The 72089-nt window shown below is 37.7% G+C and overlaps 1 protein-coding gene across 2 annotated transcripts; it reads right to left on the minus strand.

Annotated features, from left to right (window-relative positions):
- Positions 1-6760: 6760 nt before the first annotated feature.
- On the minus strand, positions 6761-39605 carry EPHB3 (EPH receptor B3). 2 transcript variants are annotated; one of them, XM_072408406.1, is made up of 16 exons: positions 39235-39605; positions 19401-19465; positions 18505-19177; positions 18188-18343; positions 16092-16421; positions 15830-15954; positions 15348-15510; positions 14274-14379; positions 14048-14100; positions 11882-12004; positions 11440-11687; positions 9725-9940; positions 8015-8164; positions 7710-7903; positions 7291-7446; positions 6761-7166 (listed from the first exon to the last, which is right to left on the minus strand). In XM_072408406.1, exons 1-16 carry the CDS (start codon positions 39308-39310, stop codon positions 7058-7060), a joined length of 2943 nt encoding a protein of 980 aa, XP_072264507.1. In that variant the 5' UTR covers positions 39311-39605; the 3' UTR covers positions 6761-7057. The 2 variants fall into 2 exon arrangements, with proteins under 2 accessions (XP_072264507.1, XP_072264506.1); XM_072408405.1 differs by having other exon boundaries at positions 14048-14103.
- Between the last annotated feature and the right edge of the window lie 32484 nt (positions 39606-72089).

Consider the following 72089-nt stretch of genomic DNA (forward strand, 5'->3'; position numbering starts at 1 on the left):
GCCCACTCTGCCATCGCAGGTCTGAGCCTGCGATGGGAGAGTGGGCGGGTTGCATCCAGAAAAACAACCAGCCCACAACAGAGCCTGCAATTCTATATGGGAGACATGGTCGGTAGCTCTGGCCGGTACTCCCCCCTCTGAACCGTCCAGAGCCGTGGACCACCAAAGAATTCTTTGCAAAATAAGAATGGGCACACTTGCCCATTCCTAGAAAAAGTGAGGGCATGGCGTTCCCACCTGTGCCCGTCCCACTACCCCACTGGTAGAACCACACCTGTAGTTTGACCAATCAATTATCCAGGTTTTTTAGAAATGAATCACCAAAAATAATGAGGGTGCACCTCCCCCCCCCCAGAAAAAGAGATATAAACATGCCAATTGCTAGGAATTTTTGGATTATATACGCGTTAAAAGCATAAAATAATTTACAAAATAGGCATTGTAATAAACAAGTATTCAAACTTTCAGATACATTCTTATAAGGGAGGGTAAATTAGATTGGATTCTTTTTTAAATTTTTGTTTTGTGCATGCTGTCATTTACTGATAAGTCGATTGATCAACCTTCATTTGAACATTAAATATGAGTAAGTTGGCGGTGTCTCCACAAACATCTGCTTTGCTCAAAAAATAAAATGGAATATTAAACAGGTCTATTTCATGGGTACATGAAATAATGACTAAATAAAATCTAAGTTGAGTAAGACACTGCACCCATTCACATTGTGTGATGGGCAGCAACCAGGAATGTGTTTGTAGGATCATATGATCACTAAGTTTTAGGAATTAGACCTGCAAATCGTTAAAATTGCTCAGAGCTTATCAGTGAGCCTGAAATATTTTGATTTATATCTATATTAGTGTGTCACAAAATAATATAGTAACAAGCCAGAAACCACAAAACTGAACATTTCAGTATAAGCTAATAACTCCCTGTTGTAGGGTGCAGCTGGAATGTTATAACTAAAATTGAGTGATGCCTTCAGGATATCATGATCTAGAATGTAAAATGATTGTGTTCACCGATTATATGTGCAAACCTACATGCATTAATAATTACTTCACCTGCTTATTTTACAGCATGGAAAAAGAATATCTCTTAAGAATTTGAGCTAACCCCTTAAGACATCCACATTGTAATCTAATTATTTTTGTTGTAGGTATCTTCAAGTTGATTTGTTCTTTCAAGAGGAGAAGAAGCTTTGGTACAAAAAAGGCAATAGTTTAGGTAAAGAGAGGGCATTTATGAACTAAAAAGGGTTATTTTTTTTATTTCCGATTAAAAAGAAGACTAGGTTAACCAGGCAAAATAAATATGGAGTTGCTTAGCATTGTGGGTATGCCAATATTTAATGTGTCAAGAAATTTAGGATACTTGCAGGTCCTAGTGAGCAGAGATGGGGCAGAAGAACACCTGACCACTAAAAAGGTAAATCTATATAAACCTTCTTGTATGAGTTAGCCATTTTAGTGGTGAAAGGCCCCTAAAAATTCCAGAAAAAATAGCCTGAAAATTCAGTGTAAAATTTTCATTTACCAACACTTTAAAAGCATGGAATTAGAATCAGGTATTCCAGATTAGGTGCCAATGAATCCAAACTTCTTATGAAGCATTCAGGTAAAACCTGTCCCATTTAAACTTAGATATCTAGAGTCTTATGTTTTTTTTTGCTATTGACATTTAATGTCATCATGCCATGATCAAAAGAGCTTTGTGAATAAAAGCTGTCATGCTTTTAAGTCTGGGAAGTATTTAAAAAGTTTGCCAAATAATTTGAGATCAATCATTACACTGTAATGAAAATTCAAGTGGCATGGATTTCAAACAACTGCTAATTTTTCAACACAAGAGCTAATCCTTGATGCATAAAGAGTCTGTAAAAACCAACATTACATTTTGGATCTACATTCTTTCAACAGTTTGCATCAAAGTGCACACATATTCAATCAAAAAGAAATGTCCCCAATTTAATCTGCGTGAGAGATGTGCCAGGACAAAAAAAAACGTTGCTGTCTAAAATGACTTTTACAACACGATGATTTCCATTGGACATCTAGACGAAATCCAAGCTTTATAGAGAAATATGCTGTGGAATAATGAATCAATATTAGAGTTGTTTGGCCACTATAGCAGACATGTAAGACTTAAACTAAAAACTGTATGTCCCTTGAGCCTGCCCAGGGCCAAATTCTGATTCAGGGCTGACTATAGGAAGTAGAAAACACATTCCATAACTGTCTAGGGTGAAGAAAAGTAAGCCTTCAAGGTCCCAATCTGGCTAGAGAAAGGCTTCCTAGCATTAAGGACAGTGGCTATAAAACCAGAAGAACTGACAAATGGTAGCTTCCAGTGCTAAGTCCAACCAGTGTTAAAACAAAGCAGTTTCAGGAAGTGCTGTTTATGTCTAGGCCTAACAAACAGAAGTCAATTTTGAACCATTGTTATGCTTTTAAACAATCTGTAATAGTAAACCATAGCCAAAATGATTTTGGAACCATTGATACCTGCTGCTTTAAAGACATGCCACACAAACTGAAATTAGCCACACACACAGATTGTGCAGTAGATTTACCTATTTAGGTAATCAACATTTCCCTAGATGTGTGTTTAAGATCTAGTCAATAGAGTTTGAATGCATTGTTTGGGAAACATCTCCCACTTCAGCCGCAGGCAATTAATGTTGATCTGACATCAAATATGAAACAAATGACTTCTAATTATGTAATCAGCATAAGCAACAAACTACATTTTAACAAATGATTGCATTATTAGATCTTCCAATATGGCAACAGTCAGAATTTCCTTAAATTTCAATCCCTGGAACATTAAGAATGGGCTCAGGGCGGCTTTGCAGATTAGTCGAGTGTATTGCTGCTGATGTTTGTAGTTACAATTAACAGCTCTATTCTTTCTGTGAAATATTTAAGAACTTAAAAATGACTGCTATGCCAAAAATGTAAAGAACTACGCTACACTAATCACATATCCTGCCATTGAAGGATTACAATTAGTGGTGATGGGTTCCTTAACCTATTGAACAGTGGGGCACAAAAAAAACAAGACACTAGAGCAGTAAATTAAAGAGGGATGTGTTCTACACCACGGAACATTCTAAATGTCCTACATCAGAGAAGAACATAAGTGTCCCGCAAGGTTGAAGTCAAGCAAAAAAGTCTGTCTCTACACACTGCTGGAATCAGACTCCACAGTACTTTTGGAGTAACATATCAAAAGATGGGAATTCAAAGAAACATCAAAAAGAGGATTTGGTCCAGCGATTACAAGTGGCTACTGTAGAAAGAAAACAAATAACGACTGTGACTGTGTGACACTTTTTGGAGATCGGCACTGAATCTCTGTGTGAGGTCACCATGACCTTGGCCCATGAAGTGTCTGAACCAGAACAGCAGATTCTCTTGATAGAGTAGGAATAAACAACTTAACATGTCATTGCACAGATTACTATCAAACACTGGGAAAAATAAAAGTGGTGTGACAAGCTGAACACACAATTTTATTGTGTGATTATCTCTCAAAGTGAGTGGGAGTATATTAGTAGACATGTGCAGGTTGTATACAGTAATGTAAAAAACGGTCACCAACATAAAGTATCCATATGGTGTATACCACATATTGCTAAAGTGTACGTAAAAAGTAGGTAATTCAGAATTAACAGGTTGCATTTCAGTTCCCAGATTATTTCAATGCTGCGGTCTTTGATGAACAGTTTTCTATATACTGCAATGCTTACACTGCTTTATTATTTTCTGTGACTGTATTAAAAGTGTAAATTTTGCCTGTGGCAAAACTAGCAAGCTGATATGAGTCCAACAATCAACATTGCCAAAATGAGTGGTACACATTTATTGTGATACTGTTCATCCTTCCAATTTTCTGACTGACACCTTAGTGATGTAATCAAACATGAATCTTGTAACACTTTGTTAGTAACAGCAGCTTTAACCTGTCTCCATCTCTCCTGAGGAAGCCATTTTGGAGGAAATAATTGGGAATCTAGCCTTAATTGTGTTGTATTTCTTTGAGCTATTGGTTTTATTTGTCCCACCATAGAGTTGGTATTGCAGAGGTTTACTCCATAAGCCATGACTTATCTGCTCCTTTGTTTCTTTCCAGCATGTGACTTCTGTGTCCGTGAGCTTCCAGAGACTAATATCAAAGCCAAGCAGAAATAGCCTTGCTGTATCTCACCCAAGGACCAAGAAGGAAGCAAGCTTGAGTGACAGCCCTGACATGTTTTAAACCTATTTGGGATTTGAAACTTGACTCTATGGAAGACAGAAAACCTTAGTAAAGAAAGTTGTGTATTAATGGATCTGAATGACCAGTTCTACAATTTATTTGACTAATGTACCTAGTACATTGCCTAAAAAGATCAGATGTAAAGGCAGAGCCAAGATAAAAAAAAGGAAAAGGGGAGTATGTAGTAAATCATTGTGTGGCAAGGTTGGTAAAAATGTACCTACAAAAATGTAGAGATCATAAGACTACATTAGTAATGCCCAGGCTGTATTTTGTTATTTATAACTGCAATGGTATTAAACACTGCTAATATAAATACAATTGGTATTGCTCATTTTTGTTTTATTACTAATGTACAAAGCTACCATTCACTAACCCAAAGTCCAATGGTTAACTGTATGTGTATACAGTTTTTGTTTTACATGTGCTGTGTTATTTTTTCCCAAAACCGTTTGGCTATACAAAAAACAGCAGATTCGTTCATTTCACTTTTGTATACAAAATTATCTCTCGCCTCATTTCACTGTAAAAATTACTGTTTGCACTCCCCCGTACAGCAGACACCAATCTAGTTTTTGTATTGGAGAGATGCACTGCAGTGTTGCACATGGTAATTTTCACACCCCTCCTTCCTCATTTTGCAATCACAAAATACAAGGTGTTCTGTGATTACACAAGGAGGAAGGAGGGGGAAGATGAAAATGAAAGAGTGCAGAAAAAAAAATTAGGTAAATTTACCATTTCCCAGTCCTATGCACACAATGCATGCATGATCAGATTCCCATTAAGGTTAACTGATGGCCTTTTCTGGCTTTTAGAACTGCAGTATTTCCTCAATAATAACATCTACAGTTCACCAATAGAACTTGTTTTCCACATTTCTTTAACAATGGAATCTGTAGTTCCTATTTTAAGAAATTGAACTTTGTAAACAGGCTAAGAGGGTAGCTTTAAAAATTATATGGTGAATCATTTATTCTCATCTCAGAATCTACTGTTGAGAGTAAAGCCTCTAGATCCCTTGCATAATGCAGGGATTTATCATTCTATTAATTTTCTCACTGCCCTTTGTACAAACATGACACTATGAAGTGTTTGTCAAGTCTCCCTGTGTTAGTCATGCACATTTGATAGGCTCAGTGTGCAGACTGTACACCCAACAACTTAAAACCATGTATGGGTATTTGAAGCCCTTCTCTCATCCTCCAATGACCATTCAAGGGCCCCCCAAGGGACCACCAGCAATCTTATTATTATCAGCACCTTCTTTATCTGAACCAGGAGGAGGATACACACCATGCTGCAAGTGATACCATAAGACTTTTGTTTGTATTTTTAAACAGGGACATTGAGCCCCACCACATGGATGTTACTATGGAAGGTCTCAGAAAGTTAGCTTGTAGTAGGAGTTGAATTGATGGTCTGAAAAGAGATGACCCAATCATTTTCAACACCTCCATTACTGCCAAGGCAACATGCAAACATTATAGAAACACACAGGACAAAATTAAGTATTTACCATTGCATATCCAAAATACAATAATCCTATTATAAGAACAACCACATTCAGTATTCATCTGCCTTCCTTTCCTATTTGTAGCAAAAATGCTTTCAAAGTGACATGTAGCCCAGTATGTGCTATCAAAACAGTGATTAGAGAATACAAATAAATAGAAACCCCTATGGGATCACACATTAAAGAGGCAAAACACAGCAAAAGTTTTCCTTAAATAATTTAATTGAAAAAAGGTATTTCTTAAAAAAAAAATTATAAAATGTAAAGTTATGATGAAATTTCCACTCTAATTGCACCCCCTTATCACTGAAAGTGACTAAACTCACAAAATAAAGAGCATAACATGGGGGGGGGGGGGGAGGTAACATAGGAAAACAGAAGCAGGAAAACAGATTAACCAAAGCAATTTAAATATAGGATGGAAAGGAATTTTTGATTATTGGAGACCATTTGAGAAAACAAGAAAGTGGGTAGTGAGATTGTGAAACAGAATAAAATAGCATAAAAGCAGAAGTGACTAAGCTGTATGGTTCCACCTCATTATCTATAGGAAATGCTTCCGGCCCATTAAAAGTAACCTTGTTCCTAGGAGGTGCCTACTTCCAGCTGGAATTGATCAACAACAACGCGCCTATGTCCAACTCTCGAAGACCCACACAAAAAAGGGTCTCCTACCACTCGACTTCTGTAAGAGGGGAGCAAGCACTGAATACTCAGCATGCAGGTATAAACTAAAATGAAAGGGACAACTGGGAAATATAAAGGTCTTCTGTTGATACATAGAGAATAAAACAAATAGCTAGCTCTGCAACCCTGCACCTGTATTATTGGCCTAGAGGTTTTTGTACTAGGTGGAAGACACTTAAAATATATTGCCTTTCTTGTACTCTCAATGGACCCCTCTACTTAACCTTACTTTGCTTATAATCACATACACTCTATAGTCTTCCCATTTACACTTCTAATTTTTACACACACACACACACACACACATTATCATTCACATAGAAATCCATTCACACTGATGCGCGCCCATGGTGGGGTAGCAGAGGCGTAATTGAAATCTCTCCTGCGCATAGCAGTAGATTAAACTGAAGTGCAAGTAACCAGCAAGCAGAGGGTTGAGAGTTCTTTTGTGCAAACTGTGACTCCACTAAAAACCCCACCACAATTCAGGATTACTCTTGTGCACCCTTGAGCTCCTGTACAGCTCAATTAAGTCCATAATAAGTCCATATTATTTCTTCAATATGAAGAATTTGGTCCCATGGCGTTGTGACTTTACACCTGAACTGGAAGAGTTTGGCTCATTTGCAGCCTCATGTCTTGGACACTATGGAGAAGTTTCTTTTGATGCCCAGCAAGCGTCACCCCGATTCGAAGCAAGTCCCTGAAATTAAAATTAGATGAGTTATTATTTACATATTAATTTCAAATAATATAGAAACATGAAAAAACATTCTTTTTTCTGACATTTTAAAATGCCCAAGATACCAATTGCCCCATCTACTTACTCAGCTGTCATTTGAGCCACAAGGTGAAAAGAGGTGAATCCAGCCCTAAGAAAGTTCTCTTGATACTGTCCCATTTTGATTGCCTCCAACCAGTCACCCACAGTAGGAAACGTTGTATAGTCTGGAACAGTGCGATCTAACAGCTGCTGGGACACACTGGCAGAAGAAAAAAAGAACAAGACGGAATGGTTAGAAAGAAGAGAAAATGGACAAAGGAGAAAAAAAACTCAGTGTGTTAAACATAATAAGGATGAAAGGTAAAAATCCAAATCAATAGAATGGAAGTTGAAAACTACACAAAAGTAGGGGAGAAATCAAAGCAAAGACAAGAATCAAAGAAAAAGTACCAGATTACATGAATTTAAATTCATACAATAAATAAAAGACTAGAAGTCAGCTACCAGCATTCTATTACTTACCCTGCCTGAGCTGTACTGGTAACTTTCAGACTAGCAGCATTACGTATTAACTTGTCCAAAGAGCTAACAATCTGCGAGAATTTAGGCCTCAGGTTGCGATCACGGAGCCAGCAGTCAAGCATGAGCTGGTGTAAGGCAGTCGGACAATCCATAGGAGGCGGCAAACGGTAGTCCTGTTCCACTGCATTAATTACCTGCAAACAGAGAAATGAAATCAGCAGTTAACATACACCTTAACAAACAGGCTTTTGCCAAATGACCAAAAGATTTTACCAAGACAAAAAAGAAAACAAAAAAACACTTACATCTTGATTTGACATGTCCCAGTAAGGTCTTTCACCATATGACATAACTTCCCACATTACAATGCCATAACTCCAAACATCACTAGCAGATGTGAACTTTCTGTATGAGATTGCTTCTGGAGCAGTCCAGCGAATTGGAATCTTTCCCCCCTGGACAGAAAAAAACAAAACAAAAACTAATTAAACAGGTAATGTCAATATTACCTCCAAATGCAAAAGTGATAAAACAAGCAAATGCTGATACGATTTTTTATCTAAAATATAATTGCTTTCTTGCTCATTACTAGTGAAAACCTTAGAGTCTTCACTCCTCCAACAAAATACAGAGTTACTCCCATGCCTCAAGCACAATTGCTGGAATGTGTGATCCCTTGCCACAAAGTGAATAGGTCCTAAACAATAGTAATAATATTAATACTACATACTTGGAATGGAAAATAGACATGTGGACTAAATTTAGTGAAAGTTTAAGACTAGAGACACAAAAATATTAGCTCACCTAGCTTTTAAACTGTTGAGATGCATTTGTGCGCATGCTGAAAATCTGGTACTCAGAAACAGTAAAACAAAGATTTGCATGTTCTTACCAAACAGAGTCAAATATTATGCATAATTATTTATTTCTGAATATTTTTTTAAATTTTGTGTCGCCTACAACAACATAGGAACAACTAAATGCAAATTCTTTACATGCCCTCTTGTCCACAAAGTGTGCACCGTTTTTTTTTGGCCAAAGACCTTGAAGGTTGCAATTAAACTATGATTGTATGTATATTTAACTTTAAAGTAATATCTTTCAAAACTAAAAGTAAATCACAAAATACTTTATAGACCCTGCATTGTCAGGAACAAAAGCAAAGAAGTGATTCCAACTTTTTTTACATGTAAAATTACAGTAGGGGCTATTAACCTCTGAAAAAGCAGGTACTTTGTAGCAGAGCAGTTAAACTTAGCCTGGTAAACATGTACAAATGTGTAAAGAGTAAGCAAAGCATTACCAAGTGAAGGACTAAACACAGAAGGGTGGGACGGGTCAACCCTAGTGGATTCCAAAAAAAATGACAAAGTTTCTATATAAACCACTTATTCGTACTGAACCTTTCAGATACAAAAAGTCTCATACCTTCAGAATGTGAAAAACCAATCAACAAGGGATAGGCCTAAAAGGGAAACAAGATGCCCAATAGAAACAGTAGAGATTTGTAGGACAAGATCTAGACAGACTGTACACATACTCTGGCACCAACCTAAAGTGAGAACACTAGTTCCAACAGGAAAAATGTACTACCAATGACTGACAAACAATAGAAGTCAACATTCCTGTAACAGGACAAGTGTGCCTCCTAGTCCAGACACAGGCCCAGTTTTCACTGTTGTAAAGTGTCCTGGAGGGGGAGGGAGATGATTTCTCAATGTCATGAGAAAGAGACAGGTCCGAGAATTGTGCAAAGGACGGGGCTACACTGGACAGAGCCAAGGAAGGTTCAGAAGACATCCTGGACTCTAACAGCAACAGCAATGACCATTATTGCAACCTGGGGGGGAGGGGTTATCTCGGAACAGCCTTTTTGTTTACCAGCCCTCCTGAAATTTGCAGAACAACCAAGAGATATCAGACTTCTTGTGTCCCTCAATGGACAAGAAAAAAATATACATTCCGGAAGAAAATTCACAAAAAGAGATACATTGCTTTTAACAACCATATCTTACCAGAGAGCTAGTATATGTGGGGTCAGATCGGCTGTTCTCCAAGAACCTAGACAGACCAAAATCTGACACTTTGCAGACCAGATTGCTGTTTACCAAGATATTACGGGCAGCAAGATCACGGTGAACATAGTTCATCTCTGATAGATACTTCATTCCTGATGCAATGCCACGCAGAATGCCCACTAGTTGGATAACTGTAAACTGCCCGTCGTTCATCTGAGAAACAGAAAGATTTATAAGGCATAAACACTGAGTCAAAGATTCAAAAGCTAACATTTATTAAAAAATGTATTTTATGTTAAGTGGGAATCATAAAAGGAAACTTTAAGTCTTCTGAAAGCCCCATCTCAATCTGAAATGGAGATTTCAATGTTGTGTTTCTTTCACATACATGTTTTACCATAACTGAAAGGACTTTATTTCAAGGAGACTAAAACTGTCCACATTTTATGGGCTATATGGAAAAGTTTTGCCAATTTTACAACTGTAGTGGGAAAAACGTGTGAGTAACAACCAAAGTAAACCTGTCATGAGAAAAACATGGAGGGAACTAATGGTGAACCATTTTTCTGAAAGTTCCAGTTCCCCGACGGTCATGCTGACCCTTTTGCTTGGCTGCTTTGTGTCCGTGATATGGAACAAGTATGTAGATATGATTTACTCTAATAACTACAAAGCGTAAACTTCCAAGATAGTAAAACTTCTAACGTTCAGTAGAAAAGCAGCCAGGTAAAAAGAATTTAGAAATGCACTCCCTGTAGTGTCTTTGAATAGGTTACTGAAAAAGGGGGATTCAACCAAAACAGGTACTTTATAGCAATTTAGTATAAGGCAGCTTCTGGATTTAAACAGGCCTATAGGTATCCCAGTCACAGTTCTCAGTTCCTCTCCAGAAAGGAAAAAAAAATGAATGTTCCCATTCAAATTCTTCATGTAGCGTTTTCTATTAAAAATACATTACCAAAGTATAGTGACAGGATGACCCTCTAGAAAATGCTTCACCCAGTATGTGCATACCTGGTAAACTAACAGCACACATCTAAGCACTTAAACTATTCAATAAGTCTTTTTTAGTGGACTGACCACTTTAAAGAAAACAATTTCTAAAAACAGTTCATATATTGACTTTTGAAAACAGGCTCCAAAACACACAATAGTGTGGATTGCATTAGCCTAACCTCTAATAGTAGGTCTTTGTATTTCAGATCTTGTTTCATGACTAAGCTGCACATAAAACAACAATTTACGATTGTGAGACTTTAAGGTCTATAGGTTAACACTCCACTGTCCTAATAAAAAAAGCAAGCAGAGTTTAATATGCAGAGTTAAACTCACATTACTGTTTAAATAGAAGATTCAAGGATAAGTGGGTAGACGGGAGTGTTTTGGTAAAATAATACATGTTTTAGATATCCTAATAGAAGATGGCACTAACTTTCTTTATTCAAGATTTCTCCCTATAGCAATCCTAAACTCAAAAAATTCTTAAAATTAGGTTTAAATGAGTTATATATGTACACTCACTTACTTGCACTGGAATTGTCATTCCCGCCAAAAGGCTGTATCAACATGAGCTCATGAAAACTAACATTGACATCATATGTGTAGAAACTGCCATTTGGTGTATGGCACTGTAGATCTTACCATCCGCCTTCATTGACTCCTTCCTACATATATTTATTTACGACAAACTTGTACCTTGTTCACAAACTCACCCTTAAAAAGGAGTCAAGAGCTCCGTTCTCCATAAACTCTGTTAGTATCATCACAGGCCGACTCCTGGTCACAACTCCTTCTAGCCGTATGATGTTTGGATGATCGAACTGTCCCATAATGCTTGCTTCCCCCAGAAAGTCACGTCTTTGCTGTTCGGTATAGCCTGCTTTTAGAGTCTTGATTGCCACCAGCTGCTCCCTGCGTCCTGCCTGTTTAAGTCGTCCTCGGCAAACCTCCCCAAACTCACCTAGAGGAAAAGAGATAAGAAATCAATATGCCCATTCTTTTCTGCATGGTTAACAGATCACGTTCCACCTAATATATTCACGATAACCTTATGTCTGTACTATGCACTTCTCAATCCCCTACTGTATCATTAAGTGAAAGACGAGAAGCATCTGACTTTAATGGAAAGGCAGTGAAAGTGTTTATGAGACAAACCTGCACCAATCACTTCTTCAATCTTCACACACGAAATGTCAATTTCTTTAGCAAAATCTCGCACGGCTTCATTAGGATCCTCATATGTGAATGGATCAATATACAGCTTCATGCCAGGAACCACTGTGAGGACAAGAAACATCAAGTATTTCACCGAATAGTGCAAATGAAACCTAAAAATTTACAACAACCATACAAGAGCAATATTTAAAAGTACTTATCTACTTATACCATAAACACTAAGGGGCAAATTTATAAAGGAGAGCAGTGATATCGCTATCTGGTCTCCATTATGCACCAAGCATACTACAGGCTCATTCTTAAAAATCGCTGCAGTGTACACAACAAACTATAGCTTCAAATGAACAGAGAGCTCAGAGATTGGAGAAAAGCTGCCAGTCACATGACGACCTCTTCTTGGCTTTTTGTTCGCTTTTATTTATAAAGTAGTTTTTTAGTTCCCAAATAAAACTTTTAGAACAGTTTTACTAATGCCATTGTATTGTAACTGAATTATTTGTAATTTAAGTCAGAGAAATGCTTAATAACCTCAACTGTTGCAAGGTTTTCTTTTAAAAAGTGAGGTCTGATGACAGGGCCTCTTAAATCATAGACAAAATCAATAGTCATCTGTGTGTATCTTAAAACACAAAGAGTACATAAAACAAATGCATTATATTACGATTGGAGTACGTGTCTGTACATGATTTTAATATGCATAGGTCATTGAGCTCATTTTCACTTTTGTTCAAACGTGATAGAAATATTTCAGAATCAACGTATGTTTTAGTGTAGGCCAATAGCGATTAGCAAAACGTAGCTGGTAAATGGGGAAACAGGCTGTCAAAAGCCACAAAAATGGCAACTGTTTGTCAGACAGTTTCCAAAAGAGCCTAGGCAGCGTAGACATTTAAAGAATTAAACTTTGAACTATACATACACCCTCACCAAGCACATAAAACTTCTTTTATGACCAAGAGAAGAGGCACATGATTTGTACCCATTAATCAAGACAAGAGGAGCAGTGACATAATTTACACCCCCTCATAAAGAGAAGGCCATGCACAACACAAAAGGTGTGTCACTAGCAGGAAGGGGAGCCATCCAGCATTCTTATGGGAAAGGGGAGTAATGGCATTTATGGGCCACACTTTGTAAGAAATCATGGCTTTCAAACAGGCAAATTAATGGCAGAGCAGTGGGGATCACTCCAGGACCAAAGTGTGCTTTAGAAGGCTTATTGTCATTCAAAACCACTAATCAGTGTAATGAGGGCAGGGATGTCTTTGGTAACTAATAAACACAAACTCAACAACCATGTTAAGGACCACCAACAAGTTAGATACAACAATTAAAGCTCCAGACCTAAGATTTCAGAAACCTTGGGCAAACCTGCTTTTCAACTGAACTTTTAGTTCCAAACGGCTAAGTACATTCCAAATAAATCAAAACAAAATGTGTGCAAAAGTTTACATTTATTTTTCCAAAGCAGCCACAGTCTGATTAGAAAAGCCTGTGTCCTACCAGCATTTTGCAAGGAACCCCTTGCTTTCCATATGGAAGCAGTGATCTTTTGGCAGGGATCCGGCATCACCCACCAGCTGAACCAAACACTACTAGGTCTCTGTCAGAAATGGTATTATAGAAATAAACACATATATCTCACATATAAAGTTATGTGATGTAGAACACCATTTCTAAACAAAGGTAAAATCCATGAGCAGACACATTTTTAGCCGTGATACAAATAAAGAAATGTTGTTTACAAGTGCCAATTAGTTGTGAACACCACGGCACATTAATTACAAATTGCTAAGCAAATGCAGAGTGAAAAGAAGCATAATGTGCAGCCACCCAGAACAAGCCAGGCAAGGCAGCTGTAGCTACCAGAAAAAGGTTACTGTATTCTATATAACTGTAGGAGCATCACAAAGCAAAATAAACAAGGAGATTGTGTAACACTTCAGAATTATGAAAAGCATTCAGGAAAACAACATCTAATAAAAAAGAATATACTAATAACAAAGAGAAAAAAGGAGGCATAAAAATGAGAAAATGCCAGACAGATAAAAAGAAGTAGAACAAGAGGCTCAGCTTTATAGGTTTAATAGGGTAAAGCTATCATGACACAGCCACTGTATTATTCTTTCAACAAACTAGACTTACTGTATTGTTGCAGTTTCTCTGTATATTCAGATTCCGGGTCATTCCTATGCTTTCTGCTATAGAAAAAAAAAAAAAGAAAAAAAAGAAAAAAAAAGTTAAACTGTTCTAACTTGCCCAAACTCAACAAGCAAAACAGATTACAAATATCAATTCCTCCACATGAAGCTTCTTTTACAAACAATCCCGTCCATCCCCACAAACTCCTCTGCCCCAGCACGCCACTCACCTGAAACACACAATTACAATAACGACAACTGCAATTATAAAAATCAGCCCAGCGATCACAGAGCCAACAACCATCGGGACCTGTTCCTGAAGACTGCTCCGATCCCCTGTTCAGGAAAAAGGGAAGGAAAAAAGGAGGAAGGGAGTGAGGGATCAGTGGGCACAGGAAAAAAATGAATGCGTTCTCGTAAGGTTCGTATACACGGAAAAGTATAACCGTGCTAACGCATTTTAGGCAGTGTGGACTGCTTGACAAGGAAATAAGACAGAAGAGGCAGCAATAAGCAGATGGATGGGGAAGGTAAGACACTGGAGCCATTATATCATGGAGCAAATATATTTATATATGGAGCAAAGGAAAAACATAGGCCTGAGGGAAATGCAAAATAGATTTCAGCCATTTTTCAATATTTCCTCTGCAAATGTTTTATAGACTGCAAAGGCAACACCACCACTTTTCTTTGCTCCAAGGTATTTTTTGTGCCCCAATGAATGTGGACAATGGCTTAAACTAAACTGCTGTGTTAGGAGTAGGAACACGGAAGAGAAAAATCAGAAGGCAAGTGCAAGCTTTAACTGAGCAGGTGATAAGTGACAACAAGAACAGAGCAGTGTAAGACAAAAGTGTGGAAGCCTGTTGCAACAAATTAATACATGGACTGAACACGGATTTGTCACACAGATTAATTTACCCAGCAGGACAAGCATGCATCTGAGAAAGGTAGGAGCAGCAAACAATGAGGGTGATTCATAAAAACGGAAAGGCGGTTGCCTACATTAACCAATCCAGGTTTACATTCCATGCCTAAACCTGCACTAGGATAATCAAACATGGAATCTATCTACCAAAGAAAAGACATCCACATTTATTGCTTTCAGTTTTTATAAATCAACCATGGTGAATTAGGTTAGAAAGAAAAACTATAAAAAGGTACAAAATAATGAGGTACCAGTATAAATGAGATTAATAGGAAGTAGTCAACTTCATTGTATGAAGAACAATTTTATTAAGGTTAATTAGCATTCAGAAAAAAGTTAGAAATAGAGGATTGGCTTATAAAGGAAAAGCACGCACCATCTTCTGCTAAAGTCTGGAATTCCCCAGGTTCACTGTATGCTCCATAACCAGCCACTGTACGAGCTCGAACTTGTACCACATATATGGTGTCTGGAAACAAACCATCCAAACGAACACTGGTGCGCTGGCTGGTCACTGTATTTCCTGCTCCACTGTGGCCCTGCAGCGACAAACAAAAGAGTAAAGAATACACATTGTAATAGAAGAGACAAGAACAATACATCATTTTGTTCCATCTTTATAACAGTAGTATAAAACAGATATAAAGGGACTTTTTAGTAGGGGCCCACTTACAAAGAGTCTCATATAATTACAAAAACATTTCCTTGCACAATACCCACACTTAAACAACAATGGTATCATTAACAAACTGGGGTGCTGTATAATTGAATGTTATAAATAGCGAAGGGAATTGTGAGCGTTTTGAGACCGTAAGGTTCTTTATTAAACAATTTATAGTGGTGTCCTGGGGTACTCACCTTTGCATAATATTTTATTTCATAATCCAAAATGATGCCATTGGGGCTCTCGGGTGGAGCCCAGGACAAAGTGAGAGAGCTCCCTGAACTTCCATGAGACTGCACAATAGGAACGGCTGAAGGGGCTGAAGGGGAAGAACAAATGGAAGAAATGTAAGAATCCCAATTACATGTAGATTTGTTTCCATTATTCTGTCCATAATAAATGCAATACCATCCACAACTTAATATCAACTTTGCCTAATTTACCATTCTTACTCACCTGCCTGGTTGGTTGTTATATTTACAGTATAGTAACTTGGTGGCTGAGGACTCTTGTTGGACACCCCATTAACTGCCTGGATTTCAAAGCTGTACTTGGTATGTGCTTGAAGATGGCTGACAGAGACAAGTCTCTGGGTGACCCCAAGCTGACGAGGCCAAAATACCACATTATCATCACAACGGCTGCACATCCGATCCAAGCACTTTTTACAGATGACATTATAGGAAATATCTTCCCGACCACCTAAAACAGCAGGTTCTCCCCATTCAATGACAACAGATGTCTCATTCACATTGGAAATCACATGTCGTGGGGCTGAAGGAACCGCTGAAAGAAAGAAGGCCATGTAAAAAATTATTGTGATTACAGAAGTAGTTTGCCGCATTCAATTATTCAGTTATTTTCTAATTTATTTTCTAATTTTTTCTATTTCTAATATTTTCTATTTCCTAACATTTGCTGTACAGATTACTCCTATGCCCCTAGCCCTTAAGCTATTCCGCTATTCTTTTCAATAGCTGGTAAACATATACACTATCTATATTATACATACGTAGCAGCACAAAACATTGAACTGAATGTTAAATATTAAACTAGAAATGGACCTCTTAATGTGTCATACATTAAGGTGGTTTAACAAAGTATTTAAAAGCAGGAAAGGTTGGACATTTTTTTAGTCAATAAAAAAAGCTCCCAAAATGTTGGGCCCCTGCTGTAATTTATTAGGCACATTGGCTATCCAGCTTTTGAGATTTGTTCAGCCTTTAAAATAAGAATTTAAATTAATACTAAAATAACATTTACATGTAAACCAATGAGGAGTTCACATGAAAGCCTGCATTTTATGCCACCTGGTAAATACTGCCAAAAATATCATATTTTGAATGTGAATGTCAAACTAGTAATTGCAGTGAGACCTAGAAAACCCTGTGATTTTTAGGTTTGATTATTAATCATCCTGTATACTTTTTAATTTCAGGTTGTGGTCAATATTATGTAGGTCTAGGTAAGGCTAAATAACTAGATCACTGCATATAATAAGCGTAAATAGAACCCCCTTCTGCTCACTGTGGGGTTTTGAAGAATTGAGCCGCGACACAAAAGTGGTCCCTGTTTGAGACGTCAAAATTATGTATAAAAATTACAGCTTTCCTTCTTCCTGAGTCAGGGAGAACAAATGGATCAAGCAAAAATCACTAGATCTGCCACGCATAAGCATTCGACTCCTTTAAAAGATATTTCATTAGGACCATTAAAAGAAACAATGAAGAAAATACAGGTTTTATCTGAGGTTGATGGATAGACATGATCACATTTACCCTGAATACTTCAAGTCCGCCTAGAAGAAGACATATGGAAGCTACCATTACCAGCCTGCTTCTGAAAATGCTAGCTGTCTGCTTTTTATAATTTTGAGTCAGACCCGGACAAATAAAGCTATAGAGAAGTTAGAATTCTTTATCTCCATATATGCAGGACTCAAAGGTACTGAAGGCAAACCATTAGTGTGACAACTAGCCAATCAGTATTTGTTAGACGTAAAGGTCAGCAACGCAGCCTGAATATTTCTCTCGTGACAGGTTTCCTTTAAAGAGTATTCTACGCTTACAGTGGCATTTGTCAATGTGGATGCCAAAACAGATAATTTTATCAGACAGTTCTTTTTTTTGGTGGAGGTGGTGGTGGTGGTAGGGGGGATGTGAAGGGATTTTTCAAGTGTGGCTCTATTTAAAGAAACACAAGGATAGGAAATAGGTCCTTCAGTTTGCTGGTATTCATGTGGAAGGTCACTCAGGGTGTTGGCAGTAGTTGATGGTTTACCACAAAGAAAAAAAAAACTGAAACATTGCTGATTAGTGATGGTTATATTCAGAGATGCCCTACATGAACATGCAGTCTGACTACTGGAACTGATCTGGAATTCGCACAGCAATATTTGTGACATTAGTAGGGTTTAACCCCAGGGAAAGCTGAACTAAGAGTATTGCATGTAGCATTTCTTATTACTGTAAACATCTTTTTATTAAGCCAATTTCTACATTTCATATCATACTGCTGTAGCATCCGATCGCATTATAGCTTTATGTTCTTACATGTGCATGCAGTGTCAGGTGCCTCTCCATCAGCTCTATAGAATCCAGCAGCACAGACACATACAGTTGTTGCGGAAGAACTGGAACGGCTGTTAGAGGGGCAAGGAAGACAGGGTCCCTCGCCTTGCTTTGATTTGTATGTACCTCGGCTGCAGGCTGTTAAAAAAAAATAAAAATAATAGGAAGTCAACAGACAGCAAGATGAAAAAAAACACTGAAAACAGTGTAGCTGGTTATCCTAGATATTGGATTATATTTCTTTGTGTGTAGTCAAAGAAACATTATCAGTAAAAAATAGGCATGGGAAAAGAAATTACCTTGGCACTGTGTGTTCTTAGCAGCAGCCTCATAGCCAGGTGCACATGTGCAGACACCAACAGGAACCATCCATTCCCCATCTCCATTGCAATACAGCTTGAGTGGGACAGAAACCTCCAAGGCATTAGGAACACAAGCTCCAGGGGCAATCACCAGTGAGGTGGGCTCGGCACCCGTCAGGGTCTCTGGAAAACTTGCAAATCCAGCAACTGTGCGTGGACACTTTTTATAAAAAACACGTACTGAGATCAGGGAAACACAAGCCCCAAGATCTTGAAATGCCAAATAAAAGCCAGCACGGGACAGAGGGCCAAAGCTTCGAACTTTGGTGTTCACACGAGCTGAGTCACGGCTTGAGAAGCTCTCATCAGGAGCAATTGTATCCACTTTAATGTATGGATTCTCCATCCAAAACGGACTGTCTGCTGACGCCGAATCAGTATCAGATTCATAATAAAATAAATTAAAAGTCTCTTTACAGGATCCTGGAATGTTTGGAAGACTATTACAGTCTCGTACAGTAAACTTTAACTCCACATAGACACGCTGTACATCCTTCCTTGGGATAAACTGTGTCCGTAGCCAGTTATTCTGATTTGTCATCTGCACGTTACACACCTGATAAGTCCGTATCGGGTTTGATGCATCGTCATATCCACTGACTTCTTCCCACTACATCAAAAAGAAAACTTTCTTTTATTAGTTTTCATTTTAAAGCTCTATACACTTACTATATATTTAGTATGGACATACACCAAGTGTGGTTGGTAAGCGATGATCCACAGAATCATTTGGCATTTTGGGTCAAAATGCACCTAACTAAAAAGTTTAAGGAGTCTCCTATTAGCAAACACTTTAAATACATGGTTTGTATTGGTAGAAAAATATTACTTACTCCAGAATCTGGATGAACAACCCACGCCAGCTCAGATGTTGCCCACCGAGTGTCCAGCAGAGTGTCTACAAATCAAAAGCACATATTGTATAAAATATTAGAAATATTCCACACCAAAAAAAAAAAAAGTTCTTTTAACCCATCCTAAAAAGACTACAAAGTGCTACTACGTTTTGCTTGATCTACTTGATACTTTAGGTTGGGTATGTATAGAGGAGTAAAATATTGTATGCTTTAATGCTTTCAGGTGTTTGCTCAGATACTTTGATTCATGTTTGAGTTTTTTCGGTTTGCCTTGAAGTTGCTCATGAATTCACATTTACTTATACAGAGAAGAAAAGCAGCTCAAAGTCCTCGGCCTTGCATAAGCTCTAATGAGAGTGACTTGCAGCTGTCTTTCTTTGCTCGTGGAAGCTGAATGGAGGTGCAAGGGAGAGAAGACAATGTGTATGCATGAATGGGGAAGGCCATTATACCTAACCTATGTGCTTTGTCTTGGATGAGCAATGCATTGGTTCACTCTAAAATATCCTTCAACTCTAGCCTGTCAAAGCTTTTTTAAAGCTATAGACTACACTTCCTCCAAATTCAGTATTCTTGTATTGTATTCTAAAATAATACAAGGAACCACACATATGCAACTCATTGTACATGTTTACCACTACACGGTGTTGAAATAAAATACCTCCCTTGTGCATGCAAGCCAGTTATGTCATCCCAACCTGAGCCTTTGAGGATGGCTATGTCCCTAAACCCTGTAGAAGACTAGGTGGCAATAGATGGTGGGCCCTTTGGCAGGTAAGTTTCAAAACATGCAAATATGCAGTGCATATTACAGATTTTTTGCAGAAGCTTCTGATAGCAGAATTAGAAACAATTTGAAGCAGTTAATTCTGCTTTAAGAAAGTTGCTATGCCAGGTCTTAACAATGGCTTAGTGGCCATGTACTTAAAGCCTTCCATTGTTCTGGAAATTCTTTACTGTGCAGATGTCCTACCATTTCACATGAGCCCTAAACAACTTTGAGTGCCAAATTAATGGAAAGTTTCATAAAAAAATCTAATAATGATTATAAATTATTGAGGTGACAGTGTCATAGCATAAGCTGAGTGAACGTTCACTTTTGTCAAGTAAACTGCCTCTACCCCTTTAGTAAATCACCCCCATGTCTTTCACTAAACACTAATGTATTAGCTCTTGGGTACTCTGATCTGTTTGAGAGTCACGTCAGTCATCAAATATGACTCCCGTATATTGCAGACAGGCCGCCCGCACAGAAAGCTTGGGAAAGTCCAGGTGCTAGATAATTTTTTTTACTAAAAATACACACTGCACCGAGATTTGATCATATTCCAGTGATCGTACAAAAGTCCATCCATACAATAAATGTCTCACTTCAGTTTCCCCAAAAACCTTTCTACAAAAATTATGAGGAGCTAGAGACACTGTAACATTGTGAATTTATGGTTTGCAGGTTAGCGCAGCTAGAGGATTATGCATTAAGGGAAAAATAAAACCATATAAATTGCTGTAAATACACATCGGTGTATTCTATAAATATGAAGTATGGAGGTGTTGCCAGCAGCAACCTAACAGTTTAACCCAACATGAGGCAGTAAAAAAAAAAATATATATATATATAAAACACGGTTAACGTTTCTCCAAAGATAAAGTCAGCAGAATCCTTCCAACTAAAACCACAACTAGACTATTGCTTAATCTATAAGAATAAAGCCATGCACATGAGTTCTAAGTATTTATAAGAATTTCTAAAGAACTTAAATATTTGCAGGATTTGTTTTCTGTCAATGCAATTCGGGTAAACTCTAAATCAAAACAAGTTCACAATTACTGCATAATGAGGTAGACTTTCTAAAGGGGGATTAATGGTTCATTTACACATGTGCACTTTCCAGCTGCTTTCCATGAATTTAAAAAGCATGGTAATCAAATGAAATCCACACTAAAACAAATGCTAATCTATGGCACCACTTCCATGTCTGAGGGGGAAGTAAACTTTTTTTTGTCTCAAGTGGTTATGCTTGCCTCAAACTGATTATGAAAAACATATCCAAAAAAACACACCTAAAACAGGAATGTACCACAACTATGACAGTAAGTGAAACTGCAGAGAACGCCTTTCTAATAATAAGTGCAAAGAAAGGGTGTTGTTCACCATAACCAATAATGGCGTAAAAATGAAAAGCAGTTGACTGACTGCTAAATGCATCAGAATTGTCTTCATTACTGTCAATTCCCATGACAAAATATGGATTTGTGTGCACGTGCGCTCATTTTTTTTTCTTATACTATGCAAGTCAATGTGAATGCAAAAGCAACTTGAAGCGGTTCAGTGAACCCTGGAAGCAGTTTAAGCAACTGAAATGCAACTCAGAATCACCAGAATGCAGATTACATTTGAATTAGTTTATTGAAGGATATATTTTATTATATTGGTACATTAAAGATAACTTTTCTGATTCAAGCATTTCTCCAGGGGGCAAAGTCTGAACATCCTCTTAGACTGCAGGCCAAAATGGCATTTTCATGAAATTACCTAAGGGTGGTCCTCAACTGAGAGAAATGCGTCACCAGTCCTGCCCCGCCTTCTTAAACTGTGCAGAGCTCAGTACCCGAGCAGCCAATCACCAGGTACTGGTAACTAGGGGGTGCTTGTGTATCCTAAAATTGCCAAACTTCCGGGGGGAGTTACCTCATGTCCAAACTTACCACATTTTACTAGACAAAAAGGAAGGGTAATTTTCCAACAGCTACATAACAATATTAAGTGTTACTTTTATTAGAATAAAAGGAATGCTAAAGTATGTTTGCTTGTTTTTTCCCACAGCAGTTTTCCTTACTTCCAGTCTAATAAAACTTCAAGAAAAGCAGAGCCCTGGGCAGCAGAAAAACCTAACGAGAGTTTCAATTCAAGCCGACATAAATGGCAAGCTGTAACACCCAAAATATTTTCATCCATTCTTTAAGTTTCCCTGCCAGCATACTCAGCCACAATCTAAAACCCCAATGTAGAAGCAAAACTTGGTCAATAGGACACCACTGGCCCTCTCATTACATAGTGAAGAAGCACCAGCAAACTGATAAGTCATCTCTCTGCTCTCTCCTTTTTGCAATTTCACTGTCCAAACATGTACACCACAATACAACCTGATTGGCCTCTGTTGAGGAGTTTTAATTATCATTATAATTAAGCAAAAATTATTCAAGTACTTCTAAACAATTGTTTTCTGATTGTGACCTGGACATTTGCTGGAGTTGTTTCTTTAATTGTCAGTAAAACACCCCTTACAAATTTGCTCATGATTACCAGATTCAGCTCAGTATTACAAGCAGCAGACAGGGTATTCTCACTAACAGACCTTTCCATAACGGCACAGGCAGCGTGCACAGCATTTGGGTGCCACAAATGGGACCGCCTGCTGTGGGACGACTATCTGATCTCTATTTACGAGTCGGTGAAACAAATACAAATGTAATGTTGCATGTAATGAACTGTGTCCAAGGATTTGCTAGGGAGCTATAATTTGATCCAATCAGGAAACTTGTAAGTTTGCTTCCAGGGTTTCGTGTTTAACAAAAAGCCACCCCATCCATCATGTAGAATACAGGGGAGGACTTGGTCTACTGCCTTTTACACAAAACAGATATGTCACATGCAAAATACCAAAATTCAGAAATGCTAAGCCTCAGGGTCTAAAAATAAAGAACCCAGACTAAAAGAACTAGCTATGAATTTGTGGCAAAACCACCTAAATCTTAGTCTTTCCTAAAAAAAAAAAATTACTTTTGTCCCATTCGATTACATGTTCTGATCAGGCTGGGCTCCGTGTAGCATGGCTTGTTTAAAGAATAGGTGGGTAGTCAAAACTGTAGTGACTTTCTGTACACAGTGCACTAAGCACCAGATTTTTAAATAGTAACAATAAAAGGAATTTTTCAAACCCATTTTTTTGCCATCTCCCCTTGCACTTTTTATTGAATTGAAAACTAAGTAATGGTATTTGGTTCATTCCCATTTTGTGGAATTAGAATTGTGGGAATTTGCCTATACACAAGACTTTCGTATAAAGGGGAATGCGGCCATTTGCATTCTTATAGCATTCTGAGCACTCCAGCCAATTGTCCACAGACCGCACTGCATCCACATACCCTGTATAGAATTCTGTTCTTTTATCAAGGGTTTTCTGAGGTCTTCTGTTAAACATTGTTTGCATCCCATGCATGGTTTTGCATGACTGCACCAAAAGAGGATTTCTTTCAGTGTATGAGATTCAAATGATCACAGCTGGGGACCTCTGCACACAAGAATCTAGTGTTAAAAGTCTACTGGGTGGTAAAATTCTGAGTTGATTATCTGCTGATTTACCCATGTTGCACAAATAGGATGCACTCAAGACGTTTTGCCTATAAGGAGTAACACAGGGATAACCCAAACATGTGCAATTTGAGTTAATAATTTGGAAACAAAACAACCAGCCCCCTTGTATATTGCCCGCGTGACTATTACATACTTTATTTTCCCTGTAATGTCCTTTTAACAAACATGCCCATAAATCCAAAACCTATTCTATGCACCACTTAGGTATGCAACCAGTCATTCCACAGAAATCTAAAATTAATGCCAGGAACACTTCATATCTACAAACTTCACTGTCGTACAGAGACAGCTTTCTGATGATCTGAACATCGCGTTCCAAAACTCCAATTAACATTTGTGTTAGCTTTGACTCAAAGCTGATGTATATGAAACAAGGTTACAGAAAAAATGCTACTTTTTGGCACAGATTTGATATAGAATGACCCATCCAGTAAGCACAGCGTGTTTGATGAAAACGGAAAACTGCTTTTCCTCCCCGGCGACTTGCTCTTTATGAAAATTAAGCAAGGAAAGTTAACCTTTAGCCTCAACCAAAGGAAATGCGCTTCAGGGAAATTATCATAAAAATAATATTTGCACATTTAAATCACAAGAAAGCAATTAGCATGGATGGCCTGTGACACAGTTATCCCAAATCAAAATGTACATTAAGCAGACTATACTGAGAGCACATACATATTAGTGATGTTAGATCGATTGTGGCAATAATAATTGGAAGTAGCAATCAGTCCGTTACAAGAAATGATCAGATTTAACTTTGTGGCAAGTCTGAACACCTACAGCTAGGGACACCAACCTATCTCCTCCCAAGCGCCTCAAAGTATAAAGAACTGATGCGTTTCCAAAAAGTATAAAAAGATTTATCATATATAAATGTATAATAAATTAAAAAAACAGCAGTTTCCATGATTCACTCTAGCATACCCTAGAGCCCTCCCAAAGCACCTATGCAGATTTGAACTTTCTCAAAGTAAGAAGTATTTGAAGAGTCACAATCTTTCCATAAGGCAACTAATGGACCTGTAAATAGGATGACCAACGCTAATAATTTCAATAATCAGGTTAACATATTCTTCACAACGAAGAAATTAATGCACTTTGTTAGGACTCCAGACTAGGCTGGAATGATTTTAGGAAGACAGAAGGTAAAAAGGCTGTGAATGCTCCCAACTGAGCATTACAGCTGTTAAGTGTACGTCTTTTTCCATAAGTCTACTTTAATTTGACAGCCCCATTTTTTATTTTTATCTTCCACTATTCAGAAAATTTACTGTCAATATTTATTCAATAAATTTAAACACAAAAAGTCTCCAAAATCTGACTGAAGCAGACATTCTGACTCACAAGTTTGAACCAGAATGCTGTCTGCCTGTCCATAAATATTGCTTTCATCACTTTTGACACAGCTTTTGTGACTGCATCACGGGTTTTCCCAGAATTTAGTATTGAGCTAGAAGTCAAATTAGAGCCATACCCTGCTGCAGGACTTTAAATCTTATGTGATATGGGAGACAATTCATGGTTAGGTGAATTATGTTGTTTTTTCTTCCAATTGCCGTTTTGAAAGTACTGAGGCAGTGATAATGAAGGCAGAGGCTTTCATTTACATTCCGGCTGAGAATGGACATGCTAATGCAAACATCAATTTCACCTGAAAGGTATGACTCCTCTGCAATAAACATATGCTAAATCCCTAAAAAAAACAAAAAAACAAAAACAATTTGGAGTTGCACAAAAACACTTAAGGATGGCACAAACAACTAAAATCCAACAGGAGTCATGCTTGTACCCCACACTGTCCTGCAGTTAGGCTTTAGTGTCTCTGTATTGTATTATTTACAGACTTTAGGTAGCCCTATTGTAAGATTTTTTTTTTCCCAGAATAACAAAATCTGTACCTATATGAATAGAGCAAACCAGCGGTCTTTGTGATGAACATCCAAGCAATTACAGATGCTGGTAACAGTACACGCAGATAAAACTACTGCTAAATAAAATAATATGAAGTTTTCTCTAGGTTTTCCTATAATATGGCCATTTACTATACCATGAGAGAGTTTAGGCAAGTTAGACATTTTAAAACTTGGAACCTGCTGACAGGAACCCTAGAAGAGTCTGCACACAACATGTGTCTTGGAAGTACCTGGGTAGAACATTTCTTGCAGTTTATTGCTCAGAGAATGTCTAAAGTTAACTTGAGATGGGCTGCTACTAACTGAAACGCATTACAAATCACGTTAGGAAATAACCTTTTAAACATTCCTTACAATTCTGAAGCCGAACAGAAGACTAAGTAGGATAGAGAAAAACACTAACCTTTCTCACACTAACTGGGAACATATAGATGCAGATAATTGCATTTAATGATATTAAACTACACTTTAAGGTATATAAAATAGAAGAATGCTAGAAATCTAATCCTCTGTCTATGGATACAATTTTTCCTCCATGAAATATAGGCTACACAGTAATTTACTGCATGTGGAAAAGTACAGTTAGCCAGACATCTGTATGCAATCCATACATTCACAAAATTACCAAGGTTGTCAGGAATCCCATTGTTTGTATTTATATATAACTGGAACACATTTGGTGCTATAAACATATGCAAATAACGATATCTCATTCTCAAGGGGAATTTTATCTCCACCGTGCATATGTCACTTTGTAAATGAACAAAGGAAATAAATTAAAAAAAGATTAAAGTAAGTCACAGCCCTATTTCTTACTTTTATGATTCTGGATCTGGAAATACTATACTCCTAAGAGTTATAAGCTGCATTTACACAACATAAGGGGGTACTTTGGCCCTTTTATTTTAACGCATGGGGCTCATTACATCTACTTTTGAAAACAGTCAGCAGATGCATTTTGGTGCTAAGAAAATGGTCATTTCTAAGAAAAACTACCACTATGAAGCTCAGGGGCTGTAATATAGTAATCACAATTTAGCCAAAGATGCTTGGATTTTAAACTTTTTATTTTTGGGGAGGTTTCCAGACTATCCATTTGGTAGTGAATAATACTGAACATCAATCCAAATAGCTAAGGCTAATGTTCATATAGAGGGTATGCACCAGGTAGTAGTGAGGAGGAGCTACCAACATTCACTCATGAGCTGTGAAAACAAAAATAAAGGAACTTCTCCAAAAAGTTATGTGACAGTAAAATGGAGAATTGGCAACCTGTTTCATTAATTATTTAGAAAAATAAAATAAATAAAAAACACGCACCCTAGGATTTTGGAATATGTGTCAACTAATCAAAGTAGCTTATTCGGTAGGCGATGAGCAATTTGTGAGATGCAGTAACCATCAAAGTAAATAAAATAAATTTCCCTTAAAAAAGTAAATAAAATACAATTTCCCTTTTTCTCAACAGCTACAACCATAGTACTGGTTACTCTATGGGTTATTTCTTCCACATCCCCAGCCTCACTATTGCCATATGCAAATAAAACTGACTAATTTACAGCTATGCGGTCTAGTTCTCTGCGGTTAATAGTTTTTGATGAAAGATGCAAGATGAGTGAAATGTAAATTATGATAACTATTTAGAAATGGTTTGGAAAGCCACAAACATCCCTAGACTGTCGCTGTTTCAGAAGGCTTTGTTATTTTTTTGTACAAGGATACTTTATTAGCATTACATTACATATGTGTTGCCAAAATACAATGAAAGGATTTACAAAGGGCTTGGTACAAGGCAGGAAGGGATGGGGGATGGGGGTAAAGAAAGTTCTATCTTACCTCTAATCTTGTAACAGATTGTGTTGCTATTGCTGCAGCCTCTCCCCTTTCCCCATCAAGACTCCTAGTCTGCCATGACACAATGATGTGGGAGGTCAAGTATTTTCCCTTTATCACCCTGGGGCAAATAATTACTGGTAGAAGAGTTACTAAGCTATGTGTTGCTTGTGATAAATACTAGCCTAGCAGGTAAAGAACACAAAAATGGCAATAGCTGAAGCCAAGAGCTTCCCGTTCTTCTAATGAAAAATGAAGTTAAACTTTCCTATTTTAATAAAGAATAGGATGATAGACTTATGGAGGGCTCAGACTGCTCATCAAGCAAGGTTGTTAGGAGGAAATAAGCTTATCTCCCAGCTGTGACACTTTCTCTCTTCTCACATATTCTGGCTGGGTGTGTCTGCAGTTTTGCAGGTGATGATCATGATCCTGTATTTAGTATCTGTTCATGTTTCCAGAATGTGTCGGAATTTTATGCCTTTGTTTGGAGCTCTTTTCAGGAATGCTAGTCTCTGCTGGATACGTTCCCTTTTGTGCTGCATAAACCAATTCTAGAATACGTTTCAGACCTTTCAGCCCCTGCTGACCCTGTGATTTACACCCTTCCTAATTTTATGGCTAAATCTTGTACATGATACACAAAAGGCAACTTGTGGAGCCAAAAAGAAAATGTTGTCAGATGCCACATGGCCATCAAGTCCTGATTTAATTGTCCTTCAATAACATGTAGTTAAGATCATGGCAGGGGTGATTGAGAATGTGAAAACCGTGACCCAGTCTACAAAGTCTTGTCAAGATATGATTTAAATGAAACCGATTCCCCTTTAAAGCTTCCTTTCTGCGAGAATGCATCTGTCTGGCTCTCTTACCATTGTCATTCATTACTTTCTTAACTTTCAGTAATTTGATATAATGATTCCCAGACTCCTTGACCTTGTAAATGTCATATTTTTATTAGAATCTTGCTATCCCGTCACCCCAACATTTTTCTCGAGAACAGCATACACTTGCCTGTCCTACAGACACACTTTATACAATTACATGATTCGGCCCTCTGAGGGATCTCTGCCCTCCTGACATGTGGCAAGACATGAAGCACATGGTGGACACGACACACATAGGTACATGCACACTCTGCCCTGAGAAGTATTTCTTTTTACAACATAAGGTTTCTCTGTAATTTCTAGGCCTGGCTTCATTTCAAGTCGGACACATTTTTCTCATTAAAAAAAGAAGGAAAAAAATGAGAATAAAAAGAAAGGCTTGGATTTGGTGCAGATTGCTGTGTAAAACAGGGAAAGCTAATCCTAACACAGCCCCCTCCATCAGACAGTCCCAGGGGACCCCCCCTCCCTACAGGACAGGCTCAGAAAAGGGCCCCTGTCAAGGGGGAGGTGTGGGCGCACTTGTACAAGCTTTGCAAGGCTTGTGTTAAAAAACCATGCATGTCTTTTTGCCTGTCCTTTGCCATGCAGAACGGCTGCAGGGGTGAAATTTAGTCCCAGTTCACGCTTCTGAGTGTGAATATGCATTTATTTATTTATAACTTTTTTCATTCAGTGACTTTTGCATAGATGTGGATGTTGTTTTTCTCACCCTTTAAAACGCTTGAGAATAAAAAATTGGCTCAAAGACAGAAATTATTTTGATCAGGCCCGAGTTTTGCAGATGTTTAAAAAAAAAAAAAATATAAAAACTGCAGCGTGGATTTAAATCATATCCTCAAACCTTTCATTAAAAGTAATCAGATATTGTTCTGATAAAACCAACAGCGGTATCGTTACTATATCTAGAAGACAAACCATACAACTAGTGAATCCGTAGTACAGTACATATACAGTATTCTGGCAGGTTGGGATTTTTTTTTCTTTTCTCCACCCTCATAAAAATAAAAAAATCTGTATGTAAAAGGAGAAAACCATTAAGAAATGCCTCCTCCCCAAGGTCAGGAGGTAAGCCAACAGTTTTGGCGGCCTACATGAGGCCCCTGGTCCGCCAGTGGAACACCTCTGACTAGGTCAAGAAACGCCCAGAGAAATTTGGTACGAAGTAATATAGTTATTACAAAGAAAGTATGAGGGGTGTTAAGCGTATACAAGTTTCATATTATGTATTGAGCCCCAGCAATTTATTTCCCCCACAGTTCCCCGGTTTTATGCAGTTACACTACACTGGTCATTATGAACCCAGCATGGCGTTGCCATGGAAACTATCCGGGAACAGTGCCAAGTTGAACTTTGATACTAGTTGTATCATATTTTTGTTACATTATTCTGGGCAACATGCCATGGCAAGAAATGACAGACAGTGAAGATCGATGTCATCTAGTAGTCTGTGACTAGTAAAACAAAAAAATCACTACAGACATACTTGAATGTATGTGTTATGTATCAAATCATATCAAATGTTCTATTTATTGCATGGACAGATGTGGATAATGTGAATGAATATTTCATGGATTTAAAACTCCAAGAACAAGTCATTGTAAATTCAACAACCAGATTCATGAAAATATGCCTACATTTTTATGTAGAGGTTCAAGAACATGAGAGCCCCCACATCTATTAATTAAAATATAATTAAGAAATTCTTATTAAGACTAGGGGAGCAATGGGATCTTATTAGACATTACAGGGTTGTTAATGTAACAATCTGAGTTGGCTTACTAGAGAAAGGAGCACAGGAATGACCTAATTAGTGAACTACTGCTCTTTCACTATCCAATCACAGCCCTGGACAAAACTGCAGAGTGCAGGAAAGTCAGTCAGGCCAGTACCTGCCCAACATGTCTATATTGGAAAACACATGTACCTAAGCCTGTCCATACATTTATTTATTCTGTAATTTCAGCTGCATTTTCAGATGAGGAAACACATTACACAGCTAAACTACTTTTGGTGTAAAGCCCACTTCTTAAACTGAAGGGAAAACACAAACTCATATGAAGTCTTCTTGTCAAGCTACAGGCCTACTATTCCACCAAGAGGGGAGGAGGAGTGGAAGATGCCCACTGGTGCAGTTATACAAATCTCTTCCTTGGTGCTTGGTTGGTTGACAAGTTATCTGCCACTAAACAATGCCACAGGACCCCTGTAGTGACACTAGATTATAAAGATAACCATGAACAGGGATGAAAATCCAGCGTCTGTACAGAGCTTGAGAACCCCCTCCAATCGTCTATTTTATTTTGACAATATGCCCAAAATTGGACTCCATATTCTGTATGTGACCTTATAAATGATGACTACAAACCAAATACTTTATCAACTCCAATTTTTTATTTCCACTTTTTACATCTTGAGGTTTGGTTTGCTATTTCAGCTGCCACGTGCAATGGAGATATGTGGCCAAAAATATTAATAACTAGTATTCCCAAAATCCTTCTCCTCCCCCTCTAATTTTGTGAATAGTAGGTAATGCCTTTATTCTGGCCTCTGAGCTAAAACGTACCTTTTCTGTAGAGCAATGGTATGGTATCTTATCGTCCACATCATTAAATAAAAATACCATTTGTCTTCTGCCTTTTATTAGGTTCTTTATTCATAAAATATTTATCCATAATCATTGTATCCTCATCATTAATAACAAATACAATAAAAATACTGATGCAGGTTATTCTCGCTGGTTTACCAGTAAAGCTCTGACACTTCTGTGTAATGTTGGAGCATGCTGCTTGTTTCTGCCTCTCCCCCCAATATATACACACTTCTATAGACCCATCACCATGATGAGCTGCCTCATTACCAGGAATGCACAGGAAGCAGGCAAATGTCAGAAGCAACATGCCTATCGGAATGCCAATCTCCACTTGCTGCATAGGAGAAAGGGGTCAGGGGATTTCCTCTCTAGAGAAAATGTCACCTTACCCTGCATTGGAAAGGTGACGGGGTCTATCTACAATCACAGTCATCCTCCTGTGAAAATCTCAATAATAGATGGAAGGAAATACATTTTTGCCGGGTAAAACACGTTCACATTAAGCTTTTCATGTATCACCTAATAAAAACGAAACATAAATTTTGAAACAACCCTATGTTTCATAAATCCATAGCAATTCTTTGCCATTAAACTGTTCATTTAAATAACTCTGATTTAGACAGAATTTGTATCAAAATTTGGTTGCCTGATCCAGTGACTTTACTATTTTCTCAGTCACTGACTTGGAACAAGCATACAGTAAATGAAATCAGAATTTGGGATTGAAAGCATCAAATCCATCAGATTAGTAGTACTGCCATGTACTAGCATTTTCAAAGCAAGGTACAAAAGAGTAGGCAAATTTTATTAGCACTGCCTGGAGTTCATTGGTAAAGGAGTATGAAAGACAGCAGGGCCAGGATGAGAGGTGTCTTATATGACTTCAGATACGCTTTAACAATCTCCATTTGTGAAGTTGCCGAAAAAATAAAGAAAGGTCCTTTGATAACTAGCGTATGCAGGTTAGGAAGGAAGAAGAGGACAAAAACACACAAAGGCACCATGTAAAAAGAAAGTATAAATTATTTTTTAATGACAGGATACAGTGAGGCTGATGTCAAATAGGTCACTTTGGGCTTGGCTACAAACTCTGAAATGTACCTTTAGTTGCCAATCTTGGTAATGATGCAACCTGAACGTGATAAGCAGAAAACAGTACAATCTTGTAAAAATAGCCAATGGGTGACAAAGCTTACCTGCCTTGGCTTACAATAATGACTACAATAACTAAAATGTTGATTGACTAAATTTTCTGGGCTAATCTGTTTAAATCTAAAAAGAGATAATGTCTGTCCTGGTGACAAAAGTATATTCTACCACTATAAGATGATACCCAAACCAAAGAGGAAATAACAAACAGTCCCCCAGTGGGGGCACCAATCCCATGATCTTCTTTTACATTAGACAGTGTCACAGAGACAGAAATATATAACAATTTGCAAATGGAGCAAAACAATTTTGACAAGGCTTCAAAGCCTTCCCACATCTATCCAAATAAAAAAACAAGTCTGGCCTGAAGTTCCACTATATGTACACAACACTTCCTTTTTTTTACTGCAGCCACCTACGATCCTATCATCCTATACACGTAACTGGCAATAGACAGATGACCAGAACAGAGATCAGGCCACATACTACTTAAATCTATCTCCTATTTATCAAAGTCTGCCTTCAGAGTCTTGTGTATAGACTTTGTTCTAAGAAAACTTTTTTTTTTTAAGTAACTACAATCACAGAAACTAGTTTACACACCTGGGAAGCCCTAGAGGCATGTTTAGACACATCAAATTTAGAGACACAAATGGATGATTGCTAAGGTCAGGTTTGCCCTTCCGTCATTCTTCTTTTTCAACATCAAATTGATGGTTTTAGAATTGTAAAAGCAACAGGAAATACATCCTAAAAGCAGACCTAAAATCTAAGAGCAAACAATACACAATCCCACTGGTGGATCTAAACCCTAGCGTAGGTAGAAATTGCAGTATATTGTGCGTAAAATTCCTACATCCTGAACATAAAAAAATAATTTGCTCTAGCTGTTTATAAACTGATTTTACCTTGGTTACATGAATGTCATGAGGCTTACTTTGCCAGCATGGAAATCTTAGGTCAGATTCAACACAATGCCATTTTTCTAGCTTATCAGTAACTTTCCTCCATCTCTGCCACAACATAGGGGATGGAGAAGATGTATTTACAGCATTTTTTTTCCACTGAGGAATGTATATTCTACAGCAGAAAAATATCAAATTGTGCCATGAAAAAGACCAACAAACAACAGCATCATACAGTTTTCCTGGGCTTTAAAGGAATAATTTAGTTATCTATCCAAATAGCCTGGCAAACTACTGTAGGTAAAATGGTTTTTTCCTAAGTAGAAAAGTACCACCTGACTGCAGCCAAACAGTATAAAATGAGGGAGTCACAACAAACCAAGTACTAGGAAAATTAATGCAGCATTCCATATGGAAAAAAAAAACTGTTGACATAATACAAAGAACAGGTCATAGAAGGTAGTGGTGAGAAAGAAGACAAGCCACATAATGGGCAAAAAAGAAAGAAAAACACGAGTATGTAAACAAACACATATTTGACCCGACGCTCCTCCTAGGACTCTGTACTTGAGAAAACAGATTATTCACAAATTCCAGTGAGGTAAACCTCAAACTGCCCAAACCAGAAGGGAGGAAAAGGGTGTGAGTAGCACACAAAACTCCATAGCCTAATGCAGCACACATCATAGGAGTCAGCCAGTACTTGTTGCCCCTATAAGCAAATATACACAACCATCTGTGAGTCTAGACATGCACAATGAACTACTCATGTCAAGACACGCAAGTTACACCAAACTAGGGGATGTGTGCTAAGGGCAACTAAAGATTAAAGATGAAAAAATATCACCCAGTCTAATGTGACATTGACTGTAAACCTGTCCCCCAAAATGAAACTCATTTAAAGCCTGAACTGTGCCTTAAGCCTTCAATTTTAAGCTATTCATTCTTGTAGGTTCTGTTTAGGCATTTGGTGTAAATTGTACCATAGCGGTTTACCAGCAGTGCACCCCATGCTATAGTTTTTTTTAAATAAATGTAATATATACAAATGTCTAAACATCCCCCCTTTTTTTAAATAACTTTTTTTCAGCGCCAATATGTAAATCCAATTTAACTGATCATTCAGACAACACAAGCCAGTATTTTGTATTTCCACAAAGCCACAGTGAAAGTGTCCTCCTCTTGAAGATGTATTTTCCATGCATGTTAATAATTCTCTACTTTGCAAAATCCATCAGGAGAGAATGACACCATCTTTTGGCTTTGGAATAGGCCATAAAAAATTGGAAGAGCTGAGAATTTAGGTCAGGATGTCTTCCCAGTGAAGTTCTACAATAAGCCAAGGTGTCATTTAAATTGCCAGCAACCACACAAATGTGAAATACCATTTTTGTGTGATGGCGGCCATTAACTAGACTAGCCGTGCACAGCAGGATTTTGATGGGTGCATTCCACAAATTCCATTTATGTATATAATTGTGGCCTATGAATGTGTTACCCATAGCAATTACAAGCTGAAAAATGAGATAGGGCGGTTGTTAAGGAAAATGCATTCTACTACCAGAGACATATAATAGGACCCGCATATTCCAGTGGTGTTGGCTAATTGATGCATTTTAGCAACACAATGTGCAAGCTGCCTGTAGCAATCAATCAGAAATCCTTCGGCTGGTGTCAGACTGGCAAGGCAACATCTCACAATGGGAACAAGTTGTTAGAAGCATTTCACACTGGGAGAGCAAGATCCATGGTCTCCCAACATCAGCTGTGACAGGACCAAGAAGCTCCACACCATAAAACATGGAACAACGAGGGAGATTCCATTACACTGCATGTGGTCCCTTGCATGTTCCTATATTGTTGACATGTTCTTCCAACAGTATGTTGGCAGTTTAGATTGTAACAACATTTGTTACATATGAAATGTTGGGTTCTCAAATAAATCAGATTGCTGAAAGCACTTGTCTGATATTAGCTGTGACAGCTCACTCTCTCGCTAAAAGCTTACTATTTACAAGATAGATTTTAGCATGCATAGCTTTCATCATAAGAAAAAAATGTATAATATATATATATATATATACACACACACACACACATATATATATATATATATATATATATATATATATATATATATATATAAACTAAATACATGGATACATGCATAAAACACAAAGAAAGCCACAGGAATGCCTTTACAGAGAGTTGGCCTATTCATGGAGTGCTTAATGATGAAAACAAGGACTAAGGAACGACCCCACACTACATTACAACACAGTACCAAATGTCGCATCTACTTTCTACTAAGCCAACAGAGAAAAACAGCCAGCATCTACTCAAACATCAAACTGACATCAAAAGAACTGGCAAACCCCCTGTATCCTCCTCCAAGAGAAACTGCAAACCAACACCACAGGAATGTCAAAACATCCCAAGGCACATGTAGCTCAGGAACATTACCAGAATAAGTCAACATCCCAACACACAACAAACCAACAACTAGAGACAGTCACCATCTGTGCGAAAATCAACCAAAAGCCTCACAGACAGACAATAAAATATCCACAGAACACCTTGGACACCCATTGCTCATATACACATGCACTCTACAAAGCCTTCAACCTTCTCCATTAATACTTGGAACCTACAAGACATAACAAACCTATCTCAGTTAATCTAGATTAACAAACCCAGCAGCAGCTGCAAAGATCTGGAGCACATCTAAAGATTGTATGCATGCAGGCACCTTCAAAGAGGCGATACTATCAGATCACACCAGTTCCTTCCAATGTCAGTTCATATTCTTTATGTAATCAATGGAGCAATAGAGTGCTATAATAACTCAGGATGCAGAGAGGCTGGCCAACAATTAGATTCCGGATGGCATTTTCTAGAGCAGTTACAACAGAATAAAAACAATTCCAAAGAGGTTGTCATGGGCAACAACATCAATTTCCCCTACTGCCATGAATGGGGGTGTAGTCATGGCATGTGGCTTACTGCCTCATCAAAGTCATAGCTTTCATGTGTTACTCAACACATTTATACTTCACCAACGTATACAACGTATACTCTTCCTTTGCTTTCAGTTTAGTTACTCGCTGTCACAAACACCTTACGGCTACACACAGACATCACTTTTCAGCAACCAGTCTGTGACCTGGTGGAGGTCTGGATACTCTCTCTGCACTCACTCATCACTCACCCTATTTGTATAGAGGTACAATCAACATTTTGCAGCTTCCAAACAACTTGCAATTACTGTGCTATTCTTGTGAGAATATATATTTTATACAAAATATTGCATAATATATATATATATATATATATATATATATATATATATATACATACACCCACACACATATATATATATATGAGCCAGCAGCTCAGTGTTTATAAACAGCACCAGGCTCCTATATCATAAATATAGGAATTATATATTTGGTTTAGAATGTATTTCACAAGTGCTTTCATCCCAACTGGTGTAACTATGTAATATACTTTCAGGAAAATATAAAAAAGAATCCCCTCCACACCTCACAGAGTTGGGTTTTGAAATGTTTAGCTAGTTCCCAAGTGATCCAGTCCAGAAAAATCCAGGCCACTAGTACAGAATACCATTTAACTGTACAAGTATCCAGCCATTATAATACCAAAGAGAACCTGGCATTCAAAACCTATCATCCCAATCTAAAACCAATGAAGATGATTTATGAAACTAGAGCATGTTCAAAATTATTTATGTGAATTCATGGTTTAATCATCTGATTTACATAAAGAAAAAAGATTCAATGCACGAGAATGGTCCATACCTTACACAGCAAAATTTTAATTTAACGTCACATCATTTATTATATGAAAAATACCAAGAACATAATACTGATTTATTTGGGTCACAAATCAGCTTTTCATACCGCCATTTACGATCCACTGCATAAAGTGACATGCAAAGTACATTAACCTATAGCAACCAGTCACAGCTAAACTTTCAATACTCTGACTGCAATAAAGTTGTTTCCTAAAAGTTCCTGGACTTTGCACGTCATCATTGTTCTTTGTGCTGCTTTGCTAAATAAACCTGTAGGATCTACTTTTCATTTATTGTAAGATTATAAAACTAACTCTGACTCTGAATTTTCAACCTAAGAACTAGACCAAGCACAAAAAGACTAAAAAGCAGAGAGCTCAGCAAAACGCTATAAAGCAAGTCTATCGTCTTCAAACAACAGAAAACTGACTTGGGACTGTTTCAGAATTATAAAAAAAAAAAAGTTTATACGCTATAATTAAAAATATGCTCATGCTTGCACAAAGTAGAAAAATAGTAAAATCCTACATACGCTTCAAAAACCTGCCTGTTTTTTCCTGTTTAGGGTAAAAGAATTCCAACTGATTGATCAGAAATAGCTAAAGCAAAAACATTTGCATGAGTAGACAAAAAAGGAGCCATAGATGAGATCCACTCCAGGTTAACCAGGAAATTTGGGTTATCTGATCACTGAGCACACCTAGGGGAATTAGAAATGTGTAACCCTACATGACAAACAAGAAAAAAAAAGCGTCTAAAAAATATCTAATAAAAAATCAAATAAAGACGATATGAAAAGGTGTACTGTCTTATCATAAATTATTCAGATGTAACAGGAAGGGAAAACATCATGAATATTCCCAATCCATTCACCTAATTAGTATCCAAAGGTTTGGCACTGATAAACCTGCCAGGATAAGCTCAATAAAGGAAATGCAAAGAGTTTATTTTTCATGTGCTGGATCAGACTACACAAGCGAACAATTTATGCAAATAGCCAAGACAAATGTTTGCCTAATTCACCTTGGAAATCGGATTTTAAAGATTGTAACTGGAGGTGTGCAAAAGGGGGAAACAGTGGGAACAGTCACCAAGTGTTTTCTTAAATTTTACCACACCCTGCTCTTATCATGAAGGATAAGGCCAGAAGATGGGAGATAGAGAGGCTTTTGGCAGGAGAGCAATTAGGAACGCACAAAAGGTAAAAGAGGCAAAGGGAAATCAAACTTTACAATGCTACAGTGCTGTCAATGGAAGAAAAACGGCCATCAATCATCCAAACAAGAGCTCTTCAACGGGTCCCAAGCGCTGCTCAAAAGCTGTTGGAAAACACTTACATATATGTGTTGTGCAAACACAATCTGAGAGTCAGAATTACAGGCGGGTGTCAGAAATAAAAAAAAAAAATAAGTTGTTCCAATCAAGCATGCCCTATTCTCTAATCACCATCCAAAGAAAACCCATCAACAACATAGAGCGTCCAGGCCATTGGATGAACACTGGAGGATCACCTTTTATTCCCCATCATCGTCTGCAATAAATCACTGCAGGATCATAAAGGCAGAAAAGTAACAATAAAGGAGAAGATCCATAAACATGACAAAGAAATTGATAAAAACACAATTTGTATTTTTCAAATATTTGCACCACAAGAATACAAATGAGTCAATGGCCTGGTGGCACATTTCCTGGATGAATCGGGGTAGAGCTTTAGCTGAGTGCTCGGTGTGCTGAGTGCTCGGTGTGATCCGGTTACACATGAACAAAGGCAGAAATAGTGAGCATGGATCTCCAGATCTAGCCTGCATTACACAGCCCTGTTATTTTAGGAGCAGCTGAGCAATGCTCACACAGCTCCATACAGGATCAAAGGTGAAGAAGCCTCTGCTGGCCCTCCATCCATCACTCAGCACATCATTCACATACCTGCATGCTGAGTGACAATTAAAGATGAAAAAAACAGTTTTTATAACCTGTTGCTTCAGCCGCACTACAAATCCCAGCATGTCTGACAATAGATCTGGCCACACTACATTTTAGTGGCTGACAATGGGGAGAGCAGATGAGGGAATGAAGGCTTTGTGCAATGATGAGGGAATGGGGAGCCCACTGCTGTGTAGGGTGATGGGTCGGGGACCGCAGCCACAGGTGGCATTCTGTACCCCCATAGATCGGAGTGGCCCCATAGATCAGGGGTGAGCCCACAGATCGGAGTGACCCCATAAATGGGGGGTGAGCCCACAGATCAGAGGGTGGCCCCAAAGATCGGGCTGGCCCCATAGCCCGGTGTGTCCCGTATTACGGAGGCTGGGCACGTCGTGTCCCCCGTACACACACTCACCTTCCAGCCCTCTCACACCCGCCAGCAGCCACATCAGCATCAGCAGCCCGGGCATTTGTGTGCGAGCCATGGACATCTGATCACCCCGGGTTGCCCGGACACTCCGCCTTGCACCGATAGTTGTGCGGTAAGATCCGACTTGTGAGTCCGCTCTCGGGTCCCGACGTCCCCGCCTGGCTGTGCTGTACCCCGCGGCTCTCTTTGTTCCCCCTCCCGGCGGGTGTATCCAGCAGACTATAGCTTCCCCGGGGTATACTCGTGCCACTTTGGACCCCCGCGGGTGTTTACAGTCTCGTGGACCCCCCCGCGGGTGTACTCGGGTAACTCCCGACCTCACACTGGCGAATCCCGCACTGCAGCCACAGCTCAGTCTGGGGGAGGGGGCGCGTCAATCACCAGGCTGGCCCCGCCCACATGCCCTGTCAGCAGTCACCTCTCCTATTGCTAGTCTGCTACCAGCGGAGGCTTCACCCAGAACGGCGCGGGACACGTGGGGAACAGAGCGGCGGGGGCGTGTTCTAGGAAAAAGATGAATTGAGGTGGGCGGACTAAGATGCGCAGGCGCTCCGCCCTCGTTTTGCGATTGGCTGCTTTTTCTGTCGCCATGGCAATACGGCGGATGAAATGTCAATCACGGCAGGGGCGAGCGGCCTCTTGTGGCCGAGAGAAGCACGGCAACTAATGAAAGGTAGAGAGGAAGGAATAAAGGAGGGAGTGCAGGAAATAGGAAAGGAATAATGAAAAGTGTGCGGGGATCATTAAAGGCGATCTATCATCCGGCTCATTTGATTTTCCTTTGCCTACAACTTCTGTAACAGATTTCCTTGTGGCTGGGACTCCTCCCAGTGTAATGGCTGTGCACACTGAGTGTTAGGATTTTATAAGACCGATTACATATAAAGGATTTTTTTAGGATTTGTGTTTTGTTTTATATGATCAGTTACTATTGGATTGCATTGTTCCTGCTAATTCCATGCACACACATTTGTCACCAATGTCTCCCAGACTCCTATAGCCGCTAATTGCTGCCATTTACCTGGATTTATACAGAGGAGCTCCGCAGAAAACAAAGTGCTTTGGGAAGGGTTGCCAAACCAGCCGGATTAGTGAAAACACCAACATGAATGAGCCAAAAAATGGTCTTTGTGCACCCGAAGGGCCACCCACCTGACCTGGGAGAACTGCACCCCCTAGGGTAATGCAGGGGTCTGTATAATACCCAGGTATGAGCAGGGAATACAAAAAGACATTGCTACACAGCCTGGTGAAGGCTAAGAAATAAATGTGTATCTCATAGAAAAATAAAAAAATCATATGCGGTCTATCTATTTAATACATGCATATTTATCTGGCGTTATCTTTTTTCTGTGGTTTTATAGATACCCTATTTGTACAGACAAATAACCTAAACAAGGACAGTTTTGGGCAACCCCAAATACACAGCACTCCAACTCTCTGCACCCCACCAATCTCCCAGTTTGGCTCTGGACAATTGCCCACTTTGCCCGACCCTAAAACCAGCCTTGGCCTTATCAGCAAGAAATGCACTTAGCTCCAAAATCCTATTGTTTGACAACACACGATCTTGTCAGCCCTCCTAGTCCTACTAAACCTCTTCCCAGTTGTAGATCAATACAGCATAAAGGGTAATCTTTCTATAGTCCAAGATATGGACTAGGAGATGACATAGGATAGAGGACACAGGGCAGCTCTGCATTTTATACACTATCAACAGGTTTTTTTGTTGACGTATAAAACAGAGATGAAAGTGTTTGCATTGTAAATTACTGAAGTTAATGCTTTACATATTCTTTAAAGCAGTAATGGATGCATTCTTGCACATTATGGTAAACTTACCTGTGTGTTTGTCCCTCTCTATCAATGCTTGGTGCATGGTTCCCATCGCCTCCACTTCCATGTTTTTACCACTTCTTACCTAAATACATCTTTCTTCAGATATTACTGGTGATGTAACTACCCTACATGCAGTGCAGTTACATTGTCCCAGCACCATTCCCCTACTCATTGCATCCAACATATGCTGAAAATATGAAATGAGCAAAAATTCTAGAAGACAAATAAAGAAGTTTTTTTTTTATTGGAAGAGACATATATATATATATATATATATATATATATAGTATATAGTAGTAGCTTCCGACAAAAAAAGTTCTTTTTTTTATGGAGGGATTGGGGGCTTTACCTGTGATTTACCACCAGTCAGTGTTAAAGTAGCTCCCTAAGTAAATCAGTCCCTTTGTGTCCAGCTCAAGCTCTTAACCTTTTAAAGCTGAACTCCAGGCAAGCCGCCAATTTTATAGGCTTATTGCAATATTTAATACAATTCTTTTTAGCCCACTTTGTGATGCCGCATTGCATACAGTAGCATAGTACTGGATTTCCATTGAAATGACAACACTATCGGGTCATCAATACAGAGCCAGCCTGAAGATTGGGTTGTGGGAGCTGCACACCAATAAGTGTTTCTCCTGAAGTACATGAGATATGCAAAGGTGATATATTTAATGAACACTTATTGAAATAATTTACATTTTAATGCCTGGAATTCAGCTTTTTATTAGAAATAGGCAGCTGGGTGACAACACCCATTAACACAGGTGGTTGTGTACTTACCCATTTGATATGGTCTTGGACTCTTGATGCCTGTCATCAGTGGTAGACATCATGTTCACCATCTTTTTGAAGGTGTAGATGTACCAGAGAAATAAATACAGTATTAAAATAAATGCAGCACTCCAAAACAATCACTTGCATATAAGAGTTATATAAACTTTGACAGTGTGTATAAGAACGAGCATTGCTATGGGTGTTAGTGTGGAAAAGGCTTCTGGTTCTTGGGAGGAGAAGCCCCCACCATTACCCATGAGGCTAGATTTATACTTTAATGTTATAATGCAACTTTATTTTATTATCATAGTTTAATGTATACTCTCTTTTTAATGCAGCAAAACACACACAAAAAATGCAACGAACCGTGTGCTAAAAAAACTTAAAGTTCAGCAAAAGGTGGTCAATATTTTTTATGACTATTCTGTATAATTTTAGTTTTAACTATCGACTGCTGGTCTGTTAAATTTTATTTACCATACAGAAAATGAAATGAAATTGCTGCATTAAATGAAGTTCACATACTCACATTCCAGGATGGTGTTGTAAATTGTGTTTGAGCCCTAAAAGAATTTACAAACCGTCAGACTGATCGAACTTTAGCAAGAATTTACCTTCTTCCATGCCTGGTTGATAAAAACATTCTTACATTGATAGAAAATAGAACTGCATACCAACATGAGAATGCTGCCTGACTGTACAATGGAACACATTTTAGAATAACATTATGCTTTATTTAGAGAGGGTAAATACAGTTCATATTTTAATGTACAGCGCTGTGTAATATGTTGGCGCTATATAAATCCTGTTTATTATTATTAATAATAATAATAATAATAATAATAATAAAATATTTATAAGGGCAATTCATATTTTCACTTGTGCATGTGACAATAAAAAATATAAACTTAAACTATTTGCAATAATAGTAGGAGTAATTATTTGCTGTATGAATCAGTTATGCCAGTTGTTTGCCAGTTATCAATACTTTGCTATGTGTATTTGTATTGTTTTGGTATATATTTTCACTCCCACAGTGACCTGCTATGTATTCTCTATTTATTCATCTAATAAGCCCTCCTATATTGATTGGAATCTGCCTCAGGGGTTATGTATTGCCTCAGGGTTCCTTGGACAGCAGCAACTATAGTGTGGTTTTGACGTGAGATGAACCCACTTGGAATGACAAGATGTCAATGTACACTTAGGGATTAAATGCATGATGGCTGCTGTTTTTTTCCAGGGCTGTGAATCCTGTGTGGAATTTATTCAGTTTACTACAATGTTGCAAAACCAAAGAAGATCACCCACTTAATGTTCTTGGAACCAGGACATGCACACCCTGGACCAGGGAGATTTAGGGACAAGTATGGTTGGTTGGCAGGTGGCAATACATTATAGGATCCTTATGCTTTGAATTTAGGATCCCTATGATTGGTGTTTTTATTACAGACTATCCATACTTATAGCAGTGAAACTACTTGTGCAGGACAGGTTTCATATGCAAAATAAGGAGCCATAGGTTTAGGGGTTAGAATATTGTTAACCTTAGATTAGCAAATGGAACTAGTAAAGGTCTATTCCACTCTACCTTTGAGTCCATCATACATAGGGGTATACTTGGCAAGCAGCGAAATTTGCAATTTGGGAGCAGAAGGCATAGGATTTAGGCGTTTGGTACATTTATTTGTGGAATACAATGGGATAGCTAATGTAAGTGCATGGTATTTTTGTAACTGAAGAAGCGCATCTTGCGAAACGTGTTGAAAACCCTATGAAAACGTAATGTACACCATGTATGTCCAGTGTTGTTATAATTAGATTAATATTAAACAGCATGTATATATAGCGCCAACATATTACGCAGTGCTGTACATTAAATAGGGGTTCCAAATGACAGACAAATACAGACAGTGACACCAAAGGAAGATAAGACCATAACCTTACAATCCACAATAAGCTTACAATCTAGGATACATATATATTTTTTTAACATGGTTTATGATTTGATAAATATGTTTGTAAAGGTTTATTGATAAAAAGATGCCTTATGTCCACAATATTGTTTGTTTGTATTTTTTTTAACATTTTTAACATTAGGCATAGCTTTAGAGAAGATACAAAGTGATAAGGCAACACCTCAGGGGTTAAGTTAAGTGTTAGTGAGATGGCAGTGGTAGGGGCTGTAAGTGTTAAACTATGATATGTCTAAATCCAGACATTTTTTTATTAGAAAAAGTAGAACATTTGTTACTGAATAAACAACATGAAAGGAGAGGAAAAACTTTCTAGGTCAGAGTAAGTAGAGTGCAGTAAGAGTAGAGTAAGGCTGGAAGTCCTGTCCCATTTTTATTGGTGTCTGTGTGCCTGTTGCAGATTTACCCTCTCTTCCTGGCTTGTAAATCCAATGTTACCATGATAGGAAGTGTGGCTAATTCTTTAAAACAGGGCCCCAGATAGCTGTGAAAACATGATAAGGGTTCTCATCCTTTCTTGATAAGGGTTATATGTTTAAGATTAGAGGTGGTAAAACTCCAGCACCCCAGGTTTTGCCTTTATATGCAAATATGTTGGGCATATTTGCACATTGTGTACATTTACCTGCCACAGCTCCTCTCCCTCCTTCCCACATTCACAACAGGCTTTAGTGTCCCTTTGTACACAGAAAGCCAGGCAGTAGAATCTCTAGCAGAAAACATTTTGTAGTCTCTTCTGCCATTAAAATGTCCAGTTGCAAGTTTACTTTATGTGTTGGGGCTTCTTTTAGGGTCAGGCTTTGGCAGGAGAACAATTTTTCTAAAAGTATATGAACTATGTATGTACTGAGTTGCCTAAAATTAAATTTTAGGTGCCCAGATTCTTGGGCAACTGAGCGTCTACGAAGTGTATTTCATGCCTTGTGGCCAGGGTTGTCTCCACCCATGGTTTTCTACACTCCCGTAACATTATAACGCTGAAACTTATTTTAGAGTTACAACACTGCAAAGAACAACAAATGTGATTTATACTAGGGCTAATTATATTCTAATGACACAGTGACAAATTCATGGATAATTTAAGATATAAAAATCCCTCACTGTGCTGGACTATTGTCATTACTGAGACAAAGAAACCTTTCTAATATAGAGCCATAAAAGAGAACACTGTAAACACTGCTAATGAAGGTACCTGGGTGTAATCTTCCTTTAGAACACAACTCCATTTTGGTGCAATGTGGTAAGAGAAGGGTTTGTATGTATGTACCTGTTTCCTCCAGGCCTAAAGTATCCATGTGCCTATTGCTAAATGCTCACCTTTAGTTTGTGTCAATATAAATTGATTGCTCTGCAGTAATATATAGCTAGTAATTAAATATTGCACACATTCTATTGTCATTTATAGAAGATAACCAATATGTGACATGGCTACCAATAGTGTTTAAAGATCTTTGCTCTGAGCTGAGAATATATTCTGCAAAGGCAGAACAATATAAGATCGGTAACAAATGCTATTTGCACAATTTATTATCTCACTGCGCTGCCTTGCAAAATAAAATTTGTCAATAGGATGCCTTTATATTTATTATAACATAATACAGCAGTGGCTTAAAACCTGAGCCTTTAATACAGCAGTGGATTAAAACAAGAACCATATGAATCTTTCAATGCGTACTTGTTCTACCCATACAGACAAAGGAGCAGAGAAAGATGTTAAACATTCTCAAAGGAAAAGAAAATCAGCCAATATAAAAACAATAAAGATTGCCTAGTAAAACTTCTGAGCTGTAACATTTGGAGTCAGTATGCACATGACTGGATGACATATAAACGTCCAGAACTGCCGTGATATCATGTGGCTGGTTTCGCATCCATGTGCAAATCATAGTTTTTAGAGAGTCGACTCTTTCTGTTGCCTTCAGCACATTTCAAGCTTTTAATTAGTGCTAAATGAGGTATGCAGCCTGGACATTTACACTTTCAAGTATGATTCATTAGCTGACTCAAGCGGAGGCCAAGTCATGGGGTCTTCAACACACACACCTGTTTAGAGGCCAGGAAGCAGGAAGTAAAACACAAACACCCTGAAGAGAAATAGGTGACAGCGCTAACAAACCCTGAAGGCATGAAGGTAACTTCTTTTATAACTGCACTGCCAGAAACATTATTCTAGACATATACATGGCTTGCATTGTATCGGGAAGAACCAATAATAGAAAAGTATATATATATATATATATATAACATTAACACCCAATGATCGGATTACTTATAATAAATGGTAAGTGCCCTTTAAGTGCAATAATCCTTTTCAGGTCTCCTTCATTCACCTCCCCACCATTTCTGTAATGGAATTTATTAACCCAGAATGCAGCTCTTAGGAGATTTTTACTGTAAGGTTTTCCCAGCACAGCACACCCTTTTTTCAATGTATTACCAGTCTGTATAACAGCCCCATCATATGTTAACCCTAAAAGCCCTCAGTGGAATGCCTGTCTGCATAAATGTAACCAACTGGGCATTTCTTTGAAGTTAAAGAGGTTCAGGGTGATCGTGCACAGGCTGCAGATACAAGACTTGAGCTCAATTCAGACAGGCGTTTATCAACCATGTAGTTACCGCTCCCAGATGGCCAATTTCAACTTCTAGGAAGTGTTCAACACAAGCATTTTCTAAGGAGGTTGGAAATCTATTGTGGCAACATTGAGTGCCAGACCACACTGAGATAAAAATGAACCACTAGCAAATGTAAAAAAAAAAAGTATCCCAATAGCTCCAATTCTTTTCAATTCTGACCAAGGTTTTAGTGGTTGAAGACTGATTGACGGCACAACTGTACCAATGTCAAAAACTACCTGTCTTAAGCCAGCCTCACACTATGTAATATTTTAGAACAAATATATGAAAACATTTATAATTGATATTTTGGCAGGATGTCAATTCATCATAGATTTGAAGTCAGTTGGGGAAAAATGGGGCTTTTTTGCAGTTTTTTTTGCCAATTATGATAGAAAAAAATGTCATTAGATTTATTACATTACATTATACATATTGGCAAACTTAAAAAAATCACATGGTGAAGTATATTCCCAAAACTAGGTCTTGAAGAATGTTTAAAGTGCAAAAACAGGATGCATAACAATGATCTGCCTAAAGCTAAATATATAACATTGCAAAAATGCTGGTGGAGGGGGCACCCAAAATAATAAATACATAAAAACTTCATTTTAAATCCTTTCCTCTAATCACATTCATATGCATCACTAAATCACTAAAGAGCTTTACAAAAAGACTAGCTACTGCATAGCATTATCCTCTCTGCAAACAGTCATGGTAAGTATTTTGCAGAAAATGATAGCAAATTTCAAGGTGTAAAATACTTTGTAGATTTGGTAGACCACATTTGGTAAAGCGGAGTAAAAAGAGAACTTAACAAAGTATATTCATAGGGGTATTTCATGATATTTATAAGGTAGTGAATCTGATGTTCCCTGAAGCATCCCAGGAAGAAAATCAAATACTACCAATGAAACAAATCAATGTAAAATATTATCCACCAGTTAATGTTTCAGTGAATGTTAGATGATGCACTGTTTTATAAGTACACCCCCATAGTGTCTATTCATAGGTCAGTTTAAAGATTTACCATGTGTATTTTCAAATCTTTGGTTACATAAAGATCTGAGGTTTCCTACAACTGTTTCCAAATTAATTTTTAATTTCAGAAGCATGAGTTTTCCAGTTAGTATTTTTAAAATGGCAAAACATTTTAAAACTTCAATCAGTTTTCTTTCTCAATGATAAATTTAAAATGGCATTTGTATTTTGTAACGGACATTGTATTTATTTAAAGGAAATCTGTAGAGAGAGAAATATGAGGGTGGCCATTGCTGACTTCCTGAAAATTATAGTTGCCTGCCTGGTTTCAGTACTTTTCACCAACCTACAGTGAGCCTGCAGCAGTGAAGTCAGAATAATTAAGCTAGAAATTCTTCTCTCCAGTCATTTAAACAATATTGAAATCACTATGTCAACATGCAATTAGCACCTTTAAAAGGAGAGGTCAGCAATGGTAGCTGACATTATTTCTCAGTACAGGTTTCCTCTATAGTTAAGGAGACATTGTCAGCAAAAAATGTAGGTAAAAGCACAATAAGTCAAGTGTTTTAAATGCTTATTTTCAACATTTATCCTTAAATTATTTTCTATAATTCCAATAATTACCCATAAATTATTTTGTATTTGCATGCAATGTCCCTTTAAACATGCTATAAGGCCTTAGGCTATCTACACATTGATTATCTACACATCAGATGATTATTGCCTGATATCGCTTCTGGGTTAGTATCGACTGAGAATCTGAGGTGTGTACTGCGCATGTCCGACCTTGTTCGTGAATCCTGCCGGGTCCATGAACAACAAATGACTGCAATACAAGTGAAGAGGAGAGGGTGCAGCGGGGTGCAAAAACATGCATAAAACATGTTACATTCACATGTGATCTTAGGAATGAGTTGACATTTCTGACCTCCATTGCCAGTTGCCTGGCAGTATGCTGACCCACTGTACTTGCTGGATTTGAGTCACAGTCCTAAAACAAGGGTGAAGATTAGAAAAAAGATCTGTATTTTTAAGCTTGTTCTTAGTCTGTGGCCCCAAAAAATCATAGCAAGGGAATCTGGATGATAGCTGGGCATTTTAGATGAAATGGAGAGTAATAGCAGACTATTTTCTTTTATGAACATTATCCACCAACATAACCAAACATAATAAATTCTGGTATGGACTATTTGTAATCAATTTTACAAACTGTTTTGTTTTCATAATTTTTAATTGTCAGCTTCTTTGTAACTTCATTGTGATAAGACATTGTTATAAAAGTAAACGATATATATCTTAAATTGCATTCATTAATAATAAGAAATATAACTCATTAAAATTGTAAGGAGAAGATGATCAAACCGGCTACATTCTAGTCCAGTACAGTCAATTTGGGAGGTGGGCTGCCCTAGATTGGTCACTAATGATATCTCAAGAAATGTTTTTTAGGTTATTCCCTACTATCTTATATTAAATCTTGATCTTTCTCTTGATCTAATCATTCCAGGATCATTTTTACTGATAGATAGAGGAGGGTTGTTCTGGGGCTAACACCAAGTAAACTGCCCAAAATATTTCTATGGTATTGGTGTATAAAGCATCATTTCTTTGTGAAGTTCAATCTATATCCTCTTGACATTTATCAAATTCATGTTTCTACACTGCAAGGTGTTTTAGATTCAAATATATCACTAAACATTTTTGATATTTATAGCTATGGGTGGAAGAGCAGTTTAAACACTCATTATAGTCAGGTCAGCTATGATTACACACTAAGGCTGCGTACACATGTCCAATGGTTCTCGTCCGATAACCGGCTCAGGGACGATATCGGACGAGAATCTGGCATGTGTAGAGCGCCCATCGTCCATTGTCTGAATGACTGTCCTGGCAGATCCACGGACGATGGATGACGAACAATTGTAATGGAAGTGAAGAGGGGGAGCGCGCAGCAGGGTGCCGCTCCATCGTTCTTCCCCTCCCCTCTCCATGGAGCAGAACGGCGCTGCATGTACAACACTCGTTCATGCAACGTGCAGTCGTTAGTCGCTGGAAAGGATCATGAAAGATCCTTTCCAATGACAATTATTGAAAGTGTGTATGTAACTTATTACTCCCAAGACTTAGTTATCTATCCCTAACAAAGAGGTGCATCTCCAATGCATACTACTGATATTCGTTTACCTTACATTCTCTTCTCATCTTGTTTCTGTGATCTTCAGGTTTTCTATTATGCTGATGGAATTAGAATTTACCACCTGAAATCTTTGAAAGACCCCTGCTGTCTGCAATAATGCAGGGTGTTATCTACCTCTATTTCCCATACAGTGCTTTTTATATCACAGCTCCAGGTGGGAAAGTGGATTAGGGAATTCCCATGTGTCCTTGATTACAATTTCAGGTAGGCTATCACAAAGTAGACCTAAACTATGCATAGAGGCCTCTTTGAACTTAGCAATGTTCTCTGTAAATATGTCCCTAGAAAGGTTGTAAGCTCTTCAGGGCAGGGTCCTTTCCTCCTCCTGTTTCACTGTCTGTATCTGTCTGTCATTGCAACCCCTATGTAATGTAACTTTAGAAAAAGAGTCTCCCCTCTATCACAAAACACTATAAGGGAGCAGCACTCCCATCTATCCCTGCTAGCAAGAAGATACTCTCCTTGCTATAATGTAAAGGAGTTCATTAATGTAAATGAGCAGCTCTCCCTGAGATATGCCCCTAGAAAGGAGCAGCTTTCCCTCATGGTATGAATATTCTGAATACTGAAGAAGCTTTTCCCGGTACAGTGTATTTTTATTAAGGATCAGCTCTCCTTACCGTTTTGCATCCCTACAAGGTAGCATCTCTTCTTGCTATAATACCCCCTGCCATTTGATTTTCTTCATCAAAGTCCCTCCCTTTTTTATCCTAATATATCCATGTCTTTTTCTTTCCTCCTCCCTTTCCTCTTAAATTTTGATTTATATTCTAGTTTCCACACATCAATTACAACTTTATCAAATGTACCTTTTCAGGCTTTGTTTACCACTAATTATTGTTTCTTATGGGCTGCAGCCATTGATCCATTAAGCACTATCTATACTTGACACATTTTTACATACAGAGCTCCTCTCACTAGGATCACTATAGTTATTGTCCTATTAATTATGATGTGTATAGTTTGTGTATAGATGTAAGTGCCAAATCTTGCACTGTAAGCTATCCTACCTGCAAGCTCGGAGGCTTAGATGTTATTTCTGATTTTGTTTGTTACCATTACAAAGGTCCTTTAAATACCAATTATTGAACAGAAAAAAGCTCATTCTTTTTATGTGTCCTGCTTTCAGTGAAATCATACCAGCACAGTGTAGTCACAAAACACTACTTTCCTGGGGTGGCAAAGTCTATTCTATACAGCTGCAAGGTTCTCACCATTTCATGAAATGAACTATAAGCATGTGTTTCATGCTGGTACATTCTTCTGCAAACCTGTGATGTGCAGAGGCTGCTGGAGCATGTACTCATCCACAGGAAACCCATACAAAGGGCCTACAGAATGAGCACATTGCAGAGAATACATAAACAACATCAGGGGAATATTGTACTTAAAAACAAAAATACATTTCTGTTTTACCAACAGTGGTCTACAAAAGAAACTTTTGTAAAAGTTTTGTTTCACTTTAACTTTAGATTTCTTTTTTTAGAACCAAAATGAACTATTAGCATGCCCGAGGACACTTTGGAATTAGCTGGAGACTCTGTCTAATCTGTAAAACCAATCTCCAAGGAACACAGTGGGCTGAAGAGGTAAAGCATAACTATGTAAATCAAACAACAGAAATTAAAATTGCAGCTGACCACTCCTTAGATGTAGTGGTTGCATTGGTTTACTTTTTCAATTAGTAAATCTTTTAGTAACATATTTCTATTTTAGTGGTACAATGCTCACTCACCCTTCTTTATCAAGTTAACAAAAATAAAATAGAACTACAGAACCAAACACTGTTACTAATCTCCATAGAGAGTGTTTTTCTGAAGTCCTCAGAGATGTCTGGGAACAGTGCTGACTGCTGACAGTCAGCACAGGAAGATGTCACCTCACAATATTTCTGGTGAGATCAATGGGTAGAGTTATTAACTTGTCAAGCAAATATAACAAAATGTTTTCAACTGTATATTTAACAGACCAAAAGGGACCAAATAGTTGGATTTCATTGATAGAATTTGCATAAATTTGAAGCTGATGCTGTGGCCAGCTGTGCACTCTCCTGCATCAGCCACCGAGGAGATGACACCTGTGGTAAAAGGAAAATAAGAAGATGGATGTGTTCCGAGTAATTATATTTGGAAGGGGGATGACAGAAATGAAGTCAGACTGCCTGTGACACACAGACAATAAATAACCAGGGTTAGTTCCTATATAGGCAAAGCAGACTGCATGGCAGGAACACATATTACAGAACTTTAAAGTTAGCCTTTAAATTTAGGTCAGATTGCCAACCAATGCAATAATTGTATTGGATCAGTAGTCAGATCAGAAGTGAGAAGGTCCATGTATATTAGGCCTAACACACAATTTATGGTTCTTCCTAACACATGTGCCCATTTAAGACCCCCAACCAGAGATTTTAGTTGTGAATAGGAAAATGTTTCTATGTGTTTTTGCCTTTTTACCTTGAAAACTACTCATGACTAAGTGAGCAGGAATGTAAGAAAATAACTAGTGCTATAGATTATTATTTTTTGCATTAGGTACATTTTTCTTCTCCTAAACATGTGCTCATCACATGGACTGTGGATATGAGGTCATTCATTAAATGAATTCATTTGTAACCAAACTAATCAAGTTCACTATGCGCTTTCGCAAAGTAGGTGTCCTTGTTTGTTCTGTTGTGAGACTTTGTTCAGCCAAGCACATATGCAAACGTTGCTAGGAAAATTAATTGATAGCATAAGACAGCCATCTGGGAGCGCATTATCATTAATTATTCTGTTAACGACTTTAACAGTTTAGCTTGTCCATAGCCTTTGCACCTCTGGATAGTGCATCTTTTAATGCTTTAAACTGTCAAGAATATTTATTCTGTAGACAGATTGGTAATGGAAATGAATAAAGTGCTTTAACTAAGCAGAATGGAGTCTTAGGGTCAACACAGGTAGCACATCAGTGGATGTCTTCTTGAACATGATGAGTGAGAGACAGCCTGTCCTGTGTCACACAGTTAGAGATGTCAGGAGTTTGTCCAATACACAGAAAAGATGTGAAAGCATTGAAATCTTGACAATATTTTACTTTTATCTTTATACTAAAGAGTGAAGCATTGATGTCTGTGGCACGGAGAGTTAAGTTCTCTGTCTGCTCATAAACATATCCAAAAGCCAAAATTCTTGTAAGTGTCCTCTCAGAAGCTCACATCAGTGGTACTATTTTCAAAGTTTAGGGCATTTATGTATCCAGGAGTCTAAGTACAACAAATATCAACCAACAACCCTAAATTAGAGCCTATTGGAACTGTTTGTATTTTTTTTTCTGGTGTATTTGCACGTGACTACAGATACACTCATAGGTTTAATCATTTTAAAGTTTTAGACTGATTAGACCAGGGTACCTCAACTCCAGTCCTTGAGGGCCAGGATCTGCACTCAATGTTAGTATTTTTCTAACAGACATCATAAAATGTGGAAGTATAGAATTGTTTCCAAAAGACAGAAAAAAATTCTGTTTAAACTGAGTTCCAACCAGCGTGTTGGCCTTAAGAGCAATGTACTTATGATTAAGAATCATGCATATATAATTGTGAAAACTAATATACTACCAATAGTACTGAACCAACTAACCAACTGAACCAACTACCAAAAGTACTGAACAATGGGATGGGTTTAAATTAATTGTAATTAATAATATGAAATTAAAAAATAACTACAAGAAAAAAAATTGCAGGGTGATTTGTAGGGTGTCATTTTTTATATATATATATTTGCAGAAAACATAATTTTCTTTCAAATTCAAGTTGTTAAAACTATAACCTACTGAAGATGAATCCCCTGGTCATGCAGAATACTTATCATTCTTTTAGAAGCTTTAGAGATGTCGAGATTCCCAAACTTACTTTTATACATTCATTTCATATTAATGTATACGTCAAATATTGTTCCTTCCTTTATAAATCATTATGTAGCCATAAGTGCTTGGATTTCTGTATATTCTGGCCTCAAAAATACCAGATGTTTGATTTGTTGTATCAACAGTTGTAGATCTTTTCTATCCAACAGCTTTTGCTACCATTTAAGAGGGAATAAATGACAAAAAACAAGGTATTACATAACAGGGTACCAAACATTTTTAAGGGGGCAAAAATGAGCCCCTCTGGTGGCGCCACTCATTGCATGTTTTTCCCATATTTAAAATTATTTGTGAATCTGATCCTTCCTCTGTTATTATTGTGGTTCCTGTGTCTGAATGCCATCCTTTATATACCATACAAGATTAAATTATTGCATGGTTTTACTAAAATCATGTTAACATTTAGCTCTCCTTTACTAAAGTTATAATTACACAAAGCAGTTATCTTAAATATTAATTAACATCTTGAAATGAAAAGATGGGTATAATTACTTCAAACAAAATTGTTTATAAAAGTTGACTTTCTTTTGGTGGTCTCTTAAGTTGTGCTGACAATCGTGCTGTGTATACATGTGCAAATCTTTTATCTGAGACTATGTATTTGGCATTAATCCAAACAATTGCTAAGAACCATATAGTCACAACAGTAAATTCCTGCCTACTGAAACACTTTTTCATCACATGGCCATTCTGGGAAGACAGATATCACATTATGCCTGTTTTTTTCTGGAAGAAACCTAAACAATGAAAGGTTCCTCTCAGCAATGTTGGTAAATTTGGCCTTAAACTACTCTGTGACCTCATGGTCTCAAATGAAAGAAAATTCCCAGCAGACTGTAATTTTTTTTTTTCATTCAGTTGTGTCTGGATGTTTTTTTCTTTACAGATTTTTGTTGCTTTGAAATCAGTCTATTAGTTTTTACCCATTAACACGTGAGCATACATTGTTCAGCAGGATATCAGGATATATATAATGAATTAGTGAAAACATGCAAGTCTAAACCCTTTTATACAATCTTGTACAGAGACTACAAGAATGAAGATCCTGTTTGAGAGACAATCTATTTTTTAACTAAATGGCATGTGGAAACTGGTTGACTAAGCTGTCCTATCTTGATGCAAAGTTTGTTGATTTTATTTTTCTGTTCCTTGGATCACTGGCTGTGATAATTATGAAACCAACATTAAAGGCTTTTAGACTAGTTTTACTACAGTCGTAAAGTAGGAAATACTCTTTGTGATCTCTTATCAGTGGTAAATTCCATTAGCATTAGTAGAACATCCAAGTGCACATAGGCTGACTTGTATGAAACAGAAACACAGACTGTAAGGGAGGCCCACTTTCATCACACATGCATGCCATGCCTAATATGTTTACCAAGTTCTTGCAATACAATAAAACATAGCTTTAAAACGTAGAAGAAGAAGAAAGAAGACAACTTGAACTCTTGCATTGCAACCCTAGTAATTACACAGGGTGTGTTAGACTGGTCACTCAGGCATCCAGCAGAATTTAAAGAAGGAAGGTTTTTAGAGGGTTTGGAATCCACTTATAGATAAGAAATTCTTGTTTCATGAGAGCAATTTAGATCAGTAAAAAGCAGGGAGAGATGTTCCATGCAGAACCAATTTGTGAACTGTCTCTATCATGATGCTATGTTTAGTTTTCTCTATATTATATATGAGTATTTCACAGAAGAGTTCAACGGGTCAGGCTCCGCACGTACTAAAAATCTAGCTTTCTTACAGACAATGCTAATAGAAGGATGGAACGTAAAATATTGCTAAGCATGCTGAATGTTTCATGAGTTAAATTAGAAAGTAAGACTGTGAGTAAAGCAAACATATATCCTGTGTAAACAAAATGTAAATGGGGATTTAACCTTTGCATTTTACCAGACCAGAAAGACTTTAAGGGCTTAGCCTCCGAAGATTGTTCCAAACACAATACTACCTAATGAAAGCATTGCTAAAATAGCAAAGAATGTGTAAAAAGGTGAAGGTTGTAACTTGTATATCATGTAGACACAACTATGACTACAGCAGGCAACTGCTTTTAGGCCCCAATTTAATGTACAGCGCTGCGTAATATGATGGCGGTATATAAATCCTGTTTAATAATAATAATTGGCCCAGATACAGACAGGGGCCTGGTCCAGCTGAAATAAGACTGCAAAAGTATTTCTCATTTGGATATTCATTATCTCTGGGGCATTCTACTTTTTACCCCCGTTTGGATACAAATATCTCCTCTGGTGCTCACATAGTAACATCTGCTCCTCCACCTCCCTATGTTGCATAGTAGAGCGGTGGAATAAAAGGATATTACCATCTCCAGCATCTGATACTCCTACTATCACTTCAGTTCTGCTCCCGAGTCTTCTCGCATGTTCAGAAATCCTGGGAGCTGAAGTGAGTGATAGCATTACATGCATGATTTACTATGTTTCATAGATTTCTTGGTTGTTGTCTGATCCTAACACAGCCATAGGTGTCAAGGCTTGTACTGATGCCAGATTTTCTTGGCTTGCGATAATATTTAATTTAGTATATGTCTAAAGTTGTCCTTCTTTTGGATTGGTGAATGACGGACTGTAAAAAACAGCCATTTTTTTAATATTGGGAGGATGCAGCAGAGTGCCTTCTGTTTGTGTTCCTCCTCCCATTTCCATAAAATAGAACAGGCTACTCTGCAGTAGGGGATACATAAAATATTGGTTAAATATTTACACTACTACTTAACACAGGGATTTTAGAAGCAATCCGGGGTAGACAAGCCATAAACTGAGAAACTGTGGTATAGAGGAGAGAAATCTTTATAGGCTAAATATGGACTATCCAACTTTAAAAACCTCCACTTGACCTTCTTTATCACTGAGATACAGATGACAGAGGATTCTAATATGCTATTGTGTTATCTGTTTCTGGGGAATTTCAGAGAAAATTAAACGTTTCAACACAATGATGTTCTGACAGACCAATATGCTCAATAGCAAGAATATATACTGGAACAGCTCAGACTATATTCAAATTTTAATATCCTGCAAGCACTAAGTTTTATGTAAAACTGCTTATGAGGCACCTGTTAGCATGAGTAAAATACAATAGGTGTTTTATGGAGGTCACTATAATCTGACCTCTGTAATGATCCTCTATCCTCGGTAGGTTGCCAAAATCATTAAACAAAGATTATTTTAGCAGCCAGAGTAGTTCCTGCCAAAGACTTTAGCAATAATACAAAGTGAATACAAAGCATTGTAGTCTTCTTAAAGGCCTGTGATCTTGGGTAAACATAAATGTGTGGGGCAACCTGGAAAAAAAAAAGAAAGTCCAACATTTCTAATGGCCTGCGGAATTCAATGACAAAAAGAAAGAGGGTGGGGACTGGGCCAACTATGACTCTTATACTAACCACCATTTACAGTGGGCAAAATGGCCAAATGGCCAGAACCTACACCTTCCTGCATCCCCTAAGAAACTTTCACATCTTGTACATGGAGAACAACACCATTTCCAGACCACAGGGCAGGACAACTACCTCATTTGAACGTATGCTGCAACTACAGGGGGGCTGGATTGTATATGTATGTATGTATGATGCGTGCATGTTTGTGTATATTTATGGATTTAATACAGTGAAATGTGTTTGTATGTGCGCAATGTGCAGATTTTGTGTATGTTTGTGTGTAATGTGCAAACTGTGTCCATGTATGTATTATGTGCAAATTGTGTATATTCTTATGCTTACAGTACAGTGTTGTGTGTATGTTTTGTTACTGAAAATTTACTGAAAACTCCTCCTGCCAAATATCCTTTTATTAATCAAACTCTGACCTCTGGGCCCTTGACCTTTACATTAAAAGAATGTATAGCTTGTTTTTTTATTATTCCTGTTATCATTTATCTGTCCTTCATTATCTTTTCATCACTTCTGTACTATTCTGTACTCTATAAAATGGGTCTTGTCAGAGGACTCTGGTTTGATTCTTACCCAGGGCCTTCATTTATCTAAAACCAGCACCAGACTTTTACAACAAAGTTGAGATTTACATATACCTTTGCTGCTTATGTCTCTGACTTTACTACATGTTTTAACATCATGTTTTCACTAAATAATAACTTTTTGTACAAATTTGTTTTGTTAATAAAAGTACTCCACTTTGAGCAGGTTTACCCTTTGTGACCCTGCCATTAAATCAAAAACCTCCAAAAAAGCCTACCTGTTAAAAAAAAATTGAAAATGCAGGCCTATTTACCTGCTTGCAGGCTGAGAAGACTTCACACAAGAATCTTCATATTAAGTAAGCATAGAAAACAACACTTTGCAAGTGTCAATCTCATGTGTCCCCACAATGCTCGGTTGTTTCTCCTGCTGACCTCCATGTCACTACTAAGCACAGCGAAGGACATGGGTGAAAGACACTCTTGAAAGTTGGTTTCCCTGAAGACTAAAAATGAGTTCTTGTCAGTAAAGTAATTTTTTAATTTTTTGACAGGTAGAATATATAGTCTTTTTCATTTACAAGTATGTTTCTTTTTCAAGTTTTTAAATTAAATTATTGAGTTGTGTTACCAAACCCAGCTATTTTTACCTGCCTAAACCACTTTACTATTTCTTAGGCTACAAAAAGATGAAAACGTGTTTGGGAAAATTGGAAACTTTTACTTACTCTCACTATTCTTTTCCGCTACTTCCTTGTTATTAACCATAACAGGTTGCTTCCTGTTATAAGGTATGTGATCTGACTCTTGTGCTCATTTGGTTTGGTAATTGTAGCTTTTTATGACTATTTTCCCTTTGTATTTTATGTCTTTAATGGTCATTATTTTGTAAAGTGCTTTGTGGTAGTCATCCAATTAAGCTGTTTGTTTAAAAATAAATAAGGGTCAGGATTACCAGTAATACACCAAATTACTGAAGTATCCTTTAGGATTGCCTTATTTGACTGTTCACAATGGTCATTTTTGACTGGCTCCTTTGAAACTTACTGCGCTAATGGATATGAAGTTGTGGATTCTTAGACAAACAAAAAGGTCACAGGCATGTTTGCCAGGTTATGTTTTAAAGGCATTAATCATGGAATGAAAAGGTCTATCATTGTTAGTTTTTTTGTACTGCAAGAAAATTATTTAGGGGCAAGATCTCTGTGGTGCACTGGTCTTTTCATAATTTTCTGCTTGTATAGTGCCACTGTTGGCTACAGACAAAACAAAAAAGCAGCTTCTAAAGTAAGGTGCACATGGAAATGTCTTTTATGCAGAACAATCCATAGAAAATTTCCAGCTAGTCTGAGTTGCATATATTTGCAAATGTTAGTGGAATTGCCTCTGTGAATAGTAAACCCTAAGTCTCTAGCTTTCATCTTCAAACATCTTTAAAAATGCATTCATTGGAACATGGCTTCCACCTATATCTTTTGGTGCAGGGACAGACCACAAGTTCACTATAGAACAGCTGTGATTTCTAGCATGTTCTCACACTAAATACAGTGAGCAAAATATTCTGTAGAAAGGGGTTCAATAGCTTTAATTTAATTCTTCACATTGCTTGGGTGGCAACACTGGTCCAGGTTGACAACACTGATCTTCTACTCTTTGATGGCAACACTGGTCTTCTGGTCTTGGATGGCAACACTGGTCTTCTGGTCTTGGAGGACAACACTGGTCTTCTGGTCTTGGATGGCAACACTGGTCTTCTGGTCTTAATTGACAACATTGGTCTTCTGGTCTTGGAGGACAACACTGGTCTTGAATGACAACAATTGTCTTCTGGTGTTGGATGACAACACTGGTCCGCTGGTCTGGTCTTCTGGTCTTGGTTGATAACACCATTCTTATGGTCTATATTGGCAGGCCACCAGGTGGAAAATATTTTTAAAAAATTACAAAGAAAAAAATTCCAATCAGTCACTACATTGAAGGACTAGTAAGCACCAATACATAAATGTTTATATTATATATAGAAAGAAGAAATGTTTTATATGGTTGAGTCACTTGAAAATTAGTGTGGGGTCTCTGTACTACAAAGGATGGACAGATGTCTTCTCTTGTTTTAAAACATTTATTGCCAGCCATAGTTCTTTTGTGGTTTTTGTTTTCTTTTCCTTTTTTTTTGGATTGTGTCACACCTACCTCTTCCTCACTAAAGCGCAGATGCCTCTCTCCTGCGCAGTTCTGACTGTGGGCGTGCCTCTGTTTCCAAGCTTTATCAATTCCGTCCAATCTGCTGGCCAATCAGAGAAAAGCCTCTTGACCATCCCTGGCTTTGTAGCTACCTCACACACTGCACTCTGTGTTTGTGCAACGTGTCTCTATTGTGCCGTGCCCCTAGTTCTGTGAGCTAGTTCCTGCTCACCTGGTGCTTAATTCTGTGTTTCCTCTGTCCAGCTCCTTCATTAAACCCTCATTGTCCAGTCTGTTGGTTCCCAGCCAACTTCCCTGTGTTGTTCCAGTGTTCCTGTCTGTCTGTGGATATCCCTGCATCACCTGTACCTCCTGTTGCTTCCAGTGTCTCCTGTGTTCCCTATGCCCGCAGTGGTCTTTGTGTCACTGGTGTCTGTCTCCTGGATCCCTGGCTATTGACCCCTGGAGTGTGACGTGACCTTTATTGCTTGCTGCCTGCCTCGACCCCAGCTTTCCTTGACTATCCTTCTGCTTTGTGATTTGGTACCATGTTTTGCCCACCTTGGTGTGCCCAAGAACTGCAACCAGGCAGTAACCAGTGTTGCAACATCCTCACCATCAGAAGCTCTGGAGAAGACCTGAATACTGCTTAGACTCTGCGCCTTGGCCCTTCTCAGGGCTCACATCCCCTCTGTGCAAGCCGTAGTGCCCCCCTAGTGGTCCTGTCTATCTGTGTGTGACAGATTGAAACCACTGCCATGCTTTCTTGGCTTGGTTAGGATAGATCTGTTGGAGATTTTACTTAAACTCAACTTCACTTGGTTTTAGCTAAGTGGGAGGACATAAGAAAAAACCTTTTTAATGGACATAGACAACAAAAAAAAACATTTTCATCTTCTCCACTAGTAAAATAAAAGAGTCACAGCATTAAAAACTCAATTCCCAATTTATTTAGTAAGTAGTAAGTTTATTTTTTTAAACCATAATTTATTAAAATTGAAAAAAAAAAATGGCTATACATACAAGTTATTACGGAAATGTGATGACAAGCTGACTGTAATCTGGATCCTAGTTTATGTGGCCTTTTCACATACCTATCTAAATGTATGTTTGGTAGTTTGTTTTTTTAATATGATTTACAAATATTTCAAACATTATCGGCATTTGAAGATCAAAATCTTTTCTGAAGGCATCACTGCCCTTGTCTATTACTCATTTTTTCTTTTAAAAACACTTTCAAAGAAAGCAGACAGTAGTGGCTAATCATTGTTTGTGTGACTTTGTTGCACAATGTTTTATTAGGTTATAGTAGGAGCTAGTCATTGTTTGTATGACTTTGTTTTAGAATGTTTTATTAGGTTTTCTGAGTGAGTGGGTGGGTGAGGATGAGGTACTAAAGGAACAAAGAATCAAATGTCACTGCAAGAAAAAAATGTCAACGCAAAGTTCTATTTCTGAAGTTACAGTAGAAGTTTGCACAATCTACATAAATCATCAACAGTACTGGAGCTATTAGTCACTGCAAGACATTCAGATTACTATACAGAACAGTCCTCGAGGGTTAGGATATGTACACACTTTTAGTATTTCTCTAACAGACATCAGTAAACTTAGTAAGGTATGGTTTACAAAGAGTTAGAAAATGACTCTGCTTATATGAAAATCTTGCCATGTTTGTGGCCCTCGAGGACTGGAGTTGGACCACCCTGATAAAGCATATGCCTTACATAGTACTGGTTTGTTCTTTATGTTCACAAAACTCAAGATCCTTCTGATAAATCTTCCATTATTTCACCATTTACTGGCTATTGCAGTAGAATTATTTAATAAATATTAACATATTAAATCAATCTAGTATTGTCCTTTTTAGCTAAATGTCAGTCATACGTATATTATGAGTTCATAGATGTTATATAGACACTTCAGTGGAGCTGAAATTGTTCTAAGAATTGCTGATTTAATTCAGGTTGTAGGGCTTTAAATAAAATGTTAACTGCATTTTCTACTGTGATGTCCACAATAAATCTTGTAAAGTTCCTGCAAAACTTTCCTTCTAATGCTGCAAATGCTATTCTCGTATATCTGTAGGTACCAATGCATGTAAATATCTAGCGTTATACTTCTCTTGGGTAAAATTAATAGTCCAAAATAGGGATGACAGTGACTTCAGATGTCCAGTACATACGGTCTAAGGGTAAACATAAACTTATATCTAATTAATAGCTGAGCCTGTATTTGAAAACTAGAATACACATAGCCGAGTATTAACCAGTCCAGGTCAATGAGAAACCAATCAAATAGACTTCAATATAAACTATGGGCAAATATACTGAATATTAACCATTTAAAATATAAACAAAAGCTTTATGTCAATTTATAAATGCATCTAGTGTTACATTTATAAAACAGGGAATTAGGCATTCCCTCAAACATTCCCTTGTGGGAATCTTCCAGGTCTATGTGTTTGAATGGCAGTAACTGATTCCCACTAGAAAGTGTTTGAGGGAATATCAGATTCCCTGTTTTATGAATAGAGCCCCTAGTGTTATTGCGGAATCTTTTGGAATCCCTTTTTTTACAGCACTGAAAGAGTGCAAGTCAGCACCAGAACACAGCACCGCTCAGGAAAGAGACTGACATTAGGAAAAACAGTACAAGCAAGTAGAAACAAGTGAGCAGACTGATGGTTAATCAGTGGTCTGCTGCTCATCAATATTCAATGGACAAGGTGGTATCTTTATATCTGTATTCCTGGAGCCCTGTTTCTTATGTGATCTCAAAATATATTTGTACTTATTTTTTATACATTTATTTTTCTTTCTCTTTTTTCTTTTCCAATAAAAACATTATAATATATTGTCTGGACCAAACTGTGCTGCCATTCCAATAGAGGTCCAGAACCTACCTAAAATGTGTCTGAAGCACAAGACTAGCTGCACAGATTAGGGATTTGTATGCCAGGTAACAGTTCACGTGTGTAGATCAGCTATGTATTTAGCTACTTACTTTAATTTCAGATTCAAATAGAACCTGTAATTTAAAAAAGTAAGGTAAACACAATCACATCTGAAGAGGCTGCCAAACACAAAGGCCTAGTTTGCAGCTGTCCCTATATGATCAGCAGTTTATCAAATGTATTTTCTATATTACTGGCAAGGCTGTCTTCCTAGCTCTGTGTGGAGAGAGCAAAGAGGCTGGAAAACTGGTTCTAATCTCAGTTTAGCTAGATGCTCCTACATATTTTTTATGCTATTCTACCAGCAACACTGAACAATACATTTTTATTGTAAGTGCACTTTTTAATGCTGGTCGTTCCACTTGGCATAGGTGCAAGTACAGGACAAAATTTAACAATTTACTGATTTGGAGCTGCAAACAAAATAATATTCAGAAAGCATTTTTCACTATTTACCCAAAATAAGATTACAATTTTCGGGGAAAGGTTCTCTTTACATATGCACTATAAACTTCATCACTTTATTATTGTATATACAAGAAATAATCAAATACAATGTAAATGGCCCACATTTTTCAAGGGAAGATTCAGTAACCTGGCAGCTGCAGAATCTTCTTCTGGGAAGAGGTACCCAGCAGGTATGTGTAAAGAGGCTGCCCGGAATAAAGAACCTTATGTGAACATCCCTGGCACTCAATATGTGGTACGTTTATATGGGTGGAGCAGTGTAATTTAATTAAGGGATAAAGCCTCAGGCTGTAAAATAAACGGTGCATGTGATCGGATTTTTACTCAGGGGGAAGAGGGATGTGGTAGGTTTAGTAAGAATGACAACAAGGACTTGGCAATTGTGCACATTAGCAAGAAGAATGTGTCCTTTTATAAGTAAGGCATTATTATGTAAAGCATATTTTATTATGTCTTTTTTGTGCAGTCAGTGTGGGGGAGTTACTCCTAAGGAAGCTGTTTTCACAATACGGGATATAATGTTCTTGCAGGACAAGGTACAGCTTGAAGGCAGTGGACTGGGAACAAGCTGGCATTTTATAGTTGAACGCCTTTGTTTAAGGAGAAGCAGGTGATGTGCCTAATGCGTTATAGCAAAGTGCACAGGGCCTAATCAGCTACTTATTTACTCTGAAGATAGGTTCATGTAACAATTTAGCAGTGTGTTGTGGAGGTGTGAAGATTGCTGGCTAGGCACATTTGCACATTCTATCATTTAGGCCCCAGTTAACAGAAGAGTAACGTAGGTCAGGTTTTATTGTAACAAATAACGAGAGAAGTAGTATGACGACACTTACTTTCACAAAGGAACATTCATTATATAAAGTTGTTCTTGTTAAAAAAGAACTTACCACAGCTATGTCTTTTCCTTGTACCTGTTATATCCTAAATTCAATATATTGAGAGAGCTAAAGTTATGTGATATCACATATGTAAAACAAAACACATAATAAAAGAAATGTGAGAAAATGTTAAAGAATAGCCAACTATAAAAAAGAGGGATCACATTATCTTCACTATTTTTGTTATATCAAAAGTAATTTTTGCACTCACATTACCAAGACTGGTTAATTTGCGTCTCACAGCCCTGGAGAAATTTTGAGCCCGGGGTAACAGAAGTTGGGACCAGCAACTCTGCTCAAGCTCTGTCCTAACCTCCACCGGGATATTATGACCAGGGAGAAGGGAAGATGCACATGCCAGTTCCTTTAAAGCCAGAGTTGTGGGAAAACAGTATCCAACCTTGGCTGGGCTTTTAGTGAAGTTGCGGCACATTCCAGGGGTGGCTTCCCTTTGTCAAAACTTCAGTTCTTCTATACAACGCTGTGCATTATTAACTTCAGCTCATACATTATTACCTCCTTCATTACCACTTGAAAGATGACTATACTTTTTATTCATTGCTCTCTGAATACCGAAGTGAGGAAAAAGTTTGTGCAAATTAGTTCTGGAATCCTGGAAGCTGCTAGAATAAAAAAGAAGACATGAATTGTGCAAATTGATACACATACTAAGACTGATTTATCAGTGCGGAGTGGTCAAAGCTCTTAAAATGTAACCAATTATTACTTTTATCTTTCAGATGGGAGAGCAGTATATATTCAATGCATACCATTGAAAGAGAGTAACTTCTTCAAATGAGCCACTACAGTGACCAATGTGTCCCAGGGCCTCTCGTTCTATTGTGCATGTGCTTCATAGTGTGCCAAAGGGCCAACTGGCATACTGATATGTGAGACTGTCAATTTAAATGAAAAAAAAACATGTTTTTATATTATATAAAAGGTTACCCACCCTTTTATATCATCTTAAAAATGAAGAATTCATGCACACGATTGCTTGTAGTTCTCATGCTTTGTTTAACAATTTTTTATATTCACAACTAAATTGAGGACAAGGGACATCTGGAGAAAAAGAAGTACTGAGAGATTTGGGTGCAACAAATTGGACTTTCCCCCAAAAATACTAACAAGTAATAGCTGTGCTGTATGACTGCTATACAGCTACTTGGGGCAGTAGAATCTCCATGCAGGGAGTGAGCGTTTTTAATGTGGCAGAGTTGTCTTTAAGTAATGTACAACTGATTGGATCTCTTCTTTGGTTGGACTTTCTTTCATTCAGTACATTTCATAAATCAGGTTGGCTTATTTCTTGTTTATTTCATTGGCTGGCCTTAATAAAACTCTATTCTTTGTATCTATTTAGTTTAATTATGTATGTATGTATGTTTATATATATATATGTACTATATATCACCAGCTCTATTGGAAACCCTGAAGCAAGGTGACAGACACATTCAAACTACATTTTCCAGGATGTCCCAGGGAGAAATTTGTCTTATCTCCAACATTACAAACAAACAGGCATAACAACAAATATTGTTGCAGCTTCTTCTAATATGATGGCTGGATAACAGAAAAAGAGCAACAGAAGTAAGTCAGCTGATTTCTCATTTAGGGCAATAACCATTGGCCAGTGTTTTAACTTGCACAAAATCATATAGGTAAAAACTCCTGCGTATATCCATTGCCAGGTTGGCTTTTTAATACATTTATTTTTTTTGCATTTTAATTTCCATAAATGCCTCAATACCTCTACTTGTGTTCACAATACTGGAGTGCACCTAAGGTAATACAGTACTTCATTGTGCCAACACTCTTCATCTCCTTCTCTTGCTTTTATTATCCTAACCCCTATTGTTGTGGAAGAACTGGAAGATGGACCCAGTTTTATATCTTGTACAGTTGTTCACCTATTTTTTGCTTTGCCAGTGCCTGAGACAAACCTATGACAACACTTTGTATTAAGTCTCTTTACATGAAAAATGACTGGGCCTTTTTTAAGAAAACAAGAATAAAGGTTTTCTTTATATTTTCTTCCCTATTTATTAGCGAAAGAGCTAAAAATGAAAAAAGAAAAATATTCAAGAAATAATAAGCTATTACATATGATTATTTTAGATTTTCTTTTTTAGACAGCACATTGAGTCAGTTTCCTTTCATGTGTTTTTCAGGTGATTCTAATTGATTTACTGAAAAAGGCTGTTGTTTACAGAGCATAAAGCTGAACTCCATGCAGATATTAAAAGAAGCTTTTAATGTAGTAGCGTATTTGTATAAATATAATGAAGTGTGTACAGCTAGCATAAGTACTTGAATGTGGATTTATATCAGCACCTGTTATCTAAGAGCGGCACCCCGCTGCGTTTTCTTCCCCTTCACTTCCATTACAATCCTTCGTCGTTCACCGTCCGTGGATCCACCAGGACGGTAGTTCTGATGATGGACGACGAGCCCTTAGCCGATTATCAGACGAGAACCAATGCATGTGTGTACGTAGCCTAAGTGATCTTGATATGTCATGGCCGACATCCATGTTTTTTTTCTATTATATTTTTACTGTTTCTGGTAATTTGCTGTTTAATCTATGATCTTGTTTATTACAGCTATATAAGTTCACCTTGTTGTCAAGTGTTCCTATTTTAAAGTTGTCTGTCTGTACATTTTTGTATATGGAATGGTATATGTAAATGGAATGAAAAGAACACAGAACTGAACCACCACAAATACTGCTGTTTGATACACCCTGGAGGTTGTTAGCATAATTTGCATATATGCCCAGCATATTTGCACACATTGGTTCACTGGATCACCCAGCTTCACTAATGAAAGTGTATCTTCTCCAGCCTAGGAGAGCTTTACCAAATCAGATCCATTATTAAAGCTCTCCAAGAATGGACAATGATATAGCCCTCCCAGTATGTGAATAACACTGGAAATGACCAATACTGAAAATATGGAAAGTAAGCCAATTAAAAATGTTTAAACTATCTTTTCCCCAAGTGTAAGCTATAGTCATATGCTACTTGTGAGACAGATGTTTTGCATTCATTACTGAGGGAATAAAGGACTCAGCTGAGTCAAAGACAATGCAGCAGTACAGTCTGTAGTGTGCAGTTACCAGGAGCCATCTGGGAGCAGAATCCAAGTACATCTGCATCCTATACATTCCCTAAAGTCATATACTTAATCATAGTGTCTTCTAGTGAATTAAAAACTAAGATTTCCAGCTGCACATCAATGCACTCTGCACGTTTTGTCACTTTACTACTTTAATAAACAACATTTTTCTTAAAAAACGAAATGTTACGTTTACCTTTTAAACCCAACTAAACTCAAAATGGAATACGGTAATTCTAATATCATTTAATTTGATAAGGGAATACAATCAAGGTATAAAACCAAAGTGGCAGACAGAATATTTGGGGGCAAAATGTGCTTGCTCCCTGCATTAAAGCTATTTCCTCTTACATTTGTATTTAACAAATGTTGGGGCCAATCAGGTGTGACCCCAAAGTAGAAAGTGTTTTTCTGCATTATAGTGGAAATATCAGAAGGGGCAAAAAAAGAAGCCCTGAATGTAGCACTCACCCCCATAAAGCAGCTGAATTGGTGAGGGTTCTATTTTCAAGTGGGGCAATAACAACACAGGTTCAGTTCACAGTAGTAGTCTTGGGGTTTTACTGAACCAAATGCAATCAGCAACTTGATGGGCTACAGTGGGTAACCCATCTTATGATAGTTTCAAATTTCATAGTACTTGCGGATTCCTGTCCTATACGGGATCTGCTCATGGGCTCCCCTTTCCCAACTGACTTCTCACTGGGCCTTAAAAAGATCTCAAGCCAAAGGAAACCCTCAGTCCTTTTCCCCTACCAGCAAAAGACCCCAAACTCAGCTAAGGCTATAGATTTCTAGCTAGTGCTCCATGGCACATCTCCCCTCTTCACTTTCATCTCCAAATACTTATCCCACTCTAACCACCCACCTCACTTGGCACAAATTTCATTGACTGCACTCAGGAATATCATTTTTCACTGATGCTCGGCCCCTTTTCTACTATGACTGGGCACCTTACCCAGGTGACAGGGGACCAATCACTTAACTAGGAGAATTAAAGTCGTAGACCAATCTTCATTTCATATACACCGGAGATTTCTAGTTTCTGGAGGATTGAGAACTAGGGAGAATGAATGGGTCGCAACTATCTGGGGACCTTTTCATTAAAAAGGCTTTCCACATTACAGCTCACTTTCACTACCATTTGTCAAAAAGGTTGGATGGATGGGACCCCCTTCCCAAAATATGAATTCTCATTGTTGGGAGAAGGCAGTAATCTCCACTCTTTTTTGGCTAGCCAGGTGCCAGTGAGTCTAGTATAGGCAGGAGGGGGCACATACTTGCTGTCCCTGCTTTTAATATCCAACATTTTTTCCATGTCTTGAAAATTCTGGTTTAATGGGTACCCCATTTTGTTCTTTGAACAATCTTTTAAACAATAATATTGTAAGATATTTTAACATGTTACTTAAATTATTGCATTATTCTGATGCAAATAACCCATTCGAGGCTATAAACTTTTCCCGTCTACATTTTACTTTCGTTTACAGAAAAACTATATTCTTTTAGAAAGATTTTTTATTTTGAGATTTGTTTTTACAGGTCCTCCTGATTCACTGCCTCATAGGCATTTTGATGAACATACCATGTGCAGAGGAAAAGTCAGCATGCAGCTTAAAAAACAAGTTTTTGATTTACAGAAAACCTATATACTTTGTAAAGTAAATGTTTTCTTTTGGGACATGCTCTCATAGGCCCCTTTAACATCCCAGACAATTTTTGCAACTACCATGTTCAGGGGCTTTGCAATTAGCTCAAAACTTTTGCGGCTACAGACTTCAATACAACTTGTCCTTGAAGTCAAAGTCGATATTTCTACCATGGACATGGAAAAAAGGCAGTTTCAACCATTGCTATACTTTTAATTTACACTAATCAACATGATTGCTTTAGGAATTTGCTGTGTTCGATTTTGGGTTTAGTGGGTTAAGTGAGCTTTAAAGCTGAACTCTGTAAATATATAAAGTATCATTTGGTTAATTACCCTTTAAGTAATAGTCAGAAAACACTTTTGAGAAAATTTATTTATGAATAGCTTTTTTTTCTTGAAATTTGGCTCCCATTCTGCTCTGTGGGAGGACAGTTATGGTAGCTGGTAATCATAACCCAGCAATGAAATTTTGGTTTTAAAACTCAATTTTCTGGCAATCATCTGGACAATGACATCTTGTGGGTGTTGTGGTCAAGGAAACAGTTGCTGTAATTATGCAATTAAAAGGTACTTAAACCCTAAAAATGAACTTGTCTAACATGTTACCCTTTAGTCTGGTAAATGTATCAATGACAGCTTTGTGTTATTTTCATTCAGAATAAAAAATACATGCAGATTCAGCCTGAAAACCTGTGAGCGTATAACTTCCTGTGATTACTGTCTCTGCTGCACTTTTATCAATTACATTGCCCCATTTTCCAGATAACTCTGTAAACTACAAAACACTTTACCATTTTGTTATAAAGGAGAGGAGACATAGGTTTTCTGTTGTCCTGTCCTAGGGTGACAACTCTACTTCTTCACAGATACAATATAGGGAGTGTTGTCACCCTTGGATAGTAAATGCATTACTGGCAGGAGCACCAAGTGAAAATACAGGAATAATGAAAATATTTAGCCACAAAAATCTAAGGATTAGCAGGCTGCAATATGTTACATTTTTGGTTCCTGGGTTTATAATTTTTTAGCATTTTTAAATTATTTAAAGGCTAAATAATTGAAGCAGAAACTGTTGCTGGTTGAGTACAAGTTGGCATTGCCCTGCTCCAAATAATGCTCATAAGTAATGTAGTATAGGAACAAGTCCTAGGAGTGAAGGGAGTGTGTCAGAGATTAGCCTGTTTGGCTCTGAAGGTGCTGGTGGAAGAGAGCAGACAGCTGAGAGATATGGCGGTGGAAGAATGTTGTACTGAAAATAAGCAGATTCATTTTTTATACCCTGTAAAACTGTCAATCACATCACCTACCATCCTGTGATGTCGAAGCATTACCAATCAAATTATATGAATTTTGTGGTGCCTGCAGTTCAGCTTGAAACGTGCACTCCCTGGGAGAAGAAATGATCATATCTGATATAAAAGACATTGGTGATTGTAAAAAATTACACAAAAAAAACATCTTCTGAAACTACACATACTTAAAAAATACATTCTCCAAAAGAAGGTCTTTTGGTAAAAATATACTAATCCAAGACTAAAACTAACCCTAAAACATGAGATGGGGTTGGCATGTTTGGGCACAGAATGAATGCTTTTCAGTTCTACACACACACATATATTTTCAGAACATGTATGGAAATGTAAAAGACTGAAAGCCTTTAGACATGCTGGTATTAAAGTTATTTGCTCTTTACCCTACAATTAAAACATAAGGTCTTTTTGTTCTGGCTACAATTGGACTATTGTTATTTTTAACAGGTACTTGAACCTAATGCTCCGGATTTATTAAAGTTCTCCAATACACGTTCATCAGTGAAGCCAGGTGATCCAGCAAACCTGAAATGGATGTGGTCCAGGATTGAAAACATTCACTAACAAATAGCTGATGACTTCGAGGAAATCCATTCTAGATTTGCATTCTAGGTTTGCTGGATCACCCAGCTTCACTGATGAAAGTGCATTCTCTCCAGCCTTGGAGAATTAATAAATCGGGGCCTATAAATGAAATTAATTATTCAGATCAGGGTTCTCCTGAGTGGTCGGTATGGACCCTCAAGGGTTGGTGAGACTAGATCTAAGGCAGTGTTTCTCAACTGGGGCTCCATGGGTTCCTTGAACAATGGGCAGTTTGTGACTCCCAGGTCCAACACAAATGATATCAGCCTTACTCTTCCAAGGAAGGATATACATATGTGTACTCTATTCCCCTGCTAAATTTACTTCCCCAGTTTGAACTCTGTTGGAGAGCTACTAGGTACACCTATAGTGAACTATATTTAAATAAATAAATGGGGTCAATGAACAATCTGTATCCTCCTGATCAATAAACTGAACGGATTGGATATTAAACTAAAGAATACATGAATGGCAAAAACCACCAAGTTTAATCATGGTTTTGATTACTTAGTCATAAAACAATAAAGGGTGGATATAAAAAGTGGAGGAAATCAGATGGAATATAGTTGCTAAATAAAACTTGATGTCCTTTTCTGGAACGGGCAGCTTGTGCCTGGTTGTCAGTTATGGACAACAACACCATTTTCTACTATTTATTAATATATAGTAACCCAATCTATTTTGAAGTGCAGTGACACTTGTAGTTTGTAGCCTATGTATTAGCAGATAGTGTTTGTGAATATAACATTGCATTGCTTCAATGAATTAGGATGTGAACTATAGGGAAGAAAACAGCTGATGTAGAAGGTTAGTGAACAGTACTATGGTTGTTTAAACTGGAATTAAATGCTGGTATGGAGACTAAGCATAGTAACCTTACCTTTATACTAAGAGTTTAATAGGAAGGGTTTATGTCACATAACTCTTTGTTTGGCTTAAAAAAATTGCAAACAATGATTATGATAGAGTACACTTGTCACTAGGGTTGGATTTCTATTCCTGGAGCTGTAGGCACACAGGCACAAAGCAACTCTTAAGTGTATTGTGATAATGTGTAAATCTGATGAGTGTATCACAGCTCATAATGGAAAAAATAATCTGCCTATTTGCCTCTGCCACATTTAGGTACAGGTGTTCTGTGTGCACATATCTAAAGAGCTTTCCATAGACGCCCCTTAGGAGGACAGGTAAATGCTGCCATTTCTTCACATTTCCTATTTAGGTAGGTGCTGGTAGGACTATCCCCCTCACCCTTACACACCCTACACCTTGCCTCTCACACTATTCTATTAGCCTATCACTGTGATGGCAGATACTAGAGATGAAAGGCAGTGAGACCAGCACTGGGCTAAACAATTAAGCAAAGGCAAGTACAGGAATTTGCCTATTACAGCACCGTCAGGGCTCGATTAAAAACGTTTGATGGTATGAACAAGCACCTTTGTATGTTTCTTTGT

Source organism: Pyxicephalus adspersus, chromosome 4 (assembly GCF_032062135.1).
Source record: "Pyxicephalus adspersus chromosome 4, UCB_Pads_2.0, whole genome shotgun sequence".
Taxonomy (NCBI): Eukaryota; Metazoa; Chordata; class Amphibia; order Anura; family Pyxicephalidae; genus Pyxicephalus; species Pyxicephalus adspersus.

Excerpts from the sequence above, each read along its gene's own strand:
- EPHB3 (XM_072408405.1), bottom strand. The coding sequence starts at position 39,310 with ATGTCCATGGCTCGCACACAAATGCCCGGGCTGCTGATGCTGATGTGG. Across the intron at positions 19,466-39,234 it reads GGGTGTGAGAGGGCTGGAAG|ACACTCTGCTGGACACTCGG; the intron begins GTGAGTGTGTGT and ends TTTGATTTGTAG. Across the intron at positions 16,422-18,187 it reads ACCTGACACTGCATGCACAT|CGGTTCCTTCAGCCCCACGA; the intron begins GTAAGAACATAA and ends TCTTTCTTTCAG.